Raw genomic sequence first — 67583 nt, 5'->3', positions numbered from 1 at the left:
TTCCTTCCCTTCCCTTCCCTTCCCTTCCCTTCCCTTCCCTTCCCTTCCCTTCCCTTCCCTTCCCTTCCCTTCCCTTCCCTTCCTTCCCTTCCCAAACCTTCCTTCCCTTCCCAAACCTTCCCAAACCTTCCCAAACCTTCCCTTCCCTTCCCAGCTCCTCCCTTCCCTTCCTTCCCTTCCCTTCCCTTCCTTCCTTCCCTTCCTTCCTTCCTTCCCTTCCCTTCCTTCCCTTCCTTCCCTTCCTTCCTTCCCTTCCTTCCCTTCCCAACCTTCCTTCCTTCATTCCTTCCTTCCCTTCCTTCCTTCCTTCCATTCCTTCCTTCCTTCCTTCCTTCCTTCCTTCCTTCCTTCCTTCCCTTCCTTCCTTCCCTTCCTTCCTTCCTTCCTTCCCATTCCTTCCTTCCTTCCCTTCCTTCCTTCCTTCCTTCCCTTCCTTCCTTCCTTCCTTCCTTCCTTCCTTCCTTCCATTCCTTCCTTCCTTAACCTTCCTTCCTTCCTATCCTTCCTTCCTTCCTTCAACCTTCCTTCCTTCCTTCCTTCCTTCCCTTCCTTCCTTCCTTCCTTCCTTCCTTCCACCCTTCCTTCCTTCCTTCCTTCCTTCCTTCCTTCCTTCCTTCCTTCCTTCCTTCCTTCCTTCCTTCCTTCCTTCCTTCCTTCCTTCATCCTTCCTTCCTTCCTTCCTTCCTTCCTTCCTTCCAGCCTATTCCTTCCTTCCTTCCTTCCTTCCTTCCTTCCTTCCTTCCTTCCTTCCCTTCCTTCCTTCCTTCCTTCCTTCCTTCCTTCCTTCCTTCCTTCCCTTCCTTCCTTCCTTCCTTCCTTCCTTCCTTCCTATCCTTCCTTCCTTCCTTCCTTCCTTCCTTCCTTCCTTCCTTCCTTCCTTCCTTCCTTCCTTCCTTCCTTCCTTCCTTCCTTCCTTCCTTCCTTCCTTCCTTCCTTCCTTCCTTCCTTCCTTCCTTCCTTCCTTCCTTCAGCCTTCCTTCCTTCATCTATTCCTTCCTTCCTATCCTTCCTTCCTTCAGCCTTCCTTCCTTCCTTCCTTCCTTCCTTCCTTCCTTCCTTCCCTTCCTTCCTTCCTTCCTTATCCTTCCTTCCTTCCTTCCTTCCTTCCTTCCTTCCTTCCTTCCTTCCCATTCCTTCCCTTCAGCTTCCTATCCTATTCCTTCCCATTCCTTCCTTCATCTTCCTTCCTTCCTTCCTTCCTTCCTTCCTTCCTTCAGCCTTTCCTTCCTTCCTTCCTTCCTTCCTTCCTTCCTTCCTTCCTTCCTTCCTTCATTCCTTCCTTCCTTCCTATCCTTCCTTCCTTCCTTCCTTCCTTCCCTTCCTTCCTTCCTTCCCTTCCTTCCTTCCTTCCTTCCTTACCTTCCTTCCTTCCTTCCTTCCTTCCTTCCTATTCCTTCCTTCCTTCCATTCCTTCCTTCCTTCCTTCCTTCCTTCCTTCCTTCCTTCATTCCTTCCTTCCTTCCTTCCTTCCTTCCTTCCTTCCTTCCTTCCTTCCTTCCTTCCCTTCCTTCCTAAACCTTCCTCATTCCTTCCTTCCTTCCTTCCTTCCTTCCTTCTATTCCTTCCTTCCTTCCTTCCTTCAGACTATTCCTTCCCATTCCTTCCTTCCTTCCTTCCCATTCCTTCCTTCCTTCCTTCCTTCATTCCTTCCTTCCTTCCTTCCTTCCTTCCTTCCTTCCTTCCTTCCTTCCTTCCTTCCTTCCTTCACTTCCTTCCCAATTCCTTCCTTCATTCATTCCCTTCATTCCTTCCTTCCCTAGACCTTCCTTCCTTCCATTCCATTCCTTCCTTCCCATTCCTTCATTCCTTCCTTCCTTCCTTCCTTCCTTCCTTCCTTCCCTTCCTTCCTTCCTTCCTTCCTTCCTTCCTTCCTTCCCTTCCTTCCTTCCCATTCCTTCCTTCCTTCCTTACCTTCCTTCCCATTCCTTCCTTCCTTCCTTCCTTCCTTCCTTCCTTCATTCATTCCCTTCCTTCCCATTCCTTCCCATTCCTTCCTTCCATTCTCCATTCCTTCCTTCCCATTCCTTCAGACATTCCTTCATTACCATTCCTCAGACCTTCCCAAATCCTCATTCCTCAACACTATTCCCATTACCATTCCTTCCTTCATTCCTCATTCATTCCCAGTCCATTCCATTCCCATTGACTATTCCCAGGCCTTATTCCATTCATTCCCAGTCCATTCCATTCCCAGACCTTCCATTCATTCATTTCCATTCCCCAGACCATTCCCTATTCATTCCCATTCCCATTCCCATTCCTCCAGACTCATTCCATTCCATTCATTCATTCATTATTCATTCTCCCAGACATTCCCATTCATTCCATTCCCCATTCCATTCCCATTCCATTCATTCCATTCATTCATTCCCATTCATTCACATTCCATTCAATCATTCCCATTAGACTATTCCCCAGATATTCCATTCCATTCCATTCATTCCACTCAGATCATTCCTATTCATTCCTAGATATTTCCATTCATTCATTCCATTCATTCCCAGATATTCACATTCACATTCCAATTCATTCCCAGATTCCATTCTAAATCATTCTAGATGACCATTCCCATCCCTTCCCAAACCTTCACATTCATTCATTCCTATCCTGCCATTACTTCCATTCCCTTCCACTTTCCATTCCTTCCTTCCTTCATTGGCCCTTCAGACCATTCCCAGATATTCCCATTCCATTGTTCATTCCCAGACCTTCCAGACCATTCCCAGATCTTCCCAAATACTTCCTTCCCAGAACCTTCCCAAACCTTCCATTCCTAAACCTTCCCTTCCAAACCTTCCTAAAACTCCCAAACACTTCCCCAAACCTTCCCAAACCTTCCCAATACCTTCCCTTTCTTCCATTCCCAGACATTTCCTTCCCAAACCTTCCCATTCCATTCCCTTCCCAAACCATTCCTCAAACCTTCCTTCCTTCCCTTCCCTTCCTTCCCTTCCATTCCCTTCCCATTCCTTTCCTTCCCTTCCCTTCCCTTCCCTTCCCTTCCCTTCCCAAACCTTCCCAAACCTTCCCAAACCTTCCCAAACCTTCCCAGCCCCTCAATGGACCTGTAGATCCCAAACCTGCTCCTCACCAGCTCAACTCCAGCCATTTTATCCGGAATCTGGGGCAGGAATCCCACCCAGCGGATGATTCCCGACACTTGGCTCCCCTTGTCCAAGGTGATTTGCACCATGGAATTCACTTCCAGCTGGGAATTCCCACCTTCCTCCTCCTCAGTGCTTTCCTTGGCCTCTGCTTTCACCGGATTTGGGGTTTCCAAACCCACGGTGGAGTCGAAGGATGGGAATGAACCTGATGGATAAACAGAACTCCAGGTGAGGCGGGAATTCCGATCCCAAATGGGATGGAACCCCCGGATCTCACCTAATTCCAGGTTTATTCTGGAATTCCAGGCCACACAGACGAGCACAAGGTGTCATTCCCAGTGGGTGGCCAAGGAATGACCCCGCTCCCTGTTTTCCGGCCTCGTAGCTAATCCAGCCCTTCCCAAACTCCTGGAATGGGGTCATTCCCAAATTTTTCTGCCTTTAGTGAGATGAACCGGCGAAGATTCCAATCATTTTTGGTGGCAAGGGGGAGATTCCATCAATTCCTTGCCTTTCCCAGCGATCCCACCTGCGCTTTTCCCACCGGGATGAGGCTCCTGCTCCCTCTCCCACTAAATCCAAACCTCTTCCCTGAGGAAATTTTTCCTGGGATTCACCTTCAGCTGCCTCACCCAAGGAATTCTGCCTGGAACTCGGGAATTTTGTTCCATAAATCCCCATCAGGTCAGTTTTTATTGGGTTTGCAGCTCCTCAGGAGACCAAATTCCCTCTGGAATGGCCCAAGGATGCTCCACCTACTTGGCAAAGTTTCCTTCACAACAGAATCCATCGGGATTTCCCTGAAAATGTCGGTCGTTCCTTCTTCTTCCTGAAAGGAGAGGGAAAAATCCGGAATTGGAGGGAATTTTTTAAAAAATATTTTTAATATTTTAGTATTTTCCATCGTTTTTATTTTTAAATATTTTAATAGCTTTATTATTTTGTTTTATTATTTATTAATGTTTTATTATTTTAATATTTATTATTTATTTAATATTTATTTTAATATTTATTAATGATCTAATATTTGTTCGTATATAACATTTTATTTAATATCTCAATATTTTAAAATATTCAGATATTTTTAATATTTTATTTTTACTATTTCAATGATTTAAATATTTATGATTATATAATATTTTACTCAGTACCTTTAATATTTTTATATTAAAATATTTTAACATTTTAAATATTTTTATATTTAATATTTTAACGTTTTTGATATTTTTGATATTTAACATTTTCCTTAATATCTTTAATACTTTTCATATTTTTTAACATTTTAATACATTTTTATAGTTTGAATACTTTCATATTTTAAATATTTTAATACATTTTGATATTTTAATATATTTTGACATTTTAATATTTTCATACATTTTAATATATTTTTGATATTTTTAATATTTTTAAATTTTAATATTTTAATATATTTTTGATATTTTGAATATTTTAAAATTTTAATATATTTTGATATTTGAAATATTTTAAAATTTTATTAATTTTTATTTACTATTCCAATACTTTAAATACTTTTAATATTCCTTCATTTCTTTCGAATGAAATATTTCAATATTTGATATTGTAATATCTTAACACGCCTTAACATTCACTTAACACTCTCATACTTCTAATATTGCATTTTCAGCTTTAAAATTGAATTTGAAATTTTAAAATTTTAAAATTTAAAAAATCAAAAATTTAAAATTAAAGTTTAAAAATTTAAATTTTATAACTTAAAAATAAAAAAATTAAAAATAAATTTTAAAAATTTAAAATTAAATTTTAAAAATTTAAATTTTAAAATTTAAAAAATCAAAAATTTAAAATTAAATTTTAAAATTTAAATTTTAAATTTTAAAAATAAAAATTTAAAATTAAATTTTAAAAATTTAAATTTTAAAATTTAAAAATAAAAATTTAAAATTAAATTTTAAAAATTTAAATTTTAAAATTTAAAAATAAAAATTTTAAAAATTTAAATTTTAAATTTAAATTTAAATTTTAAATTTTAAATTTTAATTTTTAAATTTTAAATTTAAATTTTAAATTTTAAATTTAAATTTTAATTTAAATTTTAAATTTTAAATTTTAAATTTTAAATTTTATTTAATTTTAAGAATAAATATTTTAAATCCCTTTTCCCACCATTCCCACAAAAAAAAAACCTGGAAAAGCCGCTACTACCGGACAAACTTTGACGAACCATCGGCTCCCTTCCCGGAAAACGGCCATGGCGATTCCCTTGGTCGGGATTTCATCCACAAAAAAACTGACTGCATCTCCCACCTTCACCGGAGCCGCCTCTTCCGTGACCTCGCTTGGCTCGGCATTCCCGGAATTCCCGCCCGGGCCGGGATTGAATTGGATTTTGTTGAAGGGCAGGAAGATCCCGCAGTTCCGGCGGCACTGGAAGAACTCGGTGCCGTGGTAGGAGCCGTCGTTTCTCCCTCGGTTTTCCCCCTCTCCCTGAAAAGAGAAAGGGATGTCACACTCAAAAATATGATGGAAAACCAGGGAATTTCCCCTGGCAGGAAGATCCCAGAGTTCCTCCTGCACTGGGAGAACTCAGTGCCAGGATGGGATCTGTCACTTCTCCCTCTGTTTTCCCCCTCTCCCTGGAAACAAGGAGGGATGTCACACACACAAATATGATGGAAAAACAGGGAATTTCCCCTGGCAGGGAGATCCCCGAGTTCCTTCTGCACTGGGAGAACTCAGTGTCAGGATGGGATCCATCACTTCTCCCTCTGTTTTCCCCCTCTCCCTGAAAATGGAAAGGGATGTCAGACTCAAAAATATGATGGAAAATCAGGGAATTTCCCCTGGCAGGAAGATCCCAGAGTTCCTCCTGCACTGGGAGAACTCAGTGCCAGGATGGGATCTGTCACTTCTCCCTCTGTTTTCCCCCTTTCCCTGGAAACAAGAAGGGATGTCACACACACAGAAATATCATGGGAAAACAGGGAATTTTTCCTGGCAGGGAAATCCCAGAGTTCCTTCTGCACTGGGAGAACTCAGTGCCAGGATGGGATCTGTCACTTCTCCCTCTGTTTTCCCCCTCCCCTGGAAATGGAAAGGGATGTCACACTCAAAAATATGATGGAAAAACAGGGAATTTTTCCTGGCAGGGAGATCCCAGAGTTCCACCTGCACTGGGAGAACTCAGTGCCTTGATGGGATCCATCACTTCTCCCTGTGTTTCCCCCTCTCCCTGGAAACAAGAAGGAATGACACACACACAGAAATATCACAGAAAACAAGGAATTTCCTTGGAAGGGAAATCCTAGAGTTTCTTTTGCACTGGGAGAACTCAGTGCCAGGATGGGATCTGTCACTTCTCCCTCTGTTTTCCCCCTTTCCCTGGAAACAAGAAGGGATGACACACACACAGAAATATCATGGAAAAACAAGGAATTTCCCCTGGCAGAGAGATCCCAGAGTTCCTTCTGCACCGGGAGAACTCAGTACTGGGATGGGATCTGTCGCTTCTCCCTCTGTTTTCCCCCTCTCCCTGTTTTCCCCCTTTCCCTGAAAAGGGAAAAGGATGTCACACACACAGAAATATCATGGAAAACCAAGGAATTTCCTTGGAAGGGAGATCCCACAGTTCCTCCTGCACTTGAACTTGGTGCCAGGATGGGATCCATCACTTCTCCCTCTGTTTTCCCCCTCTCCCTGGAAATGGAAAGGGATGTCACACTCCAAAATATGATGGAAAACCAGGGAATTTCTCCAGGCAGGGAGATCCCAGAGTTCCTCCTGCAATGGGAGAACTCAGTGCTAGGATGGGATCCGTCACTTCTCCCTCTGTTTTCCCCCTCTCCCTGGAAACAAGGAGGGATGACACACACACAGAAATATCATGGGAAAACAGGGAATTTCCCCTGGCTGGGAGATCCCAGAGTTCCTCCTGCACTGGGAGAACTCAGTGCCTTGATGGGATCCATCACTTCTCCCTCTGTTTTCCCCCTCTCCCTGAAAATGGAAAGGGATGTCACACTCAAAAATATGATGGAAAAACAGGAAATTTCCCCAGGCAGGGAGATCCCAGAGTTCCTTCTGCACTGGGAGAACTCAGTGCCTTGATGGGATCTGTCACTTCTCCCTCTGTTTTCCCCCTCTCCCTGTTTTCTTCCTCTCCCTGAAAAGCGAAAGGGATGTCAGACTCAAAAATATGATGGAAAAACAGGGAATTTCTCCAGGCAGGAAGATCCCAGAGTTCCTCCTGCACTGGGAGAACTCAGTGCCTTGATGGGATCCATCACTTCTCCCTCTGTTTTCCCCCTCTCCCTGAAAATGGAAAGGGATGTCACACTCAAAAATATGATGGAAAACCAGGGAATTTCCTTGGAAGGGAGATCCCACAGTTCCACCTGCAATGGGAGAACTCAGTGCCAGGATGGGATCCATCACTTCCCCCTCTGTTTTCCCCCTCTCCCTGGAAATGGAAAGGGATGTCACACTCAAAAATATGATGGAAAACAAGGAATTTCCTTGGAAGGGACATCCCACAGTTCCACCTGCAATGGAAGAACTTGGTGCCTTGATGGGATCCATCACTTCTCCCCCTGTTTTCCCCCTCTCCCTGGAAACAAGGAGGGATGTCACACTCAAAAATATGATGGAAAATCAGGGAATTTTTCCTGGCAGGGAGATCCCAGAGTTCCTTCTGCACTGGAAGAACTCAGTGTCAGGATGGGATCTGTCACTTCTCCCTCTGTTTTCCCCCTCTCCCTGGAAACAAGAAGGGATGTCACACACACAGAAATATCATGGAAAACAAGGAATTTCCTTGGAAGGGACATCCCACAGTTCCACCTGCAATGGAAGAACTTGGTGCCTTGATGGGATCCATCACTTCTCCCTCTGTTTTCCCCCTTTCCCTGAAAATGGAAAGGGATGTCAGACTCAAAAATATGATGGAAAACCAGGGAATTTCCCCTGGCAGGGAGATCCCACAGTTCCTTCTGCACTGGGAGAACTCAGTGCTGGGATGGGATCTGTCACTTCTCCCTCTGTTTTCCCCCTCTCCCTGGAAATGGAAAGGGATGTCACACTCAAAAATAGGATGGAAAATCAGAGAATTTCCACTGGCAGGGAGATCCCAGAGTTCCACCTGCACTGGGAGAACTCAGTGCTGGGATGGGATCTGTTGTTTCTCCCTCTGTTTTCCCCCTCTCCCTGAAAATGGAAAGGGATGTCAGACTCAAAAATATGATGGAAAAACAGGGAATTTCTCCAGGCAGGGAGATCCCAGAGTTCCTTCTGCACTGGGAGAACTCAGTGCCAGGATGGGATCTGTCACTTCTCCCTGTTTTCCCCCTTTCCCTGAAAATGGAAAGGGATGTCAGACTCAAAAATATGATGGAAAACCAGGGAATTTCTCCAGGAAGGAAGATCCCAGAGTTCCACCTGCACTGGGAGAACTCAGTGCCTTGATGGGATCTGTCACTTCTCCCTCTGTTTTCCCCCTCTCCCTGGAAACAAGAAGGGATGACACACACAGAAATCTCATGGAAAACCAAGGAAGTTCCTCTGGCAGGGAGATCCCAGAGTTCCACCTGCACTGGGAGAACTCAGTGCCTTGATGGGATCCATAACTTCTCCCTCTGTTTTCCCCCTCTCCCTGAAAAGGGAAAGGGATGTCACACTCAAAAATATGATGGAAAACCAGGGAATTTCCTTGGAAGGAAGATCCCCGAGTTCCTCCTGCACTGGGAGAACTCGGTGCCGTGATGGGATCCATCACTTCCCCCTCTGTTTTCCCCCTTTCCGTTTTCCCCCTTTCCCTGAAAAGGGAAAGGGATGTCACACACACAGAAATCTCATGGAAAACAAGGAATTTCCTTGGAAGGGAGATCCCAGAGTTCCACCTGCAATGGGAGAACGCAGTGCCAGGATGGGATCTGTCACTTCTCCCTCTGTTTTCCCCCTCTCCCTGAAAATGGAAAGGGAAGTCACACTCAAAAATATGATGGAAAACCAGGGAATTTCCTTGGAAGGGAGATCCCAGAGTTCCACCTGCAATGGAAGAACTCGGTGTCAGGATGGGATCCATCACTTCTCCCTCTGTTTTCCCCCTCTCCCTGGAAATGGAAAGGGATGTCAGACTCAAAAATATGATGGAAAACCAGGGAATTTCCCCTGGTAGGGAGATCCCAGAGTTCCTCCTGCACTGGGAGAACTTGGTGCCGTGATGGGATCCATCACTTCTCCCTCTGTTTTCCCCCTCTCCCTGGAAATGGAAAGGGAAGTCACACTCAAAAATATGATGGAAAAACAGGGAATTTCTCCAGGCAGGGAGATCCCAGAGTTCCACCTGCACTGGAATAACTTGGTGCTTGTTGCTTCTCCCTCTGTTTTCCCCCTCTCCCTGGAAACCAGAAGGGATGTCACCCCCCCCCCAAATCCCATGGAAAACCCCCGGAATTTTCCTTCCCGCCCCCATTACCTGCAACTCCACCCCGAAAAACACGGGGGCCAGCAGGGCCAAGCTGGGCTTGTAAATGCTCCCCACGTAACGGATCACCCCGGGAAGAACTTCCCGTCCACTTCCACCACCACATTCCTGCCGGGAGAGGCTCCCAGCGCCAATTCCAAGCTCAGCCGCTCCAAGAAGCAGCTCAGGCGTTCCTTGGGGTTGCCGATGGCCAGCAGGAAGGCGGCGGCTTCTTCCCGCAGGGGCTGCAGGATTCCCACGTCCACGGCGACGCCGGAGCCGTCATCCAGCACGATGACCCTCAGGAAGCGCGTGGGAGGCGGCGATTCCCGGGAGAAATTCCAGAGGTAGCTGCGCTCGCTGCAGCAGCACAGGGTGCCGGCCGGGAAGTGGCTGCTTCCATAGGCACAGCCCTCCGTCAGGATGTAAAAGCAATTCCCGGCTGGATAGGGAGGAGGGAGGGCGGTCATGGTGGCTTCTCCTGGGTGGGAGAAAGAGGGAGTCACCCGGGAATTCCGGAGGGAGTTGGGATGGGAGAGGTCCCGGCCCCGCCAAGCCGGGGGTTCAAAGCCTCGCCCGGCTCTGACGCCGCAGATCCCGAATCCTCCCCGCTCCCTTTTCCCGGGGTTTCGTGGGGATCCAGAATTCCACCTAAGCGGGGTTGCCTCGTTCCTGCTCATCCCACTTTCCCGGGGTTTCGTGGGGGATCCAGAATTCCAGCTAAGCGGGGTTGCCTCGTTCCTGCTCATCCCACTTTCCCGGGGTTTCGTGGGGATCCAGAATTCCACCTAAGCGGAATTCTGGATTCATTCCCGCTCATCCCACTTTCCCGGGGTTTCGTGGGGATCCAGAATTCCACCTAAGCGGGATTGCCTCGTTCCTGCTCATCCCACTTTCCCGGGGTTTCGTGGGGATCCAGAATTCCACCTAAGCGGGGTTGCCTCGTCCCTGCTCATCCCACTTTCCCGGGGTTTCGTGGGGATCCAGAATTCCACCTAAGCGGGGTTGCCTCGTCCCTGCTCATCCCACTTTCCCGGGGTTTCGTGGGGATCCAGAATTCCACCTAAGCGGGGTTGCCTCGTTCCTGCTCATCCCACTTTCCCGGGTTTCGTGGGGATCCAGATTTCCACCTAAGCGGGGTTGCCTCGTTCCTGCTCATCCCACTTTCCCGGGGTTTTGTGGGGATCCAGAATTCCACCTAAGCGGAATTCTGGATTCATTCCCGCTCATCCCAGTTCCCCGGGGTTTCGTGGGGATCCAGAATTCCACCTAAGCGGGATTGCCTCGTCCCTGCTCATCCCAGTTTCCCGGGGTTTCGTGGGGATCCAGAATTCCAGCTAAGCGGGGTTGCCTCGTTCCTGCTCATCCCACTTTCCCGGGGTTTCGTGGGGGATCCAGAATTCCACCTAAGCGGGGTTGCCTCGTTCCTGCTCATCCCAGTTTCCCGGGGTTTCGTGGGGATCCAGAATTCCACCTAAGCGGGGTTACCTCGTTCCTGCTCATCCCACTTTCCCGGGGTTTTGTGGGGATCCAGAATTCCAGCTAAGCGGGGTTGCCTCGTTCCTGCTCATCCCACTTTCCCGGGGTTTTGTGGGGATCCAGAATTCCAGCTAAGCGGGGTTGCCTCGTTCCTGCTCATCCCACTTTCCCGGGGTTTAAAGGCCCTCATGGGGAGCCAGAATTCCACCTAAACGGGTGGAATTCCACCAGTTTCCTCCTGGCCTCTCACTGGGCATCCACTGGGAAAAAATCCAGCTCTTCCTTCCCTCCTAAACCCTCCCAGGAAGAGAAGCCGGGAATTATGGAATGGGTTGGGAGGGAATTTATGGATCATCTCATTCCAACACCTGCCCTGGGCAAGGAGAACAGGAATAATTCCAGGGATGAGGTGTCTCCCACGGCTCATCCGACCGGTTCAGCGGGAAAAACCTCATTGCATTCCAGGATTTTTTTTCCCTACTCTCAGGAGGGCAGCAAAGGAATCGATTCTGCCTTGGAAAATTCCTTGGAAAGGGGATTCCTGGTTTGTGTTACAGCTCGTGAATATTCCAAATATTCCATGGAAAAAACACCTCCCGAGGTACCAAATCCACATCTTTGAGGAAAAAAATACGTGGAAAAAAAAGCAAAATGTTTGGGATCGGGAGGAGATTTTGGCGTTCGGTTTTTCCAGGGAAATTTGGGGAGAGAGATTTAACTCCCAGAATTCCAGGAGGTAAAACCTGGGGGAAGAATCTGGGAGTTGAATTCAGCTGTTGGAATTCCACTGGTGAAAATCCAGGAGTTCAATTCAACCTTCAAAATTCCAGCAGGAAAAATCCGGGACTTAAATTCAACCTCCAAAATTCCAGTAGGAAAAATCCGGGATTTAAATTCAACCTCCAGAATTCCAGTAGGAAAAATCTGGGAGTTCAAATCAACTATTTTCCTCACCAAAGCCCCAAAATAAACCGTTTTTCTCGCCAAAACTCAGGAATAAACTGTTTCCCTCATCAAAAAACACTAAAATAAACATTTTTCCTCGTGAAAAGCAGAAAAATAAACACTCTTTTATCACGAAAACCACAAAACCAAACAATTTTCCCCGTCAAAAAAACGCAGGAATAAACTATTTTATTCATCAACCCCCAAGATTAAACCATTTTCCTCATCAAAACCCCCAAGAACAACTTATTTTCCCCGTGAAAACCACACAAACAAAAAGCCCCAAATAAACCCTTTTCTCTCGGGGAAAAAAAGCCAAAAATAAACCGTTTCCCTCATCAAAAACTAAGAATAAATCGCGTTCTTCGTTTAAAAAAAAACCCCAAAACTATTTATTTCCCGCACCAAAACCAAGGAATAAACAGTTTCCCTCATCAAAAAAAGAAACAAAAATAAACAATTTAATTCCTCAAAACGCGAGAGTAAACTATTTTATCTTTAACCCCAACCTTATTCCTTAAAATCCCAAAATACACCCTTTTCCCCAACCTTATTCCTTAAAATCCCAAAATACACCCTTTTCCCCCAACCTTATTCCTTAAAATCCCCAAATAAACCCTTTTCCTTACGCAAAAAACCCCCAAAACACGCAATTTTCCCCCCCCCAAAAATCACATTTTCCTCAGGAAACCACGGGAATAACGCCTTTCCCAACCTGAAACACGGTTATTTCTGGGATATCCATCCCGGAAAGAGCCCGGTTTAAGGGGATAAAACCGGTTTTAAGCGTCTGGGTCGGGATTAGGATCGACCCCCCCCCCCCCCCCCGTCCCGGCTCTCACCGGCCCCGCTCCGGCCCCCGCCGCTTCCGCGTCCGGGCGCGCGCGCGGCCCGCCAGCCAATGGGGAGCGGCGGGAGGGGGAGGGCAACCAATGGGAGAGAGGAGGCGGGGCCAGCAGCGGGAAAAGGGGCGGGGTTTGGAGGAAGGACACGCCCACTTGCTGGGCGGAGGGGGAGGGGAACGGGGTGTCCGTATGGATCCCAATCCTAGGGATCCGAATCCTAGGGATCCGAATCCTAGGGATCCGAATCTAGGGATCCCTGGGTGTCCCTATGGATCTGAATCCTAGGGATCCGAATCTAGGGATCCCTGGGTGTCCCTATGGATCCAAATCCTGTGGATCCGAACCCTATGGATCTAAATCCTACGGATCCCTGGGTGTCCCTATGGATCCCAATCCTAGGGATCCGAATCTAGGGATCCCTGGGTGTCCCTATGGATCCAAATCCTATGGATCCGAATCCTATGGACCCAAATCCTATGGATCCGAATTCCTGTGGATCTCTGGGTGTCCTCATGGATCCGAATTCCTGTGGGGTCCCTATGGATCCGAATCCTATGGATCCAAATCCTATGGATCCGAATCCTGTGGATCCCTGGGTGTCCTCATGGATCCGAATTCCTGTGGAGCTGTGGGGGTCCCTATGGATCTGAATTCCTGTGGATCCAAATCCTATGGATCTGTGGGTGTCCTCATGGATCCGAATTCCTACAGAGCTGTCCCCATGGCCCTGTGTGTGTCTCCATGGAGCTGTGTCTCCACATCCCCTAATCCTGTGTCCCCATGGCCCTCTGTCCCCTGTCCCCATGACCCTCTGTCCCCTGTCCCCACATCCCCTAATCCTGTGTCCCCATGGCCCTCTGTCCCCTGTCCCCACATCCCCTGTGTCCCCATGGCCCTCTGTCCCCTGTCCCCACATCCCCTGTGTCCCCATGGTCCCGTGTCCCCTGTCCCCACATCCCCTAATCCTGTGTCCCCATGGTCCCGTGTCCCCTGTCCCCATGGCCTCTAATCCTGAGTCTCCATGACCCTCTGTCCCCTGTCCCCACATCCCCTAATCCTGTGTCCCCATGGCCCTCTGTCCCCTGTCCCCACAACCCCTAATCCTGTGTCCCCATGGCCCTCTGTCCCCTGTCCCCACATCCCCTAATCCTGTGTCCCCATGGCCCTCTGTCCCCTGTCCCCACAACCCCTAATCCTGTGTCCCCATGGCCCTCTGTCCCCACATCCCCTGTGTCCCCATGGTCCCCTGTACCCACATCCCCTAATCCTGTGTCCCCCTGCCCTCTCTGTCCCCAGCCCCTTGTGTCCCCTGGTTGGTGTCCCCTGTCTCATGTCCTGTGTCCCCTGCCCCCTGCCCGGTGTCCCCCTGGCCCTGTCCCCTGTCCTGTGTCCCCTGTCCCATGTCCTGTGTCCCCTGTCCCCTGTCCTGGTGTCCCCCGGCCCTGTCCCCTGTCCTGTGTCCCCTGTTCCCTTCCCTGTGTCCTCCCAGTCCCTGTCCTCTGTCCTGTGTCCCCTGTCCTGTGTCCCCTGTCCCTGTCCTGGTGTCCCCTGTCCCGTGTCCCATGTCCTGTGTCCCCTGTCCCCTTCCTGGTGTCCCCCTGGGCCTGTCCCCTGTCCTGTGTCCCCTGTCCCCTTCCTGGTGTCCCCCTGGCCCTGTCCCATGTCCTGTGTCCCCTGTCCCCTTCCTGGTGTCCCCCCAGCCCTGTCCCCTGTCCTGTGTCCCCTGTCCTGTGTCCCCTGTCCCCTTCCTGGTGTCCCCCCAGCCCTGTCCCCTGTCCCCTGTCCTGTGTCCCTGTCCCTTCCTGGTGTCCCCTGCATGTCCTGTGTCCTCTGTCCCATGTCCTGTGTCCCCTGCCCCCTGCCTGGTGTCCCCTCAGCCCTGTGCCTCTGTCCATGTCCTGTGTCCCTGTCCTTCCTGGTGTCCCCTGGCCCTGTCCTGTCCTGTGTCCCTGTCCCTTCCAGTGTCCCCTGGCCCTGTCCCATGTCCTGTGTCCCCTGTCCTGTGTCCCCTGTCCCCTTCCTGGTGTCCCCCTGACCCTGTCCCCTGTCCTGTGTCCCCTGTCCCCTTCCTGGTGCCCCCCGGGCCCTGTCCCCTGTCCCATGTCCTGTGTCCCCTGTCCCCTTCCTGGTGTCCCCCCAGCCCTGTGCCCTCTGTCCCACATCCTGTGTCCCCTGTCCCCTTCCTGGTGTCCCCCTGGCCCTGTGCCCTCTGTCCCATGTCCTGTGTCCCCTGTTCCCTGCCTGGTGTCCCCCTGGCCCTGTCCCCTGTCCTGTGTCCCCTGTCCCTTCCTGGTGTCCCCCCAGCCCTGTCCCCTGTCCTGTGTCCCCTGTCCCCTGTCCTGTGTCCCCTGTCCCCTTCCTGGTGTCCCCCCAGCCCTGTCCCCTGTCCTGTGTCCCCTGTCCCCTGCCCGGTGTCCCCCTGACCCTGTGCCCTCTGTCCCATGTCCTGTGTCCCCTGCCCCCTGCCCGGTGTCCCCCCAGCCCTGTGCCCCCTGTCCCCTGTCCTGTGTCCCCTGTCCCCTTCCTGGTGTCCCCCTGGCCCTGTCCCATATCCTGTGTCCCCTGTCCCCTTCCGGTGTCCCCCCAGCCCTGTGCCCTCTGTCCCATGTCCTGTGTCCCCTGTCCCCTTCCCGGTGTCCCCCCCAGCCCTGTCCCACATCCTGTGTCCCCTGTCCCCTGTCCTGTGTCCCCTGTCCCCTCCCCAAGCGGCCCTACCACAGCACCACCCCCACCTGAGTGTCCCCACCACTTCCAGGACACGTCACGGGGGACAAGGGTGACACCCTGGATCCGGGACCCCCCTGGGGACATCGCCCACCGCAGGGACATCGGGGAGGGGACACCAGCTGAGGGCAGCAGGTCACAGGTATAAATATTGGCTAAATAGATTTATTTTCATACAAAGAATACACAGGTCCCCCCCCCCCCTCAGGGACACCCTGACCCCGGGGGACACCCCAAGATGTCCCCATCCACCACCTCCATGGGTTCCCCTGGCAGGATCCGTCCCCATTCCCAGGTTTTGGTGACAACACTGGGTGCCATCCCTGTCCCCTCTGGGGCCACCTGGGTGCCCGTACCTACCTCAGGGCACCTCGTCACCGCCACCCTGTCCTGGGGGACACCCCCAGACTCGTCCCCTGCTCCTTTCCTGGGACATCTGCAGACATTTTGGGGTCCCCCCCCGTGCCCTAATACTGTAGCTGGTCCAGACACCCCTCCCCTCCCCTCCCCTCCCCCCGCCGTATGTACAGGCTGGATAAAAGAAGAAAATACAGATATTTATAGGGGGGGGACAAAACACCCCCCTGCCCCCCCTCCCCCAGAGTGTCCCCTGTGTCCCCATCCCGGGCTTTCACTGCCAGCCCATCCTGTCAAACATTCCCAGGATGGAGGTGGCCGGTCCTGCCCCACCCCGGGGCCGGGCCTCAGTTTCCCCGTTGTCGGACGACGATGACGATGGAAGAGGAGCCACAGCCACGGCCACCCCGTGGGGACAAAGCCACGGCCACGAGCCCCCAGGGGACACGGGATGAGAGCTGGAGGCACCCTGGAGGCACCCTGCCCGTGGCCACCCCACCCGCCCGCGTGGCAGGACGGGAGGTGGCCGAGGAGCTCCGGCGCTCGCGTCCCTCCCGCTCAGCTGCGCTTGGTGACCATCTGCCGGTCCCTCTTCTTCTTCTCCATCAGCCTGCCGAGGGAGCAGGGTGGGGGCTTTAGAGACCATTCCCCACGAGAGGGAGCACCCACGGGCACGGGCTCTGGGGACACTCACTTGCGGTTGCGGACCTCGGTGAGCTCCATGAGCCGCTCCTGGGCCGCCCGCAGCTCGTCCAGGCGCTGCTGGTAGCGGGAGTCGCAGCCGTTGGCGCGCTCGTAGCTGGAGACCTGGCTGGAGAGCTCGCTGGCGCGGTCCCGCAGCTGCTGGATGGACGAGTAGAGGTTCTCCTCGTCTTCCTCCTGCCCCCGAAGCAAAGGGGTGAGGCGGGGAGGGGCAAGGGGGGGCACCCCGAGATGGGAGCTCCTCGTTCGGGTCGGGGAAACGGAGGTAACGGGGGCCACCTGCCTTGGCGTTGATGATCTCGATGTGGATGAGGAGGGAGGCGAGTTCCAGGTCCTCGGTGTAGCTGTTCTTCAACGGCACCGAGCGGTAGCCTGGACACAGCACCACGACAGAGCTCAGGGCCACGGCAGGGGCCGAGCCCCTCAGCACGGCCAGCAACCCGAGAGATGATGAGGGTGAGGATGATGATGGTTGCAGGGGGGTTGGACTTGATGACCCATAAAGGTCCCTTTCAACCCAAACCCTTCTGTGATTTCATGACTCTCTGATGATGATGATGATTGCAAGGGTTTGCAGTAGTTGACCCAATAAAGGTCCCTTTCAACCCAAACCCTTCTATGATTTCATGACTTGACGATGGAGACGATGATGATGGAGATGATGATTGCAAAGGTCTGGACTAGTTGACCCAATGAAGGTCCCTTTCAACCCAAACCCTTCTATGATTTCATGACTTGATGATGGAGATGATGACTGCAAAGGTCTGGACTAGTTGACCATTAAAAGTCCTTTCCAACCCAAACCCTTCTATGATTTCATGACTTGATGATGGAGACGATGATGATGGAGATGATGATTGCAAAGGTCTGGACTAGCTGACCATTACAAGCCCTTTCCAACCCAAACCCTTCAATGATTCCATGACTTGATGATGGAGACGATGATGATGGAGATGATGATTGCAAAGGTCTGGACTAGCTGACCATTAAAAGTCCTTTCCAACCCAAACCCTTCTATGATTTCATGACTTGACGACGGAGACAATGATGCTGGAGATGATGATTGCAAAGGTCTGGACTAGTTGACCATTACAAGCCCTTTCCAACCCAAACCCTTCAATGATTCCATGACTTGATGATGGAGATGACCTTTAAAGGTCCCTTCCAACCCAAACCCTTCCACGATTCCCTGACCACGAGGGAGGTGATGCCGACGCCGGTGGAAGGCCCATACCTGTTTTGAGGCCCTTGACGGGGAAGGTGGCCTGTGCCAAGAAGTTGGGGTCACTGAACATGTCCTCCTCGTACACCACGAAGCGCAGGAAGGCGAACTCGGGGTTGTTGATGTCGAAGACGAACTGCTTGAAGAGCCACACGGGGTTGAAGCCGTTGTCAGCTGTGGGGGACAGCGGGAAGGGTCAGAGCTGGGCTGGCCACATGTCCATCACCCACGTGGCCCTGGCACCCTCAGGTCCCCTCCCAGGGCACCCCTCCAGTCCCTCACCCACGACATCCGTCTTGTTCTTGCTGTTGTCGTACTCGGAGCCGCAAACCTCCACCTCCACGAAGGGGCACACGATGCTCCGGCCGTTCTTGGGCAGGTGCCGGGCGCCCAGGATCTGTGGGGGGGAACGGGAAGGGGCAGCAGGGTGAGGAGGGACCTCCAGGAAGGAACCAGCTCCACCTGGCTGGTAACACCCACTCCAAAACGGAAGGGCCGAGTCCCACCTCGGCGGTGGTCACCTCGGGGTGGTCGTTGCCCACTTGCCTGCAGCTGGACCGTGATGGGCTCCACGATCTTCAGGCTGTTCTTGTCGAAGGGGTCGAAGGTCTCGTCCCTCATGATGTCGGGCTGGAGGACGTACCCGCTGCGGCCCCCGAGCATGAAGAGCGCCTGGTTCAGCTGCATGGGTTTGTCTGCGGCCGTGGGACAGAGCAGGGCTCAGCCCTGGGGCTCGGGGGCCTCCTCGAGGTCCTTGGGAGGAGGGTCCTGCCTTGGCAAACCCAACTAAGAGCCCCCAAGCCTGGCTGGAGCTGGGATGAAGCCGGGCTTTGGATGAAGCGCCCAAGGATTGTATGGAGGTGCCCCCATCGGGATGAGGGAAAAGGATGGAGAGTTCATCCAAATCATCTCCTGTGCCCCCATTGGGATGAGGGAAAGGATGGAGAGATCATCCAAACCATCTCCTGTGTCCCCATTGGGATGAGGGAAAAGGATGGAGAGATCATCCAAACCATCTCCTGTGTCCCCATCATCCAAACCATCTCCTGTGTCCCCATCAGGATGAGGGAAAAGGATGGAGAGCTCATCCAAATCATCTCCTGTGTCCCCATCGGGATGGGGGAAAAGGATGGAGAGATCATCCAAATCATCTCCTGTGTCCCCATTGGGATGAGGGAAAAGGATGATCATCCAAACCACCTCCTGTGTCCCCATCAGGATGAGGGAAAAGGATGGAGAGCTCATCCAAATCATCTCCTGTGTCCCCATTGGGATGAGGGAAAAGGATGGAGAGATCATCCAAACCATCTCCTGTGTCCCCATTAGGATGGGGGAAAAGGATGGAGAGATCATCCAAACCATCTCCTGTGTCCCCATTGGGATGAGGGAAAAGGATGGAGAGATCATCCAAACCATCTCCTGTGTCCCCATTGGGATGAGGGAAACGGATGGAGAGATCATCCAAATCATCTCCTGTGTCCCCATCAGGATGGGGGCAAAGGATGGAGAGATCATCCAAACCATCTCCTGTGTCCCCATCGGGATGAGGGAAAAGGATGGAGAGCTCATCCAAACCATATCCTGTGTCCCCATCAGGATGAGGGAACAGGATGGAGAGATCACCCAAACCACCTCCAACAAGACCCCAGTGCAGGGATGCTATGGGAGATCCCAAGGCTGGAGAGATCACCCAAACCACCTCCACCAAGACTCAGGGCAGAGCTATGGGAGATGATGATCCCCATTAGGATGATGGCCAAGGTTGGAGAGATCACCCAAACCACCTCCACCAAGACCCAGGGCAGAGCTATGGGAGATGACAATCCCATCAGGATGATGCCCAAGGCTGGAGAGATCCCATCAGGATGATGCCCAAGGTTGGAGTGATCACCCAAACCACCTCCACCAAGACCCAGGGCAGAGCTATGGGAGATGACAATCCCATCAGGATGATGCCCAAGGTTGGAGTGATCACCCAAACCACCTCCACCAAGACCCAGGGCAGAGCTAGGGGAGATGATGATCCCATCAGGATGATGCCCAAGGTTGGAGTGATCACCCAAACCACCTCCACCAAGACCCAGGGCAGAGCCATGGGAGATGACAATCCCATCAGGATGATGCCCAAGGTTGGAGTGATCACCCAAACCACCTCCACCAAGACCCAGGGCAGAGCCATGTGAGATCACAATCCCATCAGGATGATGCCCAAGGTTGGAGTGGTCACCCAAACCACCTCCACCAAGACCCAGGGCAGAGCCATGCGAGATCACAATCCCATCAGGATGATGCCCAAGGTTGGAGTGATCACCCAAACCACCTCCAACAAGACCCAGGGCAGAGCTATGGGAGATGACAATCCCATCAGGATGATGCCCAAGGTTGGAGAGATGGGAGATGATGATCCCATTAGGATGATGCCCAAGGTTGGAGTGATCACCCAAACCACCTCCAACAAGACAACCCAGTCCAGAACCACCAGGGATAAAAACTCTGGGCATCACCCACAGTTCCAATCCCAACACCCCCCACCGTGGATCAGGATTTACCGGGCGTCTGGAAGTTGAGGGCCACGAGTTGGCTCCCGCAGATCCACATGGGCAGCGGGTCGTAGTTGGAGGAGTCCAGGCGCTGGCCCTTGGGATAGATCCGGCTCAGCTGGCGCCGGTTGTACTGCAGGAATTTCTTGCCCTTGCTGCGGTTGGCGTATTTCTCCGCCTTGGTCTCCGGGAAGGACGACATGTCCCGGTAACACGCCTTGTCCGTGCCGATCTCTGCAACAGCCGAGGGGACCGTCAGGAAAAGACTTTGGATGCTCTTCCTGCGCTCATCCCGTCCCAGATCCCGCTCTCCCGGCTCTTACTGTCCTCGTCGAACGGCACCGGGCGGCAGTAAACGACCAGCTCCGAGAGCTCCAGCGCGATCTTCTTCCTCCGCTCCATGATCTTCCCCTCCTGCATCTGCACCGGCAAAGCGGGAAAAGTTGCTCCCAGTTGCTCCCAGTTGCTCCCAGTGTGCGGGCCCAGCAGCTCCCAGTAACCCCCAGTAAGGTTCCGTTCACACCCGCTGGTAATCCCAGTCTATCCCAGCGCGATCCCAGTGTGATCCCAGCTACTCCCAGGATGGTTCCAGTCGCTTCCAGTATAATCCCAGTCACTCTCAATATGATTCCAGTTGACCCCAACATGGTCCCAGTTGGTCCCTGTCAACACTATCATGATCCCAGTATGATCCCAGTATGATCCTAGTTACTTCAGTCTATCCCAGTACGATCCCAGTATGATCCCAGTCACTTCCAGTCACTCCCAGTATGATTCCAGTTGACCCCAACATGGTCCCAGTTGCTCCCTGTCAATGCCATCATGTCCCAGTATGACCCCAGTATGATCCCAGTCCCTTCTCACCACTCCCAGTATGATCCTCATATGATCCCAGTATGATCCCAGTATGATCCTAGTCACAGTCACTCCCAGTATAACCCCAGTATGATCCCAGTCTTTTCCCACTGCTCCTAGTATGATCCCAGTCACTTGTAGTCACTCCCAGTACAATTCCAGTCACTTCCAGTCACTCCCAGTATCAACCCAGTCACTCCCACTATGATCCCAGTCACTTCCAGTCACTCCCAGTATGATGCCAGTCACTTCCAGTCACTCCCAGTATGATCCCAGTATGATCCCAGTCACTTCCAGTCACTCCCAGTATGATCCCAGTCACTTCTAGTCACTCCCAGTATGATCCCAGTCACTTCTAGTCAATCCCAGTATGATGCCAGTATGATCCCAGTCATTTCTAGTCAATCCCCGTATGATCCCAGTGACTTCTAGTCAATCCCAGTATGATGCCAGTATGATCCCAGTCACTTCTAGTCAATCCCAGTATGATTCCAGTTGCCCCCAATATGGTCCCAGTTGCTCCCTGTCAATGCCATCATGATCCCAGTATGATCCCAGTATGATCCCAGTATGATCCTAGTCACAGTCACTCCCAGTATAACCCCAGTATGATCCCAGTCTTTTCCCACCACTCCCAGTATGATCCCAGTCACTTGCAGTCACTCCCAGTACACGATCCCAGTCACTTCCAGTCACTTCCAGTCACTCCCAGTATCAACCCAGTCAATCCCAGTATGATCCCAGTCACTTCCAGTCACTCTCAGTATGATGCCAGTATGATCCCAGTCACTTCCAGTCAATCCCAGTATGATTCCAGTCACTTCTGGTCACTCCCAGTATGATCCCAGTATGATCCCAGTCACTTCTAGTCAATCCCAGTATGACTCCAGTCACTTCTAGTCAATCCCAGTATGATCCCAGTATGATCCCAGTCACTTCCAGTCACTCCCAGTATGATTCCAGTTGCTCCCAATATGGTCCCAGTTGCTCCCTGTCAATGCCATCATGATCCCAGTATGACCCCAGTATGATCCCAGTCACTTCCAGTCTATCCCAGTATGATCCCAGTATGATCCCAGTCACTTCCAGTCACTCCCAGTATGATCCCAGTATGACTCCCAGTCACGATCCCAGTCTGTCCTGTCAATCACGTATGATCCCAGTATGCTCCAGCTGATCCCAGTATGATCCTAGTCACTTCCAGTCATTCCCAGTATAACCCCAGTATGATCCCAGCCTTTTTCCACCACTCCCAGTATGATTCCAGTCACTTCCAGTCACTCCCAGTACAATTCCAGTCATGTCCAGTCACTCCCAGTATGATCCCAGCTGCCTCCAGCGTGGTTCCACTTTCTCCCAATATCAACCCAGTCACTCCCAGTATAATCCCAGTCACTTCCAGTCACTCCCAGTATGATCCCAGTATGATCCCAGTCACTTCCAGTCAATCCCAGTATGATCCCAGTATGATCCCAGTCACTTCCAGTCACTCCCAGTATGATCCCAGTCACTTCCAGTCACTCCCAGTATGATCCCAGTCACTTCCAGTCAAGCCCAGTATGATCCCAGTATGATCCCAGTATGATCCCAGTCACTTCCAGTCACTTCCAGTATGACCCCAGTATGATCCCAGTCACTTCCAGTCCCCAATTGCTCCAGTATCAGCATCCCAGTATGATCCCAGTCACTTCCAGTCACTTCCAGTATCATCCCAGTATGATCCCAGTCACTTCCAGTCACTCCCAGTATGATCCCAGTATGATCCCAGTCACTTCCAGTCACTCCCAGTATGATCCCAGTCACTTCCAGTCACTCCCAGTATGATCCCAGTATGATTCCAGTCACTTCCAGTCACTCCCAGTATGATCCCAGCTCGCCTCCCAGTCCTGATTCCACTTACTCCCAGTATCAACCCAGTCATTCTCAGTATGATCTCAGTCACTTCTAGTCAATCCCAGTATGATCCCAGTATGATCCCAGTCACTTCCAGTCACTCCCAGTATGATCCCAGTATGATCCCAGTCACTTCTAGTCACTCCCAGTATGATCCCAGTCACTTCCCATCACTCCCAATCATCCCAGTATGATCCCAGTCACTTCCCGTCACTCCCAGTATGATGCCAGTCACTTCCAGTCACTCCCACTATGATCCCAGTATGATCCCAGTCACTTCCAGTCACTCCCAGTATGATCCCAGTCACTTCCAGTCACTCCCAGTATGATCCCAGTCACTTCCCATCACTCCCATTATGATCCCAGCTGCCTCCAGCATCATTCCAGTTGTCCCCAGTACCACCCCAGTCCCTCCCAGAACGCCACCATTCGCTCCCAGCACCGTCCCAGTCGCTCCCAGCCCAAACCCTCCTCCTTTGGACACACCAGGCCCAATCCCCACAGCAAAGGACCCCTCCATCCTCCCCCCATTCCCATTCCCACCCCATTCCCATTCCCATTCCCATTCCCATTCCCACTCCCATTCCCATTCCCATTCCCATTCCCACTCCCATCCCATTCCCATTCCCACCCCATTCCCATTTCTGCTCCCATTCCCATTCCCATTCCCATTCCCATTCCCACTCCCATTCCCATCTCCCATTCCCACTCCCATTCCTCCCATTCCCACCATTCCCATTCCCACCCCATTCCCATTCCCATTCCACTCCCATTCCCATTCCCATTCCCATTCCCATTCACTCCCATTCCTCCCATTCCCATTCCACTCCATTCCCATTCCCATTCCCATTCCTCCCATTCCCACCCCATTCCCATTCCCACTCCCATTCCCATTCCATTCCCATTCCCACTCCCATTCCCACTCCCATTCCCATTCCACTCCCATTCCCACTCCCATTCCCATTCCATTCCCATTCCCATTCCCATTCCCATTCCCATTCCCATTCCCATTCCCATTCCCATTCCCATTCCCATTCCCATTCCCATTCCCACTCCCATTCCCATCCCATTCCCATCCCATTCCCATTCCCACTCCCATTCCCATTCCCATTCCCATTCCCATTCCCACTCCCATTCCCACTCCCACTCCCACTCCCATTCCCACTCCCATTCCCATTCCCACTCCCATTCCCATTCCCACTCCCATTCCCATTCCCACTCCCATTCCCACTCCCATTCCCACCCCATTCCCGCTCCCTCCTCACCCGAGCATCCGCGTTCTGCGTGGCCTCCCGGATCTTGGCCACCCACTCGCTGAGCTCCTCCTGCGTGTCGGCGGCCACGTCCAGGGCCTGGGCGGCGTGGGACATCTGCTGGGAATGGATGGTGAAGACAAAGGGTTTGGAGCTCCTGCCGTCTTTGGAGATCACTACAAGGACACCAGAGGGGAGGGGGGGCTTTACTCGAGGGCGTTCCCGAGGGATGGGAACCATCCAGCACTCCCACCAGCCCCTCACCCGCCGCCCAGCCGGGTTTGGGTGCGTGGATCCGTGATTTCCAGGCCCAAACGCGCTTGGAGCCAGGGGGAAACGCCCCTGGATCATCTGGAGGTCCCAGCTCCTTGGAATTCCACCCCCCCCCAAGTCAGCTCCAACCTCCGAATTCCTCCCAGATCGGTCCCAACACTTCCAAATTTCTCCCAGATCAGTCCCGACCTCTGAATTCTCCCAGATCAGTCCCGACCTCTGAATTCTCCCAAATCAGTCCCGACCTCTGAATTCTCCCAGATCAGTCCCAACCTCTGAATTCTCCCAGATCAGTCCCAACCTCTGAATTCTCCCAGATCAGTCCCGACCTCTGAATTCCCCCAGATCAGTCCCGACCTCTGAATTCTCCCAAATCAGTCCCGACCTCTGAATTCTCTCAGATCAGTCCTGACCTCTGAATTTTCCCAAATCAGTCCCAACTCCTCAGAATTCCCCCAGATCAGTCCCAACCTCTGAATTCTCCCAAATCAGTCCCGACCTCTGAATTCTCCCAAATCAGTCCCGACCTCTGAATTCCCCCAAATCAGTCCCAACTCCTCAGAATTCCCCCAGATCAGTCCCAACCTCTGAATTCTCCCAAATCAGTCCCAACCTCTGAATTCTCCCACGTCAGTCCCGACCTCTGAATTCTCCCAGATCAGTCCCGACCTCTGAATTCTCCCACGTCAGTCCCGACCTCTGAATTCTCCCAGATCAGTCCCAGCTCCTCAGAATTCTCCTCAGATCAGTCCCGACCTCTGAATTCCCCCAGATCAGTCCCAACTCCTCAGAATTCCCCAGATCAGTCCCAACTCCTCAGAATTCCCCCAAATCAGTCCCAACTCCTCAGAATTCCCCTCAAATCAGTCCCAACTCCTCAGAATTCCCCTCAAATCAGTCCCAACTCCTCAGAATTCCCCTCAAATCAGTCCCAACTCCTCAGAATTCCCCTCAAATCAGTCCCAACTCCTCGGAATTACCCCCATATCAGTGAGTAGGGAACTCACCGACGTGGCAGGACGGGACGTCGATGAATCCCTTCAGGAAGTTCCCCAGGGGGCTGTTTTCCGAGGACTGGAAGAGAGGAAGGAATAAGGGAGATGGGAGAGGCCTGTGGGGCCAGGCCTGGTGACAGCTCCGCTTGGGAGCCACCACCCAGGTCTCCCAGTCAGCCAAAACTGAGGAAAAATGGGAAAAAACCACCCAGGAGCATCACCCGGACACTGGATAAGGGTTTGGGTTGGCACAGGGCCAAGAGCATCCCCCAGCCCCTGGATAAGGATCTGAGCTGGAGCAGGACCAGGAGCATCTCCCAGCCTTAGGATAAGGGTCTGGGTTGGAGCAGAGCTGGAAGTAACTCTCATTCTTAGGATAAGGGTCTGGGCTGGAGCAGAGCTGGAAGTAACTCTCATCCTAGGATAAGGATCTGGGCTGGAATAACCCTCATTCTAGGATAAGGATTTGGGTTGGAGCAGGACCATGATAAAGATCTGGGCTGGAGCAGCACCAGGAGCATCCCCCAGCCCCTGGATAAGGATCTGGGCTGGAGCAGCACCAGGAACATCCCCCAGCCCCTGGATAAGGATCCAGGCTGGAGTAGTTCCAGGAACATCCCCCAGCCCCTGGATAAGAGTCGGGGCTTGAGCAGCACTAGGAGCATCCCCCAGTCCCTGGATAAGAGCTGGAGCAGCACCGGGAGCATCCCCCAGCCCCTGGATAAGGATCGGGGTTTGAGCAGCACCGGGAGCATCCCCCAGCCCCTGGATAAAAGCTGGTGCAGCACCAGGAGCATCCCCCAGCCCCTGGATAAGGATCGGGGCTGGAGCAGCACCAGGAGCATCCCCCAGCCTTAGGATAAGGGTCTGGGTTGGAGCAGGGCTGGAAGTAACCCTCATCCTAGGTAAGGATCTGGGTTGGAGCAGAACCATGATAAGGATCCGGGCTGGAGCAGCACCGGGAGCATCCCCCAGCCCCTGGATAAGGATCGGGGTTTGAGCAGCACCGGGAGCACCCCCCAGCCCCTGGATAAGGATCTGGGCTGGAGCAGCACCAGGACCATCCCCCAGCCCCTGGATAAGGATCTGGGCTGGAGCAGCACCGGGAGGATCCCCCAGCCCCTGGATAAGGATCTGAGCTGGAGCAGCACCAGGAACATCCCCCAGCCCCTGGATAAGAATCGGGGCTGGAGCAGCACCAGGAGCATCCCCCAGCCCCTGCATAAGGATCCGGGCTGGAGCAGCACCAGGAACATCCCCCAGCCCCTGGATAAGGATCCGGGCTGGAGCAGCACCGGGAGCATCCCCCAGCCCCTGGATAAGGATCTGAGTTGGAGCAGCACCAGGAACATCCCCCAGCCCCTGGATAAGGATCCGGGCTGGAGCAGCACCAGGAACATCCCCCAGCCCCTGGATAAGAGCTGGAGCAGCACCAGGAGCATCCCCCAGCCCCTGGATAAGGATTTGGGCTGGAGCAGCACCAGGAACATCCCCCAGCCCCTGGATAAGGATCTGAGCTGGAGCAGCACCAGGAGCATCCCCCAGCCCCTGGATAAGGATCGGGGTTTGAGCAGCACCAGGAGCATCCCCCAGCCCCTGGATAAGGATCGGGGCTTGAGCAGCACCAGGAGCATCCCCCAGCCCCTGGATAAGGATCGGGGCTTGAGCAGCACCAGGAGCATCCCCCAGCCCCTGGATAAGGATCCAGACTGGTCCAGCACCAGGAGCATCCCCCAGCCTCTGGATAAGGATTTGGGTTGGAGCAGCACCAGGAACATCCCCCAGCCCTTGGATAAGGATCGGAGCTGGAGCAGGACTGGGAGAAGCCCCCAGCCCTTGGATAAGAATCGGGGCTTGAGCAGCACCAGGAGCATCCCCCAGCCCCTGGATAAAAGCTGGAGTAGCACCAGGAACATCCCCCAGCCCCTGGATAAGGATCCGGGCTGGAGCAGCACCAGGAACATCCACCAGCATTAGGATAAGGGTCTGGGTAGGAGCAGAGCTGAAAGTAACCCTCATCCTAGGTAAGGATCTGGACTGGAGCAGGACTGGGAGCATCCCTCAGACCCTGGATAAGGATCGGGGCTTGAGCAGCACCAGAAGCATCCCTCAGCTCCTGAATAAGGATTTGGGCTGGAGCAGCACCAGGAACATCCCCAGACCCTGGATAAGGATCGGAGCTGGAGCAGGACTGGGAGAAGCCCCCAGCCCTTGGATAAGGATCAGGGCTTGAGCAGCACCAGGAGCATCCCCAGCCCCTAGATGAGGATCTGGGTTGGAGCAGAACCATGATAAGGATCTGAGCTGGAGCAGCACCAGGAGCATCCCCCAGCCCCTGGATAAGAATCTGAGCTGGAGCAGCAACAGGAGCATCCCCAGCCTTAGGATAAGGATCTGAGCTGGAGCAGCTCCAGGAGCATCCCCCAGCCCCTGGATAAGGATCTGAGCTGGAGCAGCTCCAGGAGCATCCCCCAGCCCCTGGATAAGGATTTGGGCTGGAGCAGCACCAGGAGCATCCCCCAGCCCCTGGATAAGGATCTGGGCTGGAGCAGGACCAGGAGCATCCCCCAACCTTAGGATAAGGATCTGAGCTGGAGCAGCACCAGGAACATCCCCCAGCCCCTGGATAAGGATCTGGGCTGGAGAAGCACCAGGAACATCCACCAGCATTAGGATAAGGGTCTGGGTTGGAGCAGGGCTGGAAGTAACCCTCATCCTAGGATAAGGATCTGGGTTGGAGCAGGACTGGGAGCATCCCCAGCCCCTGGATAAGGATTTGGGCTGGAGCAGGACTGGGAGAAGCCCCCAGCTCCTGGATAAGGATCTGGGCTGGAGCAGCACCAGGAACATCCCCCAGCCCCTGGATAAGGATCTGAGCTGGAGAAGCACCAGGAACATCCCCCAGCCCCTGGATAAGGATTTTTGGCTGGAGTAGCACCAGGAACATCCCCCAGCCCCTGGATAAGGATCGGGGCTGGAGCAGCACTAGGAACATCCCCCAGCCCCTGGATAAGGATCTGAGCTGGAGAAGCACCAGGAGCATCCCTAACCCCTAGATGAGGATCTGGGATGGAGCAGAACCATGATAAGGACCTGGGCTGGAGCAGCTCCAGGAGCATCCCCCAGCCCCTGGATAAGGATCTGAGCTGGTGCAGCAACAGGAGCATCCCCCAGCCCCTGGATAAGGATCCGGGCTGGAGAAGCACCAGGAACATCCCCCAGTTTCTGGATAAGGGTCTGGGTTGGAGCAGGGCTGGAAGTAACCCTCATCCTAGGATAAGGATCCGGGCTGGAGCAGCTCCAGGAGCATCCCCCAGCCCCTGGATAAGGATCTGGGCTGGAGCAGCACCAGGAACATCCCCCAGCCCCTGGATAAGGATCTGGGCTGGAGCAGCACCAGGAGCATCCCCAGCCTCTGGATAAGGATTTGGGCTGGAGCAGCACCAGGAGCATCCCCCAACCCCTGGATAAGAGCTGGAGCAGCACCGGGAGCATCCCCCAGCCCCTGGATAAGGATCGGGGTTTGAGCAGCACCAGGAGCACCCCCAGCCCCTGGATAAAAGCTGGTGCAGCACCAGGAGCATCCCCCAGCCCCTGGATAAGGATCGGGGCTGGAGCAGCTCTAGGAGCATCCCCCAGCCCCTGGATAAGAGCTGGAGCAGCACCAGGAGTATCCCCCAGCCCCTGGATAAAAGCTGGAGCAGCACCGGGACCATCTCCGGTGTCCCCGCTCCGGGGGGAGTGGCACTCACGGCCTCGTCCTGCTCCGGCGCTTGGGTGCCCACGATCTCCTCCACGTAGTTGGCCGGGAACCAGAGCTGCTTCTTGCCCCCGTAGTCCCCCCGCCACCTGCAAGGGGGGGAGAGGATCAAGGCTGGATTTCGGGGCAGGGGCCGGGGGTGTCCGAGCTGCGTGCGGGGCCGGGCGGAGCAGGGATCGGGGGTGGGGCGGGGAAGGGGCGGGACAGAGAAGGAGGAGGAGGACGTTAAAACCCACGAGAGGGACGATCCGTGGGATCCCCCGGGGTGTCCCCTCGGCCTCCCAGCCCGCGGTGACCCCCGTGTGACATCCTCACCAGCCGCCGTCCTGCTTGTCCACGTTGTGGATGATGGCCTGCTTGCAGAACGACAGCTCGTCCTCCCGCTGCGCCTTGTAGTCGTACAGGGCCTTCACCGTGCACTGGGGACACCGGAGGGGAGGGACGTGTCACCTCCCTGCCCGCCCCCACAGCTCCGGCGGCTCCCGAGGGTGCCACGCCCCGAATTGTGGGATCTTGAAAGGGTTGGGATGGCCCCTGTTCCAAGCACACCCTGCTAGAGAAGGTTCTTCGGGGAGAAGGGGCTGGGTGGCTGTGGGGCCAGGAGCATCCCACTGTCCTGCTCCAGCCCGGATCCGTATCCACAGGCAGTGGGATGCTCCTGGATCGGGGTTGGAGCAGAGCTGTGAGCATTCCACAGCCTCTGGATAAGGGTCTGGGTTGGAGCAGGGCCTGGAATATCCCCCAGTTCCTGGATAAGGGTCTGGGTTGGAGCAGGGCTGGAAGTAACCCTCATCCTAGGATAAGGATTTGGGTTGGAGCAGGGCCAGGAGCATCCCACAGCCTCTGGATAAAGGTTTGGGTTGGAGCAGGACCAGGAACATCCCCCAGCCTCTGGATAAGGGTCTGGGATGGCACAGGGCTGGCAGCATCCTACAGCTTTGGGATAAGGATTTGGGCTGGAGCAGAGCCAGGAGCATCTCACAGCCTCGGGATAAGGGTCTGGGTTGGAGCAGGGTCTGGAACATCCCACAGCCTCTGGATAAGGGTCTGGGCTGGAGCAGAGCCAGGAGCATTTCCCAGCCTCTGGATAAGGGTCTGGGCTGGAGCAGGGCCAGGAGCATCCCACAGCCTCAGGATAAGAGTCTGGATTGGAGCAGGAACAGGAACATCCCCCAGCCTCGGGATAAGGGTTGGGGTTGGAGCAGGGTTGGAAGTAACTCTCATCCTAGGATAAGGATCTGGACTGGAGCAAGACCAGGAGCATCCCCTAGCCCCTGGATAAGGGTCTGGGTTGCAGCAGGACCAGGAGCATCCCACAGCCTCAGGATAAGGGTCTGGGTTGGAGCAGAGCCAGGAACATCCCACAGCCTCAGGATAAGGGTCTGGGTTGGAGCAGGACTGGGAGCATCCTCCATCTCCCAGAAAATTGTCCAAGCTGGAGTGGGGCCAGGAGCATCCCCCAGCCCCTGGATAAGGGTCTGGGTTGGAGCAGAGCCAGGAGCATTTCCCAGCCCCTGGATAAGGGTCTGGGTTGGAGCAGGGCCAGGAGCATCTCACAGCCTCAGGATAAGAGTCTGGATTGGAGCAGGACCAGGAGTATCCCACAGCCTCAGGATAAGGGTCTGGGTTGGAGCAGGACCAGGAGTATCCCACAGCCTCAGGATAAGGGTCTGGGTTGGAGCAGGACTGGGAGCATCCTCCATCTCCCAGAAAATTGTCCAAGCTGGAGTGGGGCCAGGAGTATTCTCCAGTCTCTGGATAAAGATCTGGGCTGGAGCAGGACCCTGGCTTTGAACGTCCAACCTGACTTTGGACACTTCCAGAGCTGGGACATCCACAGCCTCCCTGGACAATCTGTTCCAGTGTCTCACCACCCTCGCAGGGAAGAATTTCTCCCCAGTATCCCAGCCAAGTTTCCCCGCTTTCAATTTGTATCCATCATTCCTTGTCCTATCACAGTTCCTGACGGAGCCTTTAAGTCTCAAAAACTTCCAAGACTAGAGATTGTGATCAACTCCAAGGACAGGCCAGTCCCAAAAACCAAGGATGGAGATTGGATCAACTCTGAGACCCGACCCAGTTCCAAAAACCTCCAAGGATGGAAAATGAATCTTCTGGGAACTGCCCCTAAACCTGCTTTTTTTTGGGGTTCCCCAGTGGAAAGGGATCCAGCTCCAGCATCACCTGAGGGTCACAGAAACGTGCCAAAACATCCCCACATCTCAGCTCGGTGGTGGTGGGAGATGTGGTGGGTCTGGGGAGGGACCACCCATGAAGCCCAGCTCTGGAATCATCACGTCCCACCACCCCTCCACCTCCCAGGTGCCCACCCTGGCCCCTCCTTACCCTGGCCATGGGCATCTTGTTGGCCTCCACGTAGAAGTGGGGGGTCCGCACCTCATACAGGGCTCCATAGTCCAGCTCCTGCAGGGAGAAATTCCCCAGGGGGTCACCTGGGTGCAGGCAGGGGCTCCAGGGGGATGTGGTTGGATACGAGGAGTTTTGGGGGGGGGCACCTAAAATCCATTTGCAACTCCTGGAATGAATCGGGTTGGAAAAGACCCCTGAGATCGTCGAGCCCAACCCCACCTTGGCACTGAGTGCCACGTCCAGGCTCTGCTTCAACACCCCCAGGGACAGGGACTCCACCCCCTCCCTGGGCAGCCCACCCCAAGCTCTGAGCCCTCTCCCTGGAGAGAACTTCTTCCTGATGTCCAACCTAAACCTGACCCGTTGGAAGGGAGTTATGGAGGGTCAGCAGAGCGAGCTCAGCCGGTTCTGCTTGAGCTTCACCCAGAGCTCTGGAGGGTGGTGGAGCTGGACACAGGGGCACTGAACCTTCCTCCCCCTCTGCTGGGAGCACTCACGGTGGTGCCCATCTTCTCCAGGGTCTCCTCGTTGATGGGGTAGCGCAGCTTCATCTTGCGGTACAGCGGGTGCTTCTCGTAGTAGCTGATGAGATCCACCAGGCTCTCGAACTCGGCCGAGCTGCCCAGCATGAAGAGCCTCCCCTCCTGCTGGATCCGGCAGTGCTTGATCTTCCCCTCCGCCCTGGGGCCGGGACAACACGTTGGGGGACGAGTGAGGGGTTGGATCCCGGATCCACCACCGTGAGCGGGCGGCGATGCCGCCGAGGCGGCCACCCCGAGGACGTGTCACCTCCTGAGGCCTTGAGGGACCCAAGCCAAGCAACCCACGTTGCTCGGCCAAGCCCGGGAGGCCTCGTAGTGGTTGTGCTCACCGGAAGGAGATGGCGTAGGAGTTGGGCTCGCTGCGCTTGCGCACCAGGAAGGCTCCGTCGCGCGGCACCCGCATCAGCATGTGCTCGGCCTGCAGGCGCGTCAGGCTGGCGTGGTACCACCTGGGCGGGCACAGCACGGGCACAGGGGGGGCTGCCACCAGCACCTCCGCACCCCGGAGGGGCACCCGGGGGGGCCGGGGGGACGCTCCCCACTCACTCTTTGCTCTCGTGGGCGTTGGGCTGCGGGACGGGGTCGGTGAGGCGCATCTCGAACTCGTTGCAGCGCAGCGGCACCTCCCGGTAGTGGCAGATGAGGCTGTAGAGGCTGTCGAACACCAGGTTGTCCGTCAGGTAGAACTTGGTGGTCCCGGCCTCCTGCCGCGAGTGGATCCGGCAGTGCTGCACCCGGCTGGACCTCCTGCCGCCGCGGCGGAGGGAGAGAGGCAGGTCAAGTTGGGTTTGCACCCAAAAACAGGCGGCATTTCCCGCCCCCACCCTGGAAAAACCATTCCAGCCGCCACGGACAGCGACTGGAAGGCCATCCGGGGCGGGGTGGCTCGGGAATGGTGGGATCCTGCCCTTCTGGAGCTCCTACCAGAAGGAGAGGGTGTAGTCGCCCACGAAGGTCTCGCTCTCGCGCACCAGGAAGGTGCCGTCCTTGCCGCCCGTCTCGGTGCAGTACTCGTGCAGCAGCTTCTCGGCGATCTGCCGCCCGTCCCGGCCCCCGCCCAGCTTGCCGTGGAACCACTTCTCCGTGAAGTGCAGCTCGTTGTTGTTGAACTCCTGCAGGGTCATCCCCCCACCCAAGAAATGGGTTTTGCCACCCTCTCGCTGCCCCTCCTCCCCCGGAGTTCTCCCCTCGCCCCTCACGCACCTCCTTCTGCTCCACCTCCTCCTCGTCCTCGTTGAACTGGTAGCGGGAGGTCTCCTCCGAGTAGTAGATCTTGTTGCTCGTCAGGACGAAGTAGTGAGGGCTCCAGGTCTGGGAAGGACGAAGAGCATTCCCGGGGTGAGGAGAAGGATCCCGGGGAATGGAGGGAGCTTTGCCGTGGGGTCTCTGCTCCCTCCCGTCCCCCCCCCGAGCATTGCAGCGGGCAGGGAGGGCAGCGCTCCAGGCTGGGCACAGGGTGGCTGGAGAGCAGGAAGGGAGCTGGGAGTGTGGATGGACAGGAAGCTGAACATGGGCCAGAGTGTGACCAGGGGGACAAGAGGGCCAATGGATCCTGGCCTGGCTCAGGGACAGGGTGGCAGCAGGAGCAGGGAAGGGATTCTCCCCTGGGAGGCCACCCCTGGAGTGCTGTGTCCAGCTCTGGGCCCTCAGCTCAGGAAGGACATGGAGGGGCTGGAGCAGGGGCAGAGAAGAGCAACGAGGCTGGGGAAGGGACTGGAGCACAATTCCCATGAGGAGAGGCTGAGGGAGCTGGGGGGGTTCAGCCTGGAGAGGAGGAGGCTCAGGGGTGACCTCAGCACTCTCTGCAACCCCCTGACAGGAGGGGGGAGCCGGGGGGGTTCGGGCTCTTCTCCCAGGAACCAGCAGTAGGACATGAGGGCACAGCCCTGAGCTGTGCCAGGGGAGGGTTAGGTTGGACATCGGGAAGGAATTCTTTCCAGAGGGAGCGCTCAGCCATTGGAATGGGCTGCCCAGGGAGGGGGTGGATTCTCCATCCCTGGAGGTGTTTAGGGACAGACTGGATGTGGCATCAGTGCCATGGACTGGGAACCACGGCGGGGTTGGATCCAGGGTCGGACTGGATGATCTCAAAGGTCCTTTCCAACCCTGCTGATTCTGTGATTCTGTGATTCCGTGCCCACCCCAACCCCAAACGCTCCTCCCCGGCCGGCAGACCCCGCTCAGCTCCTCCCTTACGTGGTCAATGGGGTCTTCGAGGTAGAGGATCCCGTTCTTGATGGAGTTGCTGATGTCGTTCTCCGAGTAGCTGGCGGTGGAGACCTCCTCGTACAGGTTCCCTTCCACCAGCTTCTTGTGCTGGGGTGGGACACGGTGTCCACGTCACACCGAGCTCCCAAACTCCCACAGGTCCCTTCCCACCACCCCCCTGTTCCCCTGGACCACCTCTCAGGGTAGAACTTCTACACAAAGGGTAGAAGTTCTACCCTGAGGAATCCCAAGATTTCCCCTCAGGAATCCCAAGATCTGGGAGAAACCCCAGCCCCTCCCCCAGCCCAGCTCACCGGTCAGGAGGGATTTTCGGGGCTCACCTTGATCAGGATCTTCTTCTTGAGCTGGGTGGGCGAGGGCAGCTCGTCGGCGTTGATGTCCACGGGCTTGGTGAGCAGCATGTCCCCGAAGACCTTCTTGAAGTGGGAGGCCATGTTCCTCTGCTGGACGATGCTGCAGTGGTCCTCGATGGACAGGATGACGGGGAACCTGGAGGACACGGGGTGGCAACGGTGAGCTGGGGCTGCAGGCGAGGGGTTGGGACCACCAGGATTTTTTGGGGGTGGTTGGGAGGAGCTGGGGCTTACTCGGAGGTGACAAAGGCGTGCTCCTTGATGGTGTGGAGGACGTCCAGGAATTTGATCTTGGAGGTGAGCGTGTGGCCGTGGTAGATGATGGGGAGGTCGTCGGGGCCATCCCAGCAGTCCACTGAGGGGGAGACAGATTGGTTACCCCCCCAGGGACGGGGGATCACGGCTTTGATCCCACAAAGGGAGACCCCTCCCCCGCTCCAGGGTCATGGGATGGGAGCAGGGCGTGGTCAGGGATGTGACAGGAGGTGGTGGGGGGGTGCCAGCATCCCTGGGAAGTGCTGGGGTGGAATTCCAGCATTCCTAGGAAATGTTGGGGGGGTTCCAGCATCCCTGGGAAGTGCTGGGGGTTCCAGCATCCCTGGGAAATGCTGGGAGGGTTCTAACATCCCTGTGAGGGGCTGGTGGTGTTCCAGCATTCCCAGGAAGTGCTGGGGTGGAATTCCAGCATCCCTGGGAAGTGCTAGGGTGGGATTGCAGCATCCCTGTGAAGTGCTGGGGGTGGAATTCCAGCATCCCTGTGAGAGGCTGGGTTGGTAATTCCAGCATCCCTGGGAAGTGCTGGGTTGCAATTCCAGCATCCCTGGGAAGTGCTGGGGGGGTTCCAGCATTCCTGGGAAGTGCTGGGGGTGGGATTCCAGCATCCCTGGGAGGTGCTGGGGGTGGAATTCTGGAATCCCTGTGAGGTGCTTGGGGGGAATTCCAGCATCCCTGTGAGGTGCTGGGATGGAATTCCAGCATCCCTGGGAAGTGCTGGGGGTGGAATTCCAGCATTCCTAGGAAATTCTGGGAGGGTTCTAACATCCCTCTGAGGGGCTGGTGGTGTTCCAGCATTCCCAGGAAGTGCTGGGGATGGAATTCCAGCATCCCTGTGAGGTGTTGGGATGGAATTCCAGTATCCCTGGGAAGTGCTGGGGTGGAATTCCAGCATCCCTGGGAAGTGCTAGGGTGGAATTCCAGCATCCCTAGGAAGTGCTGGGGGTGGAATTCCATAATCCCTGTGAGGGGTTGGTGGGGTAATTCCAGCATCCCTAGGAAATGCTGGGAGGGTTCTAACATCCCTGTGAGGGGCTGGTGGTGTTCCAGCATTCCCAGGAAGTGCTGGGGTGGAATTCCAGCATCCCTGGGAGGTGCTGGGGGTGGAATTCCAGCATCCCTGGGAAGTGTTGGGGGTGTAATTCCAGCATCCCTGTGAGGTGCTGGGGTGGAATTCCAGCATCCCTAGGAAATGCTGGGGGGGTTCCATCATCCCTGGGAAGTGTTGGGGGTGGGATTCCAGCATCCCTGGGAAGTGCTGGGATGGAATTCCAGTATCCCTGGGAAGTGCTGGGGTGGAATTCCAGCATCCCTGGGAAGTGCTGGGGGGGTTCCAGCATCCCAGGAAGTGCTGGGGCAGGATTCCAGCATCCCTGGGAAGTGCTGGGGGTGGAATTCCAGCATCCCTGGGAAGTGCTGGGGGTGGAATTCCAGCATCCCTGGGAAGTGCTGGGTGGGATTCCAGCATCCCTGGGAAGTGCTGGGGTGGAATTCTCCAGTAATCCTAGGAAATGCTGGGAGGGTTCTAACATCCCTATGAGGGGCTGGTGGTGTTCCAGCATTCCCAGGAGTGCTGGGGCAGGATTCCAGCATCCCTGTGAGGTGCTGGGGGTGGAATTCCAGCATCCCTGGGAAGTGTTGGGGGTGGAATTCCAGCATCCCTGAGAAGTGCTGGGATGGAATTCTCCAGTAATCCTAGGAAATGCTGGGGGGGTTCTAACATCCCTGTGAGGGGCTGGTGGTGTTCCAGCATCCCTGGGAAGTGCTGGGGCAGGATTCCAACATCCCTGAGAAGTGCCAGGGTGGAATTCCAGCATCCCTGTAAGGTGCTGGTGGGGTAATTCCAGCATCCCTAGGAAATGCTGGGGGGGTTCTAACATCCCTGTGAGGGGCCTGTGGTGTTCCAGCATTCCCAGGAAGTGCTGGGTTGGTAATTCCAGCATCCCTGGGAGGTGCTGGGGGGGTTCCAGCATTCCTGGGAGGTGCTAGGGTGGAATTCCAGCATCCCTGTGAGGGGCTGGGTGGGTAATTCCAGCATCCCTGGGAGGTGCTGGGGGTGGAATTCCAGCATCCCTGGGAGGTGCTGGGGGTGGAATTCCAGCATCCCTGGGAAGTGCTGGGGTGGAATTCCAGCATCCCTGGGAAGTGCTGGGGTGGAATTCCAGCATCCCTGGGAAGTGCTGGGGTGGAATTCCAGCATCCCTGGGAAGTGCTTAGGGGGGAATTCCAGCATCCCAGTGAGGTGTTGGGGGGGTTCCATCATCCCTGGGAAGTGCTGGGGTGGAATTCCAGAATCCCTGTGAGGTCCTGGTGGGGTAATTCCAGCATCCCTAGGAAATGCTGGGGGGGTTCTAACATCCCTGTGAGGGGCTGGTGGTGTTCCAGCATTCCCAGGAAGTGCTGGGGCGGGATTGCAGCATCCCTGGGAAGTGCTGGGGGTGGAATTCCAGCATCCCTGGGATTTGCTTGGGGGGTAATTCCAGAATCCCTGTGAGGGGCTGGTGGTGTTCCAGCATTCCCAGGAAGTGCTGGGGTGGGATTCCAGCATCCCTAGGAAATGCTGGGAGGGTTCTAACATCCCTGTGAGGGGCTGGTGGTGTCCCAGCATTCCCAGGAAGTGCTGGGGTGGGATTCCAGCAACCCTGGGATGTGCTGGGGGTGGAATTCCAGCATCCCAGTGAGGTGTTGGGGGGGTTCCATCATCCCTGGGAAGTGTTGGGGGGGTTCCAGCATTCCTGGGAAGTGCTGGGGGTGGAATTCCAGCATCCCTGAGAAGTGCTGGGGGTGGAATTCCAGAATCCCTGTGAGTTGCTGGTGGGGTAATTCCAGCATCCCTTGGAAATGCTGGGGGGGTTCTAACATCCCTGTGAGGGGCTGGTGGTGTTCCAGCATTCCCAGGAAGTGCTGGGAGGGTTCTAACATCCCTGGGAAGTGTTGGGGGGGGGTCCAGCATTCCTAGGAAGTGCTGGGGTGGAATTCCAGCATCCCTGTAAGAGGCTGGAGGGGTAATTCCAGCATCCCTGGGAAGTGCTAGGGTAGAATTCCAGCATCCCTGTGATGTGCTGCTTGGGTTCCAGCATCCTTGGGAGGTGCTGGGGGTGGAATTCCAGCATCCCTGTGAAGTGCTGGGGTGGAATTCCAGCATCCCTAGGAAATTCTGGGAGGGTTCTAACATCCCTGTGAGGGGCTGGTGGTGTTCCAGCATCCCTGGGAAGTGCTGGGGTGGAATTCCAGTATCCCAGTGAGGTGCTGGTGGGGTAATTCCAGTATCCCTGGGAAGTGCTGGGGTGGAATTCCAGCATTCCTAGGAAATGCTGGGGGGGTTCTAACATCCCTGTGAGGTGCTGGAGGGGGTTCCAGCATTCCCAGGAAGTGCTGGGGGAGAAATTCCAGTATCTCTATGAGGGGCTGGGTGGGTAATTCCAGCATCCCTGGGAAGTGCTGGGGGTGGAATTCCAGCATCCCTGTGAGGTGCTGGGGTGGAATTCTCCCGTAATCCTAGAAAATGCTGGGAGGGTTCTAACATCCCTGTGAGGGGTTGGTGGTGCTCCAGCATTCCCAGGAAGTGCTGGGATGGAGTTCCAGCATCCCTGGGAAGTGTTGGGGGAGTTCCAGCACTCCTGGGAAGTGCTGGGGTGGAATTCCAGCATCCCTGGGAAGCGCTGGGGTGGAATTCCAGCATCCCTGGGAAGTGTTGGGGGTAGAATTCCAGCATCCCTGTGAGGTGCTGGGGGTGGAATTCCAGCATCCCTGGGAAGTGCTGGGGTGGAATTCCAGCATTCCTAGAAAATGCTGGGGGGGTTCCAGCATCCTTGGGAAGTGCTGGGGTGGAATTCCAGCATCCCAGTGAGGTGTTGGGGGGGATTCCATCATCCCTGGGAAGTGTTGGGGGAATTCCAGCATCCCTGGGAGGTGCTGGGGGTGGAATTCCAGCATCCCTAGGAAGTGCTGGGGGGGTTCTAACATCCCTGTGAGGGGCTGGTGGTGTTCCAGCATTCCCAGGAAGTGCTGGGGTGGAATTCCAGCATCCCTAGGAAATTCTAGGAGGGTTCTAACATCCCTGTGAGGGGCTGGTGGTGTTCCAGCATTCCCAGGAAGTGCTGGGATGGAATTCCAGCATCCCTGGGAAGTGCTGGGGTGGAATTCCAGCATCCCTGGGAAGTGCTGGGGGTGGAATTCCAGCATCCCTGGGAAGTGCTGGGGGGGTTCCAGCATTCCTGGGAGGTGCTAGGGTGGAATTCCAGTATCCCTGTGAGGTGCTGGGTTGGAATTCCAGAATCCCTTTGAGGTGCTGGGGTGGAATTCCAGTATCCCTGGGAAGTGCTGGGGTGGAATTCCAGCATCCCTGGGAAGTGCTGGGGTGGGATTCCAGCATCCCTGGGAGGTGCTGGTGGGGTAATTCCAGCATCCCTAGGAAATTCTGGGAGGGTTCTAACATCCCTGTGAGTTGCTGGTGGGGTAATTCCAGCATCCCTAGGAAATGCTGGGAGGGTTCTAACATCCCTGTGAGGGGCTGGTGGTGTTCCAGCATTCCCAGGAAGCGCTGGGGTGGGATTCCAGCATCCCTGGGAAGTGCTGGGGGTGGAATCCCAGAATGCCTGTGAGGTGCTGCTGGGGTAATTCCAGCATCCCAGTGAGGTGCTGGGGGGCTAATTCCAGAATCCCTGGGAGGTGCTGGGGGGGTTCCAGCATTCCTGGGAGGTGCTAGGGTGGAATTCCAGCATCCCTGTGAGGGGCTGGGTGGGTAATTCCAGCATCCCTGGGAGGTGCTGGGGGTGGAATTCCAGCATCCCTGGGAGGTGCTGGGGGTGGAATTCCAGCATCCCTGGGAAGTGCTGGGGTGGAATTCCAGCATCCCTGGGAAGTGCTTAGGGGGGAATTCCAGCATCCCAGTGAGGTGTTGGGGGGGTTCCATCATCCCTGGGAAGTGTTGGGGGGGTTCCAGCATTCCTGGGAAGTGCTGGGGGTGGAATTCCAATCCCTGAGAAGTGCTGGGGGTGGAATTCCAGAATCCCTGTGAGTTGCTGGTGGGGTAATTCCAGCATCCCTAGGAAATGCTGGGAGGGTTCTAACATCCCTGTGAGGGGCTGGTGGTGTTCCAGCATTCCCAGGAAGTGCTGGGAGGGTTCTAACATCCCTGGGAAGTGTTGGGGGGGGTCCAGCATTCCTAGGAAGTGCTGGGGTGGAATTCCAGCATCCCTGTAAGAGGCTGGAGGGGTAATTCCAGCATCCCTGGGAAGTGCTAGGGTAGAATTCCAGCATCCCTGGGAAGTGCTGGGTGGAATTCCAGCATCCTTGGGAGGTGCTGGGGGTGGAATTCCAGCATCCCTGTGAAGTGCTGGGGTGGAATTCCAGCATCCCTAGGAAATTCTGGGAGGGTTCTAACATCCCTGTGAGGGGCTGGTGGTGTTCCAGCATCCCTGGGAAGTGCTGGGGTGGAATTCCAGTATCCCAGTGAGGTGCTGGGGGGGTAATTCCAGCATCCCTGGGAAGTGCTGGGGGTGGAATTCCAGCATCCCTGTGAGGTGCTGGGGTGGAATTCTCCCGTAATCCTAGAAAATGCTGGGAGGGTTCTAACATCCCTGTGAGGGGCTGGTGGTGTTCCAGCATTCCCAGGAAGTGCTGGGGTGGAATTCCAGCATCCCTGGGAAGTGTTAGGGAGTTCCAGCACTCCTGGGAAGTGCTGGGTGGAATTCCAGCATCCCTGGGAAGTGCTGGGGTGGAATTCCAGCATCCCTGGGAAGTGCTGGGGGTGGAATTCCAGCATCTCTGTGAGGGGCTAGGTGGGCAAGTCCAGTATCCCCAGGAAGTGCTAGGGTGGAATTCCAGCATTCCTAGAAAATGCTGGGGGGGTTCCAGCATCCTTGGGAAGTGCTGGGGTGGAATTCCAGCATCCCAGTGAGGTGTTGGGGGGGATTCCATCATCCCTGGGAAGTGTTGGGGGAATTCCAGCATCCCTGGGAGGTGCTGGGGGTGGAATTCCAGCATCCCTAGGAAGTGCTGGGGGGGTTCTAACATCCCTGTGAGGGGCTGGTGGTGTTCCAGCATTCCCAGGAAGTGCTGGGGTGGAATTCCAGCATCCCTAGGAAATTCTAGGAGGGTTCTAACATCCCTGTGAGGGGCTGGTGGTGTTCCAGCATTCCCAGGAAGTGCTGGGGTGGAATTCCAGCATCCCTAGGAAATGCTGGGAGGGTTCTAACATCCCTGTGAGGGGCTGGTGGTGTTCCAGCATTCCCAGGAAGTGCTGGGATGGAATTCCAGCATCCCTGGGAAGTGCTGGGTGGAATTCCAGCATCCCTGGGAAGTGCTAGGGTGGAATTCCAGCATCCCTGGGAAGTGCTGGGGGGGTTCCAGCATTCCTGGGAGGTGCTAGGGTGGAATTCCAGTATCCCTGTGAGGTGCTGGGTTGGAATTCCAGAATCCCTTTGAGGTGCTGGGGTGGAATTCCAGTATCCCTGGGAAGTGCTGGGGTGGAATTCCAGCATCCCTGGGAAGTGCTGGGGTGGGATTCCAGCATCCCTGGGAGGTGCTGGTGGGGTAATTCCAGCATCCCTAGGAAATTCTGGGAGGGTTCTAACATCCCTGTGAGGGGCTGGTGGTGTTCCAGCATTCCCAGTAAGTGCTGGGGGTGGGATTGGAGCAGCCCTGGGAGGAGCTGGGGGGAAATTCCAGCATCCCTGGGAGATGCTGGGGGTGGAATTCCAGCATTCCTGTGAGGGGCTGGGGGGGTTCCATCATCCCTGGGAAGTGCTGGGGTGGGATTCCAGCATCCCTGGGAAGTGCTGGGGTGGAATTCCAGCATTCCCAGGAAGCGCTGGGAGGGTTCTAACATCCCTGTGAGGGGCTGGTGGTGTCCCAGCATTCCCAGGAAGTGCTGGGAGGGTTCTAACATCCCTATGAGGGGCTGATGGTATTCCAGCATTCCTAGGAACTGCTGGGGGTGGGATTGCATCATCCCTGGGAAGTGCTGGGGGTGGAATTCCCGAATCCCTGGGAAGTGCTAGGGTGGAATTCCAGCATCCCTAGGAAATGCTGGGGGTGGAATTCCAGCATCCCAGGAAGTGCTGGGGGTGGAATTCCAGCATCCCTGGGAAGTGCTGGGGGTGGAATTCCAGCATCCCTGAGAAGTACTAGGGTGGAATTCCAGCATCCCTGTGAGGTGCTGGGGCTGGAATTTCAGCATTCCTAGAAAATGCTGGGGGGGTTCCAGCATCCTTGGGAAGTGCTGGGATGGAATTCCAGCATCCCAGTGAGGTGTTGGGGGGGGTTCCAGCATCCCTGGGAAGTGCTGGGATGGAATTCCAGCATCCCTGGGAAGTGCTGGGGTGGAATTCCAGCATCCCTGGGAAGTGCTGGGGGTGGAATTCCAGCATCCCTAGGAAATTCTGGGAGGGTTCTAACATCCCTGTGAGGGGCTGGTGGTGTTCCAGCATTCCCAGGAAGTGCTGGGGGAGAAATTCCAGTATCCCTATGAGGGGCTGGGTGGGTAATTCCAGCATCCCTGTGAGGTCCTGGTGGGGTAATTCCAGCATTCCTAGGAAATTCTGGGAGGGTTTTAACATCCCTGTGAGGGGCTGGTGGTGTTCCAGCATTCCCAGGAAGTGCTGGGGGTGGGATTCCAGCATGCCTAGGAAATGCTGGGAGGGTTCTAACATCCCTGTGAGGGGCTGGTGGGGTAATTCCAGCATCCCTAGGAAATTCTGGGGGGGTTCTAACATCCCTGTGAGGGGCTGGTGGTGTCCCAGCACTCCCAGGAAGTGCTGGGGGTGGGATTGCAGCATTCCCAGGAAGTGCTGGGGGTGGGATTCCAGCATCCCTGTGAGGGGTTGGGGGGGTTCCAGCATTCCCAGGAAGCGCTGGGGGTGGAATTCCAGCATCCCTAGGAAATTCTGGGGGGGTTCTAACATCCCTGTGAGGGGCTGGTGGTGTCCCAGCATTCCCAGGAAGTGCTGGGGCGGAATTGCAGCATCCCTAGGAAATGCTGGGGGGGTTCTAACATCCCTCTGAGGGGCTGGTGGTGTTCCAGCATTCCCAGGAAGTGCTGGGGTGGGTAATTCCAGCATCCCTGAGAAGTGCTGGAGTGGAATTCTCCACTAATCCTAGGAAATTCTGGGGGGGTTCTAACATCCCTGTGAGGGGCTGGTGGGGTAATTTCAGCATCCCTAGGAAATTCTGGGAAGGTTCTAACATCCCTGTGAGGGGCTGGTGGTGTTCCAGCATTCCTGGGAAATGCTAGGAGGGTTCTAACATCCCTGTGAGGGGCTGGTGGTGTCCCAGCATTCCCAGGAAATGCTGGGGGGGTTCTAACATCCCTGGGAGGAGCTGGGGGGTCACTCACGCTCGATGCAGCGGCAGCCCATCCGCAGGCACCGCGCGTACGCTTCCAGGGACGACTCGCTGGAAAACTGGTCCCCTGTCAGGTACCTGGGCAAGACAGGGAGCGGTTGGGATGGTGGGGACGCTCCTGGGTGTCCCCTGGGTGTCCCCAGCCCCGGCCTCACGTGTTGTGGGAGGAGGAGATCCAGTACTGGGACAGGGGGTGGTTCATCTCCTCGGGCACCACGCGCTCGTACTTGGCGTCCATCACCATGTTCTCCTTGGAGAAGAGGTACGTGAGGAACTGGGAAAAGCAAGGAGGAGAGGGGTGGGGGAAAAGCAGAGAGGTCAGAGCCTGACAGGGCCACAGGGACGCCCCCCTGGGTGGGTTCTGGGTGGGTTCTGGGTGGGGGGTGACCCGCCCACCTCATCCAGCTGGAAGGAGGGCTCGGCGGCGTCGCCGGAGCTCTCCCTGAGGTAGCTGCACATGTATTCCCGCACCACGCCCACGTCGCTGGCCCAGGATTCCTGGGAGACAAAGGTGCAGGTGGTTACAGGGCTGGAGTATCCCATGGGATGCCCCCAGGGGGGCCACGGGGGTCTGAGAGAAATCCCACCTTCTGGTCGTGCAGCAGGAACTTCTGGAAGTCGTAGAGGGAGACCTGGCACAGCTCGGGGCGATCCACGTTCCTGGGGCACGGATCAGCCGCCGGTGAGGAGAGGGAGGAGGAGTTGGGAGAGATCCCATGGGAGAGGCAAGGCTGCCAGGGCCCACCTGCAGCTCAGCTTCCCAAGTCCTGCCCCATTCCCACCGGGAGTGCGCAGCGTTGTCCGAGGATACGGGGAGGGCAGGGGGGGGAATGTCCCCACATCCCTGGCAGCCACATCCACTTCCATGTCTGTTCATCCCTGCTCCCATCCCTGCTCCCATCTTCGCTCCCACAGTGTCTGTTCATCCCTGCTCCCATCCCTGCTCCCATCTTCGCTCCCACAGTGTCTGTTCATCCCTGCTCCCATCCCTGCTCCCATCTTCACTCCCAGAGTGTCTGTTCATCCCTGCTCCCATCCCTGCTCCCATCTTCACTCCCACAGTGTCTGTTCATCCCTGCTCCCATCCCTGCTCCCATCTTCACTCCCACAGTGTCTGTTCATCCCTGCTCCCATCCCTGCTCCCATCTTCACTCCCACAGTGTCTGTTCATCCCTGCTCCCATCCCTGCTCCCATCTTCGCTCCCACAGTGTCTGCTCAGCCCCACTCCCACCTCGGCTCCTCTGTCCATTCATCCCTCCTCCCATCCCTGCTCTCAGCCCCATTTCCATCCCTGCTCCCACACCCCTCACATTCCTGGTCCCATCTCCATTTCCACCTCTGCTCCCACACCCCTCACATTCCTGGTCCCATCTCCATTTCCACCTCTGCTCATCCCTTCTCCCATCCCTGCTCCCATTCCCGCTCATCTGCTCTATCCCTGCTCCCATCCTCACTCCCATCCTCATTCCTGCTCATCTGCTCTATCCCTGCTCCCATCCTCACTCCCATCTCCATTCCTGCTCATCTGCTCTATCCCTGCTCCCATCCCCATTCCTGCTCATCTGCTCTATCCCTGCTCCCATTCCCACTCCCATCTCCATTCCTGCTCATCTGCTCTATCCCTGCTCCCATCCTCACTCCCATCCCCATTCCCGCTCATCTGCTCTATCCCTGCTCCCATCCTCACTCCCATCCCCATTCCTGCTCATCTGCTCTATCCCTGCTCCCATCCTCACTCCCATCTCCATTCCTGCTCATCTGCTCTATCCCTGCTCCCATTCCCAATCCCATCCCCATTCCTGCTCATCTGCTCTATCCCTGCTCCTATTCCCAATCCCATCCCCATTCCTGCTCATCTGCTCTATCCCTGCTCCCATTCCCAATCCCATCTCCATTCCTGCTCATCTGCTCTATCCCTGCTCCCATCCTTGCTCCCATCCCCATTCCTGCTCATCTGCTCTATCCCTGCTCCCATCCCCATTCCTGCTCATCTGCTCTATCCCTGCTCCCATCCCCACTCCCATTCCTGCTCATCTGCTCTATCCCTGCTCCCATTCCCAATCCCATCCCCATTCCTGCTCATCTGCTCTATCCCTGCTCCCATCTCCATTCCTGCTCATCTGCTCTATCCCTGCTCCCATTCCCACTCCCATCCCCACTCCTGCTCATCTGCTCTGTCCCTGCTCCCATCCTCACTCCCATCCCCATTCCTGCTCATCTGCTCTATCCCTGCTCCCATCTCCATTCCTGCTCATCTGCTCTATCCCTGCTCCCATTCCCAATCCCATCTCCATTCCTGCTCATCTGCTCTATCCCTGCTCCCATCCTTGCTCCCATCCTCACTCCCATCTCCATTCCTGCTCATCTGCTCTATCCCTGCTCCCATCTCCATTCCCGCTCATCTGCTCTATCCCTGCTCCCATCCCCATTCCTGCTCATCTGCTCTATCCCTGCTCCCATTCCCAATCCCATCTCCATTCCTGCTCATCTGCTCTATCCCTGCTCCCATCCTCACTCCCATCCCCATTCCTGCTCATCTGCTCTATCCCTGCTCCCATTCCCAATCCCATCTCCATTCCTGCTCATCTGCTCTATCCCTGCTCCCATTCCCAATCCCATCCCCATTCCTGCTCATCTGCTCTATCCCTGCTCTCATCCTCACTCCCATCCTCACTCCCATCCTCACTCCCATCCTCACTCCCATCCCCACTCCTGCTCATCTGCTCTATCCCTGCTCCCATCCTCACTCCCATCCCCATTCCTGCTCATCTGCTCTATCCCTGCTCCCATCCTCACTCCCATCTCCATTCCTGCTCATCTGCTCTATCCCTGCTCCCATCCTCACTCCCATCTCCATTCCTGCTCATCTGCTCTGTCCCTGCTCCCATCCTCATTCCCATCTCCATTCCTGCTCATCTGCTCTATCCCTGCTCCCATCTCCATTCCTGCTCATCTGCACTATCCCTGCTCCCATCCCCATTCCTGCTCATCTGCTCTATCCCTGCTCCCATCCTCGCTCCCATCCCCATTCCTGCTCATCTGCTCTATCCCTGCTCCCATCCTCACTCCCATCTCCATTCCTGCTCATCTGCTCTATCCCTGCTCCCATTCCCAATCCCATCCCCATTCCTGCTCATCTGCTCTATCCCTACTCCCATTCCCAATCCCATCCCCATTCCTGCTCATCTGCTCTATCCCTGCTCCTATTCCCAATCCCATCTCCATTCCTGCTCATCTGCTCTATCCCTGCTCCCATTCCCAATCCCATCTCCATTCCTGCTCATCTGCTCTATCCCTGCTCCCATCCTCACTCCCATCTCCATTCCTGATCATCTGCTCCCATCCTCACTCCCATCCCCACTCCCATCCCCATTCCTGCTCATCTGCCCCATCCCTGCTCCCATCCTCACTCCCATCCCCATTCCTGCTCATCTGCTCCCATCCTCACTCCCATCTCCATTCCTGCTCATCTGCTCTATCCCTGCTCCCATCCTCACTCCCATCTCCATTCCTGCTCATCTGCTCTATCCCTGCTCCCATCTCCATTCCTGCTCATCTGCTCTATCCCTGCTCCCATCCCCATTCCCGCTCATCTGCTCTATCCCTGCTCCCATCCTCACTCCCATCCCCATTCCTGCTCATCTGCTCTATCCCTGCTCCCATCCTCACTCCCATCCCCATTCCTGCTCATCTGCTCTATCCCTGCTCCCATCTCCATTCCTGCTCATCTGCTCTATCCCTGCTCCCATCCTCACTCCCATCCCTGCTCCCTTTCCCTCTCCCATCTCCATTCCCATCCCTGCTCCTCCCTGATCCTATCCCTGTTCCCATCCTCCTTCCATCCCTGTCCCTTTCCCCCTCTCCCATCCCCTCTCCCACCCCCTGCCCCGCCCAATCCCTGCCTTTCCCGCTCTGTGGATCCCACCCTTGGAATGTCGGCCGGACGGGAGCCACGGCATTCCCAGGACCTCACCTCAGAGGGAAGGAGAGCTCCAGCTGCTCGATGACCTGCCAGGAGGGGGAGGGGACGAGGCTCAGCTGGGAGGGGGACACATCACATGGGGGGGAGGGGGACACACTTGGGAAAGCAAATCCATGGATCTTACCGACTTCTGGGCATCAAACATCAGGTTTTTGTAGAACTGGATGAAGTGGGAGAAAGTCATTTCATTCCTGGCTTCCACTTCCTGCGGGAGACGGGGCCAAAGGTGAGACCTGGGTGGTTCCAGCCCCTCTGGAAGGGCTGGAAAACCATCTCCCTCCCGGGTGGGGTGTCCAGGGGGTCCTTACCACGAGTTTATCCCGCAGGAATCTCATGTTGGGAACGCGGTAATTCACCTGGGGCAGCATCGCCTTCAGGTCCTTCACGGTGATGCTGCCGGGGCGGGACACGGAGTCAGGAGGGAGAATCCCTGGATCTCAAAATTCCCACCCCAAATCCTGGGGCCTGGCGTGGGGATCCCACCCTCCTGGCCTGTGGAACCCACTCCAGGCACAGGACCCGGAGAAACTGTGGATGTCCCATCCTGGGAAGTGTCCAAGGCCAGGATGGACGGGGGTTGGAGCAACCTGGGCTAGTGGGAGGTGTCCCTGCCCACAGCAGGGGGTTGGAATTCCAGGATCTTTAGGTCTCTTCCCACCCAAACCATTCCATGATTAACTGGGTGGTGTTTGGCACAAGTGTGAGCAGAGGGACAAGGAGAAGAAGCACATCCCAAGAACCAACTGGGCTCTCTTGGCCATCATCCCACCTGGAGATGATGCCCATTCCCATCTCCATCACGATGATTTGGGCTTTTCCCTGCCTTTGGAAGTTGTTTCTGGGCTTCATTAATGGTCCAGCCCCTCCAGGCACTGCTGGAAATGATGCAGAAATCAGGATCCCCGTGGGCCTCACCCCCAAAACCTCCGCTTTCCATCCTAAATAACCCGGTGCTCCCTCATCCCACAAAGCCATCAGAATTTGGGATGCAACCGGGGAATATGATCCTGTCCTGCCAATTTGGGATGCAACTGAGGGGAATATGATCCTGTCCTGCCAATTTGGGATGCAACTGAGGGGAATATGATCCTGTCCTGCCAAACCCACCACCCACTCCCCACCTTTGGGGCTGTGTTGGTGCTCACCTGCCCTCCCGTGCCCGGTCCATGCCATCAAACTGCTTCCTAAGCCACCTGGGAAGGAAGGGACGGACACACACACAGAGCACTCAGCACCACAGAGGAGCAAATCCAGGGGGGGAATTTCATCCCTCACCCAGGGATGTGCCAGGGGCTTCCCCACCTCTCGATCTGCAGCGGGGTCTGGGCCCTCTGGGTATCAGCCACCAGCCAGTTGAGCCCCGTTATCCAGAGGTTGATGTCCTCCTCGCAGAAAGCTGGAGAAAGGGGGAAGGAGGGATAGGAAATCGTGGGATGCTGGGAAAAGGGGGTGGGACACAAGGAAAGGTGAGGGAGGGAGATCCCAACGCACCGGCCACGCTGAGCGTCCGCAGCCTGAAGTCCATCCCGTAGAGGATGATGAAGCACATGGTGAAGTCCAATTTCCGAGCATCCTCGGGGTAGCGCTCGAAATCCCGGGAGTTCTTGCCCAGGCGGATCTCCTTGATCTCCCGGATGTCAACTGCAGGGAGAGAGAGAGAGAGAGGAAGGTGGAAGTGTCTGCCCTGATGTTGTGGATTCATGGGAGGGACTCACGGAGGTGGGACTGCCAGGAGATCTGGTGTCCTCTGGGGAGATCTGTCCCCAGGGATGGGACATTCCCAGGAACACGGGTGCTGTGGCCACGTGGAGACACGTCCCCGGTGCCCTGATGGCACCATGGGCACGGCCTGTCCTTCAGGGAACTGGAATTCCCTGGAATGGGGTTTCCCCCTTGGGGTGGGATGGCACCATGTCCTCCATGGATTTGTGTCCTGGGATGGGGTTTCCCTGGTGGGGTGGGATGGCATCGTGTCCTCCGTGGATTTGTGTCCTGGGACCCTTGGGGTGGGATGGCATCATGTCCTCCATGGATTTGTGTCCTGGGATGGGGTTTCCCAGGTGGGGTGGGATGGCACCATGTCCTCCATGGATTTGTGTCCTGGGATGGGGTTTCCCAGGTGGGGTGGGATGGCACCATGTCCTCCATGGATTTGTGTCCTGGGATGGGGTGTCCCCCTTGGGGTGGGATGGCATCATGTCCTCCATGGATTTGTGTCCTGGGATGGGGTGTCCCCCTTGGGGTGGGATGGCATCATGTCCTCCATGGATTTGTGTCCTGGGATGGGGTTTCCCTGGTGGGGTGGGATGGCATCGTGTCCTCCATGGATTTGTGTCCTGGGATGGGGTGTCCCCATTGGGGTGGGATGGCATCGTGTCCTCCATGGATTTGTGTCCTGGGATGGGGTGTCCCCACTGGGCATCAGGGGTGCCATGGCCGTGTGTCCTCCAGGGAATCGTGTCCCCAGGGATGGGACATTCCCAGGAACACGGGTGCTGTGGCCACGTGGAGACACGTCCCCAGTGCCCTGATGGCACCATGGGCACGGCCTGTCCTTCAGGGAACTGGAATTCCCTGGAATGGGGTTTCCCCCTTGGGGTGGGATGGCATCATGTCCTCCATGGATTTGTGTCCTGGGATGGGGTGTCCCCATTGGGGTGGGATGGCACCATGTCCTCCATGGATTTGTGCCCTGGGATGGGGTGTCCCCATTGGGGTGGGATGGCACCGTGTCCTCCATGGATTTGTGTCCTGGGATGGGGTTTCCCAGGTGGGGTGGGATGGCATCATGTCCTCCATGGATTTGTGTCCTGGGATGGGGTTTCCCAGGTGGGGTGGGATGGCATCGTGTCCTCCATGGATTTGTGTCCTGGGATGGGGTGTCCCTAGGTGGGTGGGATGGCATCATGTCCTCCATGGATTTGTGTCCTGGGATGGGGTGTCCCTGGGGTGGGATGGCACCATGTCCTCCATGGATTTGTGTCTGGATGGGGTGTCCCTTGGGGTGGGATGGCACCATGTCCTCCATGGATTTGTGTCCTGGGATGGGGTGTCCCCTTGGGGTGGGATGGCATCATGTGTCCTCCATGGATTTGTGTCCTGGGATGGGGTGTCCCAGGTGGGGTGGGATGGCACCATGTCCTCCATGGATTTGTGTCCTGGGATGGGGTGTCCCCATTGGGGTGGGATGGCACCATGTCCTCCATGGATTTGGTGTCCTGGGATGGGGTGTCCCAGGTGGGGTGGGATGGCACCATGTCCTCCATGGATTTGTGTCCTGGGATGGGGTTTCCCAGGTGGGGTGGGATGGCATCATGTCCTCCATGGATTTGTGTCCTGGGATGGGGTGTTCCCTGGTGGGGTGGGATGGCACCGTGTCCTCCATGGATTTGTGTCCTGGGATGGGGTGTCTCCTTGGGGTGGGATGGCATCATGTCCTCCATGGATTTGTGTCTCTGGGATGGGGTGTCCCTTGGGGTGGGATGGCATCATGTCCTCCATGGATTTGTGTCCTGGGATGGGGTTTCAGGTGGGGTGGGAGACACGTCCCGGTGTCCTGATGGCACATCGGCGGCCTGTCCTCTCATGGACTTGTGCCCTGGGATGGGGTTCCCAGGTGGGGTGGGATGGCATCATGTCCTCCATGTGATTTGTGTCCTGGGATGGGGTTTCTGGTGGGGTGGGATGGCATCATGTCCTCCATGGATTTGTGTCCTGGGATGGGGTGTCCCCCTTGGGGTGGGATGGCATCGTGTCCTCCATGGATTTGTGTCCTGGGATGGGGTTTCCCAGGTGGGGTGGGATGGCATCGTGTCCTCCATGGATTTGTGTCCTGGGATGGGGTTTCCCAGGTAGGGTGGGATGGCATCGTGTCCTCCATGGATTTGTGTCCTGGGATGGGGTTTCCCAGGTGGGGTGGGATGGCACCATGTCCTCCATGGATTTGTGTCCTGGGATGGGGTGTCCCCACTGGGCATCAGGGATGCCATGGCCGTGTGTCCTCCAGGGAATTGTGTCCCCAGGGATGGGACATTCCCAGGAACACGGGTGCTGTGGCCATGGGGAGACACGTCCCCGGTGCCCTGATGGCACCATGGGCACGGCCTGTCCTTCAGGGAACTGGAATTCCCTGGAATGGGGTGTCCCCCTTGGGGTGGGATGGCACCATGTCCTCCACGGATTTGTGTCCTGGGATGGGGCGTCCCTGGTGGGGTGGGATGGCATCGTGTCCTCCATGGATTTGTGTCCTGGGATGGGGTTTCCCAGGTGGGGTGGGATGGCACCATGTCCTCCATGGATTTGTGTCCTGGGATGGGGTTTCCCAGGTGGGGTGGGATGGCACCATGTCCTCCATGGATTTGTGTCCTGGGATGGGGTGTCCCCCTTGGGGTGGGATGGCACCATGTCCTCCATGGATTTGTGTCCTGGGATGGGGTGTCCCAGGTGGGGTGGGATGGCACCATGTCCTCCATGGATTTGTGTCCTGGGATGGGGTGTCCCAGGTGGGGTGGGATGTCGGTCACTGTGGGATGGCATCATGTCCTTTATGGATTTGTGTCCTGGGATGGGGTTTCAGGGGTGGGCGTGTCCTCCATGATTTGTGTCCTGGGATGGGTGTCCAGTGGGGTGGGATGGCATCGTGTCCTCCATGGATTTGTGTCCTGGGATGGGGTTTCCAGTGTGGGGTGGGATGGCATCATGTCTCCTCCATGGATTGTGTCCTGGGATGGGGTTTCCCAGGTGGGGTGGGATGGCATCATGTCCTCCATGGATTTGTGTCCTGGGATGGGGTGTCCCAGGTGGGGTGGGATGGCATCATGTCCTCCATGGATTTGTGTCCTGGGATGGGGTGTCCCCCTTGGGGTGGGATGGCACCATGTCCTCCATGGATTTGTGTCCTGGGATGGGGTGTCCCCCTTGGGGTGGGATGGCACCATGTCCTCCATGGATTTGTGTCCTGGGATGGGGTGTCCCCATTGGGGTGGGATGGCATCATGTCCTCCACGGATTTGTGTCCTGGGATGGGGTGTCCCAGGTGGGGTGGGATGGCACCATGTCCTCCATGGATTTGTGTCCTGGGATGGGGTGTCCCCACTGGGCATCAGGGGTGCCATGGCCGTGTGTCCTCCAGGGAATCGTGTCCCCAGGACAGGCTGTCACCTCCACATGCCTGATGACCCCCCCACTCCAGGGATTCCCACCCCCAGGATGTGGTTCCCGCCGGCGCTTCCCACACTTTTCCCAGCTCTGCGGCTGCCACGCGTCCTCCAGGCCCATCCTGCCCCATCCCAACCGGCCCAGGGCAGACCCCGGGATGGGCTGAGCTCGTCTTGGAATTGGAAACTCTTCCCCAAAGTGGCAATTTGAGCTGGGACCGCAGGGCGTTGCTTTCCTGCTGCTCTGCTCCCTCATTATCCCGCTAAATAAAGCTCCGGCGGCGTTGGAAGGGCCGGGTTTCCGGAGCCTGCTCTTCCTCACCGCTCCTCCTTCCAATTTTCCCAGTGGATTTGTCCCACTGGGGGAGCAGAATAAAAATAACATATTCTTAGGAATGACACCCAAAGCCGTTCCCCGGTCCCAAAACCATCACCCCTCCCCCTTGGGAAGGTTTGGACTCTGGGAATGAGCCAGGGACACCGGAAAGGTCTTTGTGTGCCGGAGCCCCAGCCTGGCCATTGTCCTGCCGAGGAAATGGCTCATTTCCCGCACGATTTCCATGTGGGATGTGGGATGTGGCGCTGGGGAAGGGCCCAGCAAAGCCCGGAGCCCGATCCGAAGTGGGCAAAGCAAAGCTGAAAGCAGGGAGGGGAAAAAGGGATGGGGGTTGATTAAGCAAGAAAAGAGGGGTCGGGGAGTTTTCCTTGGCGGAAAAGCTCCGGCAAACAGTGGAGGTTTTATCCAGGCTTTTTGTGCTGTTTTGGTTGGATGAGAGCGAGCCAAATTTCATGGATCGGGGTGGGATTTTAGCACAGGGGGGCTTTTGCAGCCTGGCACGGGTTCTTTTTGGGATAAGATGCCAAGAAATCCAATCTCGTGGTCTCCGTGGGGCTCCCGGGGCTTGGAGAAAAATCTTCTTGGTACAAACAAGAGGATTTTTTTTTTTAGGGGAGGAAAAATGGATTTATGGGTTAAAAAGCAGCTGCTCAACCCCAAACCTGCCCATCCACAGGGAGAAGGGGAGAATCTCACAGGGCTTGGTCAACAGGTCCCAAAGGGATATTCCTGGGATTCAACACTGCCAGGATCAGGCCTTGGATCAGCACTCTGGGTGCTGCCAATATTCCCGGGATGGTTTGAGTTGGAAGGCAGTGGAAAGATGGTGGAATTCCAAACCCCTGCCGTGGGCAGGGACACCTCCCACTGTCCCACATTGCTCCAGATTGGCCTGGAACACTTCCAGGGATGGGGCAGCCACAGTTTCTCTGGGAATTCCATCCCAGCCCCTCCCCACCTTCTCAGCCAGGAATTCCTTCCCAACATCCCACCTAACCCTGGGAAGCCATTCCCTGTGTCCTGTCCCTCCATCCCTTGTCCCCAGTCCCTCTCCAGCTCTCCTGGAGCCTCTTTAGGCCCTGGAAGTGGCTCCAAGGTCTCCCTGGATCCTTCCCTCCTCCAGGTGAACATTCCCAGCTCTTCCAGGTGGATCTCACCTGAGTGAACATTCCCACCTCTCCCAGATGGGATCTCACCTGAGCGGGTCAGAGGGGCTGAATCCCCCCCCATTCCCCCACTTCCCACACACTGTGGGATGAGCCCAAAACACAAGGGAATTTCTGCTTTCCCACCCCCCAAATCCCTCTCCCTGTGGCAAAGAGCCCATTCCCACAAAAACCAGGGGAAGAGGGAGCGGCCGCACAAAACAAGGGAGCCGGAGCCGGGAGCTTCCTGGAAACCACATCTGCGGCGGATTTGCAGGGATCACGTCGGAAACCGTGTCTCCAAACTCCTCCCAGCATTGTCTCCGGGATCCCAGGCCATTAAAACACTCTGGAAGGATTAAAAAAACCCCCTGGAAGTTGAGGCTTCCAGCTGTGAAAATCCCTCTTTTTTTTCCTTGTCTAAAGCAAAGCGGGCGGCTCCCGGAGCAAAGAGGATTTGGAACGGTGGGAAGAGCAGGTCCTGCCCGGAGGGTTTTAAGGGATGTTGAGTGAAGGCCTGGGAATTTTTTTTTTTTTCCAGGTCTTAGGAGGGAAAAAGGGGATGGAGGGAATTCCAGCCTCAGTCATCCCTTCTTGTAGGACAGCTGGAAGCTCAGAATTCCCTCCAGGGGGGAGTTGGGAGAGAGCGTTCCCTGGGAATTCCCACGGTGGGATTTAAAACCTGAAATATTTCCTCCTGGTTCAGGAGTGATTAATCCCACTTGGATTTTCTCCTCCCCCCCAAAAAAATCCCATTTCTAATTATTTGGCATAAACGAGGTTGGAAGTGTCACCTCTCCAAAATCCTCTTGGATTTTCCAGGCTGCCTTCATCCCGGTGGTTTTTCATTTCTTATAAAGATCCTTTTTTTGGGGGTTGTTTTCTGCCAGATTCCCTGGGCTGGGGGAATTCCCTGGGAAAGTGGGACTTGCTGAGGGTGAGGGGCTGGAAGACCTCCAGGATGAGGTTAATTTGGGAGGGGATGTTCCAGGTGATCCCAGGCCTGGATGTGGATTCCAGGCCTGGACATGGATCCTGGACCTGGACACAACTCCCAGACCTGGACACAAATCCCGGGCCATGTGTCCTCCATGGACATTGGATCATGAATCACTAGACATGGATGCCAGGCCTGGACACGGATCCCGGGCCTGGACACGGATCCCAGGCCTGGACACAAATCCTAGGTCTGGACACAAATCCTAGGCATGGACACGGATCCCGGGCATGGACACGGATCCTAGGCATGGACACGGATCCCAGACATGGACATGGATCCCAGACATGGACATGGATCCCAGGCATGGACACGGATCCCGGACATGGACACGGATCCCGGGCCTGGACACGGATCCCGGGCATGGACATGGATCCCAGACATGGACACGGATCCCAGACATGGACATGGATCCCAGACATGGACACGGATCCCGGGCATGGACACGGATCCCAGGCATGGACACGGATCCCGGACATGGAAAATCCTAGGCCTGGAAACGGATCCTGGGCCTGGAAACGGATCCCGGGCCTGGAAACGGATCCCGGGCCTGGATCATGAATCCCGGGCATAGACACGGATCCCAGGCATGGACATGGATCCCAGGCATGGACACGGATCCCGGGCCTGGAAACGGATCCCGGACATGGACACGGATCCCGGACATGGACACGGATCCCGGACATGGACACGGATCCCGGGCATGGACACGGATCCCAGACATGGACACGGATCCCAGACATGGACACGGATCCCGGGCCTGGACACGGATCCTGGGCCTGGACACGGATCCCCGACATGGACACGGATCCCAGACATGGACACGGATCCCGGGCATGGACACGGATCCCAGACATGGACACGGATCCCGGGCATGGACACGGATCCTGGGCATAGACACGGATCCCAGACATGGACACGGATCCCAGACATGGACACGGATCCCAGACATGGACACGGATCCCGAGCCTGGAAACGGATCCTGGGCCTGGAAACGGATCCTGGGCCTGGAAACAGATCCCGGGCCTGGAAACGGATCCCAGGCCTGGAAACGGATCCCAGACATGGACACGGATCCCAGACATGGGCATGGATCCCAAGTATGGACACAAATCCCAGACATGGACATGAATCCCGGGCATAGACACGGATCCCAGGCATGGACATGGATCCCAGACATGGACACGGATCCCGGACATGGACACGGATCCCAGATATGGACACGGATCCCGGGCATGGACACGGATCCCAGGCATGGACACGGATCCCGGTCCCAGACACGGATCCCGGGCCTTGGACCCTGCACCTGGACACGGATCCCGGGCCTGGACATGGATCCCGGTCCCAGCCACAGATCCTGGTCCCAGACACAGATCCCAGTCCCAGACATGGATCCCGGTCCCAGACACGGATCCCGGTCCCAGACACGGATCCCGGTCCCAGACACGGGATCTCTGGCCCCAGACACGGATCTCGGTCCCTGACACAGATCCCGGTCTCTAGACACGGATCTCGGTCTCAGACATGGATCCCAGGCCCAGACACAGATCCCGGTCCCAGACACGGATCTCAGGCCCAGACACAGATCCCGGGCCTGGACACAGATCCCGGTCCCAGACACGGATCCAGTCTAGACACGGATCCCGGTCCCAGACACGGATCCCAGGCCCAGACACAGATCCCGGTCCCAGACACGGATCCCGGTCCCAGACACGGATCCCAGGCCCAGACACGGATCCCGGTCCCAGACACGGATCCCGGTCCCAGACACGGATCCCGGTCCCAGACACGGATCCCGGTCCCAGACACGGATCCCAGGCCCAGACACAGATCCCAGGGCCTGGACACAGATCCCGGTCCCAGACACGGATCCCGGTCCCAGACACGGATCCCGGTCCCAGACACGGATCCCAGTCCCAGACACGTGTCCATCAGCCACTTAACGAAGCGTGTCATTATCCCAGGAGTCCAGGGGAGAGCCTGGATCCGTGTCCTGGCCCCGACAATCCCTAACAGAGACATCATCCCATCCCACTAATCCCTCTCCCAGCTGGAAGTCGGCTGGAAGGGGGGATTTGAAACGGCCCCGGCAGGCGTGAGCTCCGGGAGATCCTGGCACTTCCACAACATCCCGGAGAGTGGGAGGATGTGGGAGCAGCAGGAGCTGGATCGGGGGGTGAGGATGTCCCAGCCCGGCACCCAGACAGGGATCGCTCCCACTCCAAGGGAGGGATGGGGTTGGATGCAAGGATTGCACCATTCCCAGGGGGATTTTTCCTTTTGTTTTCCTCTTTCTGGATGACCTCAGGGAGACATCCCAAAACTGAGTTCCTTCCCTGTGTGGGATGTGGGATGAGGTGATGGTGGAGCTCCAGGTCACCCCAATCCCAGGTTTTCATCCCTTGGCTCTTTCCAGCTCCATTTAAAGCCTGGAAGTGACGAGCACCAAGGCATGGAATTCCACCCAAGAGCCAGAATTCCACATCCCAAAGAGCCCAGTGAATCCATGAGGTAAGGATGGTTTTTAGGGATGCTCCAGCATCCCAGTTTTGGGGTTAAAAGCACCGTGAGCAGGAACAGCGATGGTTCCTCCTTCACCTCCTTGCCAGGGGGGATGTAAATCCCCAGGGATCCCATGGAAGCAGCTGCACCCCCAGGACAAGGTGGGAAGGAGGAGATGAGGGTTGCCCAGCCCAGCAGCTCCTGCTTTTATGGGAATCACCCCATGGTAGGACATTCCACAGGGGATGGAGATCCCACCGTGGTAGGATATCCCAACAGGTCCAAGAATCCCAAAATCAATCACCCCACCATGGTAGGACATCCCAACAGGAACAGGAACCCCAAAATCAGTCACTCCACCATGGCAGGACATCCCAATAGGAACAGGAACCCCAAAACCAGTCACCCCACCATGGCAGGACATCCCAATAGGAACAGGAACCCCAAAACCAGTCACCCCACCATGGCAGGACATCCCAATAGGAACAGGAACCCAAAAACCAGTCACTCCACCGTGGTAGGATATCCCAACAGGTCCAAGAACCCCAAAATCAGTCACCCCACCATGGCAGGACATCCCAATAGGAACAGGAACCCCAAAACCAGTCCCCCCACCATGGCAGGACATCCCAATAGGAACAGGAACCCCAAAACCAGTCACCCCACCATGGCAGGACATGCCAACAGGAACAGGAACCCCAAAACCAGTCACTCCACCATGGCAGGACATGCCAACAGGAACAGGAACTCCACAACCAGTCACCCCACCATGGCAGGACATCCCAATAGGAACAGGAACCCCAAAATCAGTCACCCCACCATGGTAGGACTTCCCACCAGCTCCAAGAACCCCACAACCAGTCACCCCACCATGGTAGGACATCCCAACAGGTCCAAGAACCCCACAACCAGTCACTCCACCATGGCAGGACATCCCAACAGGAACAGGAACCCCAAAATCAGTCACTCCACCATGGCAGGACATCCCAATAGGAACAGGAACCCCAAAACCAGTCACCCCACCATGGCAGGACATCCCACCATGAACAGGAACCCCAAAATCAGTCACCCCACCATGGCAGGACATCCCAACAGGTCCAAGAACCCCAAAATCAGTCACCCCACCATGGTAGGACATCCCAACAGGTCCAAGAACCCCAAAACCAGTCACCCCACCATGGCAGGACATCCCAACAGGTCCAAGAACCCCAAAATCAGTCACCCCACCACGGCAGGACATCCCAATAGGAACAGGAACCCCAAAACCAGTCACCCCACCATGGTAGGACATCCCAATAGGAACAGGAACCCCAAAATCAGTCACCCCACCATGGCAGGACATCCCAACAGGTCCAAGAACCCCAAAATCAGTCACCCCACCATGGCAGGACATCCCAATAGGAACAGGAACCCCTAAACCAGTCACTCCACCATGGCAGGACATCCCACCATGAACAGGAACCCCAAAATCAGTCACCCCACCGTGGCAGGACATCCCAACAGGTCCAAGAACCCCAAAATCAGTCACCCCACCATGGCAGGACATCCCACTGTGTCCAAGAACCCCAAAACCAGTCACCCCACCATGGCAGGACATCCCAACAGGAACAGGAACTCCACAACCAGTCAACCCCCCATGGTAGGACATCCCAATAGGAACAGGAACCCCAAAATCAGTCACCCCACCGTGGTAGGACATCCCAACAGGTCCAAGAACCCCAAAATCAGTCACCCCACCATGGCAGGACATCCCAATAGGAACAGGAACCCCAAAATCAGTCACCCCACCATGGCAGGACATCCCATCATGAACAGGAACCCCAAAACCAGTCACCCCACTGTGGTAGGACATCCCAACATGTCCAAGAATCCCAAAATCAGTCACTCCACCATGGCAGGACATCCCAACAGGTCCAAGAACCCCAAAATCAGTCACTCCACCACATCAGGACATCCCACCACGCCCCCAAAAACTCCCCAGCCACTCACCCCACCATGCCAGGACATCCCACCATGCCCAGGCACTCCACAACCAGTTTCCTCACCACAACAGGACCCCCCAACATGTCCAAGCACCCCACAGTGACCCCACCACAGCAGGACGTCCTACAACGACCAGACACACCATGCCAGGTACCCCACCATGGTAGAAGACCCCACCAGATCCAGGCACCCCACAACTGGACACCCCACCACGGGGGGACATCCCACCACAGCCATACAGCCACTTTCCCCATCACACCAGGACATCCCACCATGGCCAGGCAACCCAGAACCAGCTACCCCACCACAACAGGACATCCCACCACACCCCAAAAACTCCCCAGCCACTCACCCACCATGGCAGGACGTCCCACTATGGCCAGGCACCCCACAACCAGTCACCTCAACACATCCAGGCACCTCACAAGCAGTCACCTCACCACAATAGGACATCCCACCACAGCCACACAGCTGGTCACCCCACCATGGCAGGACATCCCACCACATCCAGGCACCCCAGAACCAGCCACCACACCACGGCAGGACATCCCACCACAGCCACACAGCCACTTTCCCCATCACACCAGGACATCCCACCACATCCAGGCACCCCAGAACCAGCTACCCCACCATAACAGGACATCCCACCACAGCCACACAGCCACTTTCCCCATCACACCAGGACATCCCACCATGGCCAGGCACCCCAGAACCAGCCACCACACCACACCAGGACATCCCACCACACCCCAAAAACTCCCCAGCCAGTCACCCCCCCAAGGTAGGACATCCCACCATGCCCAGGCACCCCACAATTGGTCACCCCACCATGGCAGGACATCTCCCCAAGCCCACCACCCCACAATCAGTCACCCCACCACGGCAGGACATCCCCCCAAGCTCACCACCCCAGAACCAGTCACCCCACCACGGCAGGACATCCCAACACATCCAGGCACCCCAAAATCAGTCACCCCACCACACCAGGACATCCCAACACATCCAGGCACCCCACAATCGGTCACCCCACCACACCAGGACATCCCAACACACCCAGACACCCCACAACAGGTCACCCCACCACACCAGGACATTCCAACACATCCAGGTACCCCACAACCAGTCACCCCACCATGGCAGGACATCCCAACACATCCAGGCACCCCAGAACTGGTCACCCCACCACGGCAGGACATCCCAACATATCCAGGCACCCCACAACCAGTCACCCCACCACACCAGGACATCTCTCCAAGCCCACCACCCCACAACCGGTCACCCCACCATGGCAGGAAATCCCAACACACCCAGACACCCCACAACCAGTCACCCCACCACACCAGGACATCTCTCCAAGCCCACCACCCCACAACCAGTCACCCCACCACACCAGGACATCCCAACACATCCAGGCACCCCAAAACCAGCCCACCCCACCACAGCAGGACATCCCACCACATCCAGTCACCCCACAAACAGTCACTCCACCATGGCAGGACATCCCAACACATCCAGACACCCCACAAACAGTCACCCCACCATGGCAGGACATCTCCCCAAGCCCAAGCCCCCCAGAAACAGTCACCCCACCACAGCAGGACATCCCACCACAGCCAGTTTCCCCACCACACCACAACACCCCACCACATTCAGGCACCCCAAAACCAGTCACCCCACCATGGCAGGACATCCCAACACATCCAGACACCCCACAGTCGGTCACCCCACCACGGCAGGACATCCCCCCAATCCCAAGCCCCCCACAATCGGCCACCTCACCACACCAGGACATCCCAACACATCCAGACACCCCACAGTCGGTCACCCCACCATGGCAGGACATCCCAACATATCCATGCACCCCAAAACCAACCACCCCACCACACCAGGACATCCCACCACACCCAGACACCCCACAAACAGTTTCCCCACCATGGTAGGACCTCCCCCCAAGCTCACCACCCCAGAACCAGTCACCCCACCACACCAGGACATCCCAACACATCCAGGTACCCCAGAACCAGTCACCCCACCATGGCAGGACATCCCAACTCATCCAGGCACCCCAAAAACAGTCACCCCACCACACCAGGACATCCCACCACACCCAGACACCCCACAATCGGTCACCCCACCATGGCAGGACATCTCCCCAAGCCCACCACCCCACAACCAGTCACCCCACCACACCACAACACCCCACCACATCCAGACACCCCACAAACAGTCACCCCACCACACCAGGACATCTCCCCAAGCCCAGGCACCCCACAACCAATCACCCCACCATAGCAGGACATCCCACCACATCCAGGCACCCCACAACCAGCCACTCCACCACGGCAGGACATCCCAACACACCCAGGCACCCCACAATTGGTCACCCCACCACACCAGGACATCCCAACACACCCAGGCACCCCACAACCAGTCACCCCACCACAGCAGGACATCCTACCACACCCCAAGACCCCCACAACCAGTCACTCCCACCATGGCAGGACATCCCACCATGCCCAGGCACCTCACAACCAGTCACCCCACCATGCCAGGACACCCCACCACAGCCCAAACACTCCACAACCAGTCACCCCACCATGGCAGGACATCCCAACACATCCAGGCACCCCACAACCAGTCATCCCACACATCAGGCACCCCGGACAGTCCCCAACACATCCAGGCACCCCACAACCGGTCACCCCACCACAGCAGGACATCCCACCACACCCAAACACTCCACAGCCAGTCACCCCACCATGGCAGGACATCCCACCACATCCAGGCACCCCACAAACAGTCACCCCACCACACCAGGACATCTCCAACACATCCCAGGCACCCCACAACCAGTCACCCCACCACGGCAGGACATCCCAACACATCCAGGCACCCCAGAACCAGTCACCCCACCACACCAGGACATCCCAACACATCCAGACACCCCACAACCGGCCACCCCACCACACCAGGACATCCCAACACATCCAGGCACCCCACAATCAGTCACCCCACCACGGCAGGACATCCTCACCAAGCCCAGACACCCCACAACCAGTCACCCCACCATGGCAGGACACCCCAACACATCCAGACACCCCAAAAACAGTCACCCCACCACACCAGGACATCCCAACACATCCAGGCACCCCACAATCGGTCACCCCACCACGGCAGGACATCCCAACACATCCAGGCACCCACAACCAGTCACCCCACCACACCAGGACATCCCAACACATCCAGACACTCCCACAACCGGTCACCCCACCACAGCAGGACATCCCAACACACCCAGGCACCCCAAAAACAGCCACCCCACCACAGCAGGACATCCCAACACATCCAGGCACCCCAAAAACAGCCACCCCACCACACCAGGACATCCCCCCAAGCCCAAGCCCCCCACAGCTGGTCATCCACCATGGCAGGACATCCCACCACAGCCCAGCCACCCCACAACCAGTCACCCCACCACAACAGGACATCCCAACACATCCAGGCACCCCAAAAACAGTCACCCCACCACACCAGGACATCCCCACAAGCCCAAGCCCCCACAACCAGTCACCCCACCACAGCAGGACATCCCACCACACCCAGGCACCTCAAAACCAACCACCCCACCATGTCAGGACATCCCAACACATCCAGACACTCCAAAACCAGCCACCCCACCATGGCAGGACACCCCAACACATCCAGGCACCCCAAAACCAGCCACCCCACCACAACAGGACATCCCACCACGCTCCAAAAACTCCTCAGTCAGTCACCCCACCATGGTAGGACACCCCAACACATCCAGGCACCCCACAACCAGTCATACCCAACACATCCAGGCACCCCACAGTCAGTCACCCCACCACACCAGGACATCCCAGCACATCCAGGCACCCCACAGTCAGTCACCCCACCACACCAGGACATCCCAACACATCCAGGCATCCCAAAACCAGTCACCCCACCATGGCAGGACATCCCAACACATCCAGACACCTCATAATCTGTCACCCCACCACACCAGGACATCCCAACACATCCAGGCACCCCACAACCAGTCACCCCACCACGGCAGGACATCCTCCCAAGCCCAATCCCCCCACAGCTGGACACCCCACCATGGCAGGACATCCCAACACACCCAGGCACCCCAAAAACAGCCACCCCACCACACCAGGACATCCCCCCAAGCCCAAGCCCCCCACAATCGGCCACCTCACCACACCAGGACATCCCACCACAGCCAGGCACCCCACAACCAGTCACCCCACCACGGCAGGACATCCCACCACATCCAGACACCCCAAAACCAGCCACCCCACCACACCAGGACATTCCAACACATCCAGGCACCCCACAAACAGTCACCCCACCACACCAGGACATCCCAACACATCCAGGTACCCCACAATCGGTCACCAGGTACCCCAAAACCAGTCACCCCACCACAGCAGGATATCCCACCACATCCAGGTACCCCAAAACCAGGCACCCCACCATGGCAGGACATCCCAACACACCCAGACACCCCACAAACAGTCACCCCACCACACCAGGACATCCCACCACATCCAGACACCCCACAATCGGTCACCCCACCACACCAGGACATCTCCCCAAGCCCACCACCCCACAACCAGTCACCCCACCACACCAGGACATCTCAACACATCCAGACACCCCACAGCCGGACACCCCACCATGGCAGGACATCCCACCACATCCAGACACCCCACAAACAGTCACCCCACCACACCAGGACATCCCACCACATCCCAGACACCCCACAAACGGTCACCCCACCATGGCAGGAAATCCCAACACACCCAGACACCCCACAACCGGTCACCCCACCACACCAGGACATCCCAGCACACCCAGACACCCCAAAAACAGCCACCCCACCACACCAGGACATCCCAACACACCCAGACACCCCAAAAACAGCCACCCCACCACACCAGGACATCCCAACACACCCAGGCACCCCACAACCAGTCACCCCACCACAACAGGACATCCCAACACAGCCAGGCACCCCACAAACGGTCACCCCACCACACCAGGACATCCCACCACATCCAGACACCCCACAAACAGTCACCCCACCACACCAGGACATCCCAACACACCCAGGCACCCCACAACTGGTCATCCCCCCACGTCAGGACATCCCCCAATCCCAAGCACCCCAAAACCAGTCACCCCACCACACCAGGACATTCCACCACATCCAGGCACCCCAAAATCGGTCACCCCACCACAGCAGGACATCTCCCCAAGCCCACCACCCCACAACCAATCACCCCACCACGGCAGGACATCCCAGACACCCCACAATCGGTCACTCCACCACGGCAGGACATCCCAACACACCCAGGCACCCCACAACCAGCCACCCCACCACGGTAGGACATCTCCTCAAGCCCACCACCCCACAAGCAGTCACCCCACCACACCAGGACATCCCAACACATCCAGGCACCCCACAATCGGTCACCCCACCACAGCAGGACATCCCAACACATCCAGGCACCCCACAACCAGTCACCCCACCACGGCAGGACATCCCCCCAATCCCAAGCCCCCCACAATCGGCCACCTCACCACACCAGGACATCCCAACACATCCAGGCACCCCAAAACCTATCACCCCACCACACCAGGACATCCCCCCAATCCCAAGCCCCCCACAACCGGTCACTCCACCATGCCAGGACATCCCCAAGCCCCACATCCTCAGCAGACACCCCAACACATCCAGGCACTCACCAGCCACCACACCAGGACATCCCCCAATCCCAAACACCCCCAACCCCTCCAACTCCCCCCAACCCCCGAATCCCGGTACTCACTGTCCCCCTCCACCTTCTCTGGCGTGCGGCTCCAGACGATCTGCCGCGTCTCCAGCTTCACCTGGAAGGTCCTCCTCTCGGGCCTCTGCGACTTCTTCTGGTAGAAGAGGGTGAGGACGGTGCCCATCTCCAGGCAGCGCAGGACCCTGCCCATGTCTCCCGCCTCCATCCTGGCGTCCTGCAGGAATCCATTGACGCCGCCGAGCCGGGCCATGGACATCTCGGACATCTCGGACATCTCTCAGCGCTGGGGCATCATCGCCGGCAACGCGGGGGGCTCATGCAGGAGGGGACGATGCGAAGGGCCCGGAGCTCCCCGCGGGATTTGGGATTCGCCCTGGGGTTTTTCCTCTATGCGGGCGTTTTTTCGTTCCACGGCCGGGATTGGGAGAAGGGAAGGGAGGAGGGGAATAATAAAAAAAAAAAAAAGGCAGGGCTGGAGGTACCGTGACCGGCTCCGGATCCGGTGTCGGCATCCAGGGGAGGGAGGGGGGAAAAGATCGGGGGGTAACGCAGGGGTGGATTTGGGAGCGTGGGGAGGGAGGAAGAATCATCCGCTGGATGGAGGGATGATGGTGGTGATGGTGGTGATGGTGGGAGAGAACCTTCGTGGGGAAGAAAACCTACCCCCCCCTCCAAAAAAAAACCTCAACCCTAAAAAAACCAAAAAAGCAAAAACACACCCCTTAAAAAACGCCAACCCTTAAAAAAAAAATAAATTAAAAAACCCCATCCCCCTAAAAAAACCCCAACCAAAACCCTAAAGAAACCCCATCCCTCTAAAAAAAACCACAAAACCCCTAACAAAAATCCTTAAAAAACCCCATCCCCATAAAAAAAAACACAAAAAAACACTTAAAAAAACCCCATCCCCCTAAAAAAAACCCAAAAAAAACCCTTAAAAAAACCCCCCCATCCCCCTAAAAAAAACAACTAAAAACCCTTAAAAAAATCCCATCCCCCTAAAAAAAAAAACCACAACCCCAAATCACCCCAAAAAGTGCCTCGAGGTGGCAAATCCCCTCCGGGCCGGGCTTAGGGGAAAAAAAAGGGTGTGGAAAAAAAAAAATCAAAGGGGGAGGTGGAAAAGGGGGTGTCGAGGGGAGGTCGGGAGGTTTTGGGAGCGGCGGGATCGGGAAGGAGGTGATGTTTGAGGAGGGGGTGGGTGAGGGATGGGGAGTGGGGGTGGTGAGGGAGGGGGTTATTTTTTATCCCACCGTCCTCCTCCTCCCCCCTTTTTTTATTTTCCCTGCCGGCTCCTTAATTTGGGGTTGATGAAATGGACGCCCGGAGGAAACTGCAATCACACATGGCCGGAAAGAGCTCCGAAAGGAATTTAAAAAAAAAAAAAAAAAGGCAGGATCTTGGAGAAAGGAAAGGAAAGAAAAGGGAGGGAAAGCGGCCGAGAGTGACATCTAGAGGAATTCCACGTGGGAACAGGATTTACGGGGGTTATCCTAAATATTGGGGGGTTTTTCTTGGAGCTGCCTGCGTGGAGGGGATAAAAGGGTTAAAGGAAAGCGGCTGGAGCCGATTAACTCCTGATTGTCCTGGTGGGAATGAACCGGAGCGGAGTCAGCGCTGGCACGAGTTTGTCCCGTCTCAGCCGGCCGGGAAGGAAAGGGTTGGGAAGTGCCGTGGGAAGGGGAAGAAACACTTGGAAAGGGGGAAAAAAAAAATAAAGGAGGCAGGGAAGAGGGATCTGGACTGGCTGGGAATCAGGGAGACATCCCGGTTTTCCACCTTTCCCAGAATTCGGGGGGGAGGACACGGGGTTTTGTTTTCCTCGCTTTATCCAGGAATTTCCCTTCTGTTTTATCCAGGAATTCCCTTCTGTTTTATCCAGGAATTCCCTTCTGTTTTATCCAGAAATTCCCTTCTGTTTTATGCAGGAATTCCCTTCTGTTTTATCCAGGAATTCCCTTCTGTTTTATCCACGAATTCCCATCTTTTTTATCCAGAAATTCCCTTCTGTTTTATACAGGAATTCCCTTGTTTTATCCAGGAATTCCCTTCTGTTTTATCCAGGAATTCCCTTCTGTTTTATCCAGGAATTCCCTTCTGTTTTATCCAGAAATTCCCTTCTGTTTTATGCAGGAATTCCCTTCTGTTTTATC

At 56.0% G+C, this 67583-nt stretch overlaps 6 protein-coding genes and 2 long non-coding RNA genes across 63 annotated transcripts in view; 2 read left to right on the top strand and 6 right to left on the bottom strand.

Moving 5' to 3' along the window:
• LOC126637179 (ubiquitin carboxyl-terminal hydrolase CYLD-like) overlaps positions 1-12836 on the bottom strand; it is a 26136-nt gene extending 13300 nt beyond the window's left edge. Inside the window, 6 exon segments of the mRNA XM_050310173.1 lie at positions 3092-3312; positions 3867-3936; positions 5295-5576; positions 9562-9638; positions 9641-10030; positions 12816-12836. Of these exon segments, the coding sequence (XP_050166130.1) occupies positions 3092-3312; positions 3867-3936; positions 5295-5576; positions 9562-9638; positions 9641-10019 (1029 nt within the window). The 5' untranslated portion in view covers positions 10020-10030; positions 12816-12836.
• A 3291-nt stretch (positions 12837-16127) lies between these two features.
• Positions 16128-49190, bottom strand: LOC126637170 (1-phosphatidylinositol 4,5-bisphosphate phosphodiesterase gamma-1-like). 4 transcript variants are annotated; one of them, XM_050310107.1, is made up of 31 exons: positions 48980-49190; positions 48791-48884; positions 48634-48681; positions 47797-47881; positions 47613-47693; positions 47480-47514; positions 44093-44165; positions 43902-44003; positions 43661-43779; positions 43498-43583; positions 35121-35241; positions 34854-35022; positions 34501-34620; positions 33508-33615; positions 33229-33416; positions 32851-33051; positions 32634-32753; positions 32260-32443; positions 31739-31816; positions 29708-29811; positions 29385-29481; positions 25645-25711; positions 24377-24540; positions 20687-20783; positions 20373-20597; positions 18370-18518; positions 18106-18220; positions 17836-17997; positions 16885-16973; positions 16594-16778; positions 16128-16509 (listed from the first exon to the last, which is right to left on the bottom strand). In XM_050310107.1, exons 1-31 carry the CDS (start codon positions 49188-49190, stop codon positions 16458-16460), a joined length of 3729 nt encoding a protein of 1242 aa, XP_050166064.1. In that variant the 3' UTR covers positions 16128-16457. The 4 variants fall into 4 exon arrangements, with proteins under 4 accessions (XP_050166064.1, XP_050166065.1, XP_050166066.1 ...); XM_050310109.1 differs by lacking the exons at positions 16128-16509; positions 16594-16778; positions 16885-16973 and having other exon boundaries at positions 17849-17997; positions 24377-24484; XM_050310110.1 differs by lacking the exons at positions 16128-16509; positions 16594-16778; positions 16885-16973 and having other exon boundaries at positions 17849-17997; positions 24377-24481.
• On the bottom strand, positions 18525-20351 carry LOC126637174 (uncharacterized). 7 transcript variants are annotated; one of them, XM_050310166.1, is made up of 5 exons: positions 20060-20351; positions 19892-19975; positions 19608-19807; positions 19024-19455; positions 18525-18920 (listed from the first exon to the last, which is right to left on the bottom strand). In XM_050310166.1, the coding sequence occupies exons 1-5, from the start codon at positions 20322-20324 to the stop codon at positions 18729-18731; spliced, it is 1173 nt and encodes a 390-aa protein (XP_050166123.1). In that variant the 5' UTR covers positions 20325-20351; the 3' UTR covers positions 18525-18728. The 7 variants fall into 7 exon arrangements, with proteins under 7 accessions (XP_050166123.1, XP_050166120.1, XP_050166121.1 ...); XM_050310163.1 differs by having other exon boundaries at positions 19608-19975; XM_050310164.1 differs by having other exon boundaries at positions 18525-18839; positions 19608-19975.
• LOC126637175 (uncharacterized) lies at positions 20802-22857 on the bottom strand. Its single transcript, XR_007628256.1, has 3 exons — positions 22594-22857; positions 21938-22333; positions 20802-21688 (listed from the first exon to the last, which is right to left on the bottom strand). It is a non-coding gene; the product is annotated as an uncharacterized LOC126637175 (long non-coding RNA).
• A 300-nt stretch (positions 49191-49490) lies between the features above and the next one.
• On the bottom strand, positions 49491-53463 carry LOC126637171 (uncharacterized). Of its 47 annotated transcripts, none has more exons than XM_050310125.1 (7): positions 52524-53463; positions 51814-51990; positions 51399-51754; positions 51281-51339; positions 50726-50784; positions 50259-50317; positions 49491-49607 (listed from the first exon to the last, which is right to left on the bottom strand). In XM_050310125.1, the coding sequence occupies exons 1-6, from the start codon at positions 53027-53029 to the stop codon at positions 50275-50277; spliced, it is 1200 nt and encodes a 399-aa protein (XP_050166082.1). In that variant the 5' UTR covers positions 53030-53463; the 3' UTR covers positions 49491-49607; positions 50259-50274. The 47 variants fall into 47 exon arrangements, with proteins under 47 accessions (XP_050166082.1, XP_050166083.1, XP_050166113.1 ...); XM_050310132.1 differs by having other exon boundaries at positions 49501-49548; XM_050310130.1 differs by lacking the exon at positions 49491-49607 and adding an exon at positions 49702-49784.
• On the top strand, positions 49516-52395 carry LOC126637176 (uncharacterized). Its single transcript, XR_007628257.1, has 3 exons — positions 49516-49607; positions 50259-50317; positions 52288-52395. It is a non-coding gene; the product is annotated as an uncharacterized LOC126637176 (long non-coding RNA).
• A 4166-nt stretch (positions 53464-57629) lies between the features above and the next one.
• On the top strand, positions 57630-59281 carry LOC126637178 (uncharacterized). Its single transcript, XM_050310172.1, has 3 exons — positions 57630-57634; positions 58657-58771; positions 59129-59281. The coding sequence occupies exons 1-3, from the start codon at positions 57630-57632 to the stop codon at positions 59279-59281; spliced, it is 273 nt and encodes a 90-aa protein (XP_050166129.1).
• A 6030-nt stretch (positions 59282-65311) lies between these two features.
• LOC126637177 (1-phosphatidylinositol 4,5-bisphosphate phosphodiesterase gamma-1-like) lies at positions 65312-66190 on the bottom strand. Its single transcript, XM_050310171.1, has 2 exons — positions 65437-66190; positions 65312-65349 (listed from the first exon to the last, which is right to left on the bottom strand). Exons 1-2 carry the CDS (start codon positions 65702-65704, stop codon positions 65312-65314), a joined length of 306 nt encoding a protein of 101 aa, XP_050166128.1. The 5' UTR covers positions 65705-66190.
• Between the last annotated feature and the right edge of the window lie 1393 nt (positions 66191-67583).

Source organism: Myiozetetes cayanensis, unplaced genomic scaffold, assembly GCF_022539395.1.
Source record: "Myiozetetes cayanensis isolate MyiCay16 unplaced genomic scaffold, myiCay2020 scf148, whole genome shotgun sequence".
Classification (NCBI taxonomy): domain Eukaryota; kingdom Metazoa; phylum Chordata; class Aves; order Passeriformes; family Tyrannidae; genus Myiozetetes; species Myiozetetes cayanensis.
The sequence above is the reverse complement of the archived record's forward strand: the minus strand, read 5'-3'. Positions and strand labels throughout refer to the sequence as shown.

Bases quoted from the DNA above. Each gene is read 5' to 3' on its own strand.
- LOC126637171 (XM_050310111.1), bottom strand. From the start codon at position 53,029: ATGTTATTTTTATTCTGCTCCCCCAGTGGGACAAATCCACTGGGAAAA. The intron at 51,991-52,523 runs CTGGGACACCCC...ATCCCACCCCAC, and splicing joins ATGGTGCCATCCCACCCCAC to CTGGGACACCCCATCCCAGG. The intron at 51,755-51,813 runs CTGGGAAACCCC...ATCCCACCCCAC, and splicing joins ATGGTGCCATCCCACCCCAC to CTGGGAAACCCCATCCCAGG.
- LOC126637174 (XM_050310163.1), bottom strand. From the start codon at position 20,324: ATGCCCAGAGTTTTTATCCCTGGTGGTTCTGGACTGGGTTGTCTTGTT. The intron at 19,976-20,059 runs GTGGTTTGGGTG...GTCTTGGTGGAG, and splicing joins TGCCCTGGGTCTTGGTGGAG to GTGGTTTGGGTGATCACTCC. The intron at 19,456-19,607 runs GTGGTTTGGGTG...GTCTTGTTGGAG, and splicing joins TGCCCTGGGTCTTGGTGGAG to GTGGTTTGGGTGATCTCTCC.
- LOC126637178 (XM_050310172.1), top strand. The intron at 58,772-59,128 runs GTCCAAGAACCC...ACATCCCAACAG, and splicing joins ATGGTAGGACATCCCAACAG to GTCCAAGAACCCCAAAATCA.
- LOC126637177 (XM_050310171.1), bottom strand. From the start codon at position 65,704: ATGTCCGAGATGTCCGAGATGTCCATGGCCCGGCTCGGCGGCGTCAAT. The intron at 65,350-65,436 runs GTTGGAGGGGTT...GTGTCTGCTGAG, and splicing joins GGATTCGGGGGTTGGGGGGA to GATGTGGGGCTTGGGGATGT.
- LOC126637170 (XM_050310107.1), bottom strand. From the start codon at position 49,190: ATGAATCCACAACATCAGGGCAGACACTTCCACCTTCCTCTCTCTCTC. The intron at 48,682-48,790 runs GTGGGGAAGCCC...CTTCCTTCCCAG, and splicing joins ACCCCGCTGCAGATCGAGAG to GTGGCTTAGGAAGCAGTTTG. The intron at 47,515-47,612 runs GTAAGATCCATG...CCCTCCTGGCAG, and splicing joins TGTTTGATGCCCAGAAGTCG to GTCATCGAGCAGCTGGAGCT.